We start from the raw sequence: 72,089 nt of genomic DNA, 5'->3' as shown, positions 1-72,089 counted from the left end.
GAGGGTGAGACAGAGTCAGGCTGGGAGGGACAGAGAGACATGGACAGTGGAACAGAGATTAACAGAGAGAGAGAGAGAGAGAGACAGAGAGAGGGCGATAGACAGAGAAAGACATGCAGGGACAGAGAGATTGACGGAGAGTGGGGCAGAGAATGACACAGGGAGAGTGAGAGAGAGAGAGGCAGATACAGAGAGAGATTGAGACTGGGAACTGGAGAGAGACGGACAGTGGGACAGAGGATGGCACAGAGAGAGAGAGAGAGACAGACAAAATAGAGAGAGAGGCAGGTTGAGTGGGAGGGAGAGCGTGAAAGAAAGTAGGGCAGAGAATAACAGAGGGAGAGAGAGAGACAAACCGAGAGGGAGAGAGACTGAGACTGCGAGGGGCAGAGAGAGAAACGGACAGTGTAACAGAGAATGACACAGTGAGAGAGCGACAGACAGAGAAAGATAGAGAGAGAGAGAGATAATTAGGGACCGAGAGGGAGAGACGGACAGTGGGACAAAGAATTACACAGGTCGAGACATACAGAGGGATAGACAGGCAGTCAGAGGGAGACTGGGAGGAACGGACAGAGAATGATAAAGGGAGAGATAGAAATACAGAGGGAGAGAGAGAGACAGTGATACTTCGCTGGACAGAGAGACACGGACAGTGGGACATAAAATGACACAGGGAGAGAGAGGGAGACAGGCAGACACAGAGAGGGCCAGAGACAGCATGAGGCTGCGAGGCAAAGGGCGAGTGAGACGGAGAGTGGGACAGAGAATCAGAAAGGGAGAGACAGAGACGAACAGGCAGACAGAGGGACAGAGAGAGGTAGACAGATTGAGACTGGGAGGGACAGAGAGAGAAACGGGCAGAGGGAGAGAGACAGACAGAGACAGACATAGTGATACTGGGAGTTACATAGAGAGGGACGGATAGTTGGACAGAGAATGACACAAGGAAAGAGAGAGACAGAGAGAGAGAGAGAGAGAGAGAGAGAGAGAGAGATAGAGAGAGAGAGCGTGAGATTGGGAGGGACAGAGTGAGTGACGGAAAGTGGGGCAGAGATGACACAGGGAGAGAGACAGACGGCTAGAGAGAGAGCGACAGAATGAGACCGGGTGGGACAGAGAGAGATAGAGACGGATAGTGTGACAGAAAATGAGACAGAGACCGAGAGAGAGATAGAGAGAGAAAGATAGTGTGTGTGTGTAGGGGAGCGCAGTGAGACTGGGAGGTACAGTGTGATATCCGGACAGTGGGCCAGAGAATTGCACAGGGAGAGAGAGAGAGACTGAGAGAGTGAGACTGGGAGGGACAGAGTGAGAAACAGACAGTGGGACTGAAATGGCATATGGGGTGAGAGACAGACAGAAACAGAGAGAGAGAATCTGACAGAGAGAGAAACAGATAGAGTGAGACTAGCAGGGACAGAGAGAGAGGCTGACAGTGTGACAGAGAATGACAAATGGAGAGACAGGCACACCGAGAGAGAGAGAGAGGAAGACAGAGTGAGACTTGGAGGTAAAGAGAGATAGACGGATAGTGGGCCAGAGCATGACACAATGACACAGGGAGATAGATAGACTGAGCGGGAGAGAGAGACTGTGAGGGACAGAGAGAGAGACGGAAAGCGGTTCAGAGCATATCACAGGGAGAACGAGCGAGACAGACAGACAGAGACAGAGAGATAGCAGTAATGGGCCTGGTTTTGCATCGACACCCCTGTCAACACATCAGTCCTTTGGGAGTCTACCCTGGCAACGGAAGATGGCCGCCAGGGGTCTCCGCTGGCCAAACATCCCAAACATTGAGTAGAAACACTTTAGATCAAATAGTTTGGATGGGGTGGAGTTTGTGCTGTGTATCCAGGAAACGTTTGCAACACAGTATGTAGATCTTTCGACCAGAGGGGAGACCATATTGGATTTGGTAGTTGGTAATGAACCGGGGCAAGTGATAGAATTCTTTATGGCGGAGCAGCATTTTTGAGATAGTGACCACAATTCCGTGACTTTCACTTTAGTAATTGATAGGGATAGGTGCGTGCAACAGGGCAAGGTTCACAATTGTGGGAAGGGTAAATACAATGCTGTCAGACAAGAATTGAAGTTGGGAACATAGGCTGTCACGGAAGGACACAAGTGAAATGTGGAACTTGTTCAAGGAACATGTGCTATATGTCCTTGTCATGTATGTCCCTGACAGGCAGGGAGAGATGGTGGAGTGAGGGAACCCATGGTTCACAAGAGAGGTTGAATGTATTGTTAAGAGCAAGAAGATTAATTATGTAAGGCTGAGGAAACAAGGTTCAGACAGGACGCTGGAGCGATACAAGATAGCCAGGAGGGAACGGAAGAGAGGGCTTCGGAGAGCAAAGAGATGGCATGATATTTTTTAGCCGGTAGAATCAAGGAAAACCCCAAGGCCTTTTACAAGTGAGAATTATGAGAATGACTAGAGAGAGGGTAGGTCGCGAGCGTTCTCCACCATTCAATGAGATAATGGCTGATCTTTTGTGGACTCAGCTCCACTTTCCGGCACGGAAACCATAAACCTCAACCCCTTTATTCGTCAAAAAACTATCTATCTTTAACTGAAACAAATTTAATGAAGAAACCTCAACTGCTTCACTGGTCAAGGAATTCCACAAATTCACAACCCTTTAGGTGAAAAAGTTCCTACTATACTCAGTCCTAAATCTACTTCCTCTTATTTTGAGGCTATGCCGCCTAGTTCTGCTTTCATCCGCCAGTGGAAACAATCTGCCCGCATCAATCCTATTCATTCCCTTCATAATTTTAAATGTTTCTATAAGATCCCCCCTCATCCTTCCAAATTCCAACGAGTACAGTCTCCTCGTAATCCAACCCCTTCAGCTCTGGGATTAAACTAGTGAATCTCCTCTGCACACCCTCCAGTGCCAGTGCGTCCTTTTTTAAGTAAGGAGAACAAAACTGAATACAATACTCCAGGTGTGGCCTCACTAAACTTTATACAATTGAAGCTTAACCTCCCTAGTCTTAAACTCCATCCCTCTAGCAATGACGGACAAAATTCTTAATCACCTGTTGCACCTATAAACCAACTTTCTGTGACTCATACACTGGCACAACCAGTTCTCTCTGCACAGCAGCATGCTGTAACGTTTTATCGTTTAAATAATAATCCCGTTTGCTGTTATTCCTACAAAAACGGATAACCTCACATGTGTCAACATTTAATTCCATCTTCCAGACCCTAGCCCATTCACTTAACCAATCCAAATCCCTGTGCAGACTTCCAGTATCCTCTGCACTGTTTGCTTTATCACCCATCTTACTGTCATATGGAAACGTGGACACATTTCGCTTTGGTCCCCAAATATTCAGCCTGGAGCCCAGTTTCCAGTGGCGTACCGCAGGATCAGGTCGGGGTCCTCTGCTCTTTGCGATTTTCATCAATGACTTGGATGAGGGAGTTGAAGGGTGGGTCAGTAAATTTGCAGACGATACGAAGATTGGTGGAGTTGTAGACAGTGATGAGGGCTGTTGTGAGCTGCAAAGAGACATAGATAGGATGCAGAGATGGGCTGAGAAGTGGCAGATGGAATTTCAACCTGAAAATTGTGAGGTTGTCCATTTTGGAACGATAATTGTGAATGCGGAATACAGGGTTAACGGTAGGGTTCTTAGCAATGTGGAGGAGCAGAGAGATCTTGGGGTCTACGTTCATAGATCTTTGAAAGTTTCCACTCAAGTGGATAAAGTTGTGAAGAAAGCCAATGGCGTGCTAGCGTTAATTAACAGAGGGATTGCGTTTAAGAGCCGTGATGTGATGATGCAGCTGCACAAAACCTTGGGAAGGCCACACTTGGAGTCCTGTTGTTCTGGTCGCTTCATTTTAGAATGGATGTGGCTGCTTTCGAAAAGGTGCAAAGGAGATTTACCGGGATGTTGCCTGGAATGGAGAGTCGGTCGTCCGAGGAAAGGTTGAGGGTGCGAGGACTTTTCTCATTAGAACGGAGAATGGTGAGGGGCGACTTGGTAGAAGTTTATAAGATGATCATGGGAATAGATAGAGGAGCCCATCAGATACATTTTCCACGGGTGAAACAAGTAATTGCAAGGGGGCATACATTTCAGTTGAATGGTGAAAGATATAGGGGTATGTCAGAGGTAGGTTCTTTACCCAGAGAGTAGTGGGGGCATGGAATGCACTGACTGGAAGTAGTTGAGTCGGAAACATTACGGGCCATCAAGCGGCTATTGGATGGGCACATGGATTCCGGAAGTATAATGGAGTGTAGATTAATGTGTTCTTAAGAGCAGCACGGCACCATTGTGGATAGCAGAATTGCTTTACAGCTCCAGGGTCCAAGGTTCGATTATTGGCTGTAACAGATAGCGAGGAGGACTGGGAGAGAATACAACAAAATATAGATAGATTGAATAGTTGGGCAGAAAAATGGCAGATGGAGTTTAATCGAGGCAAATGCGAGGTGATGCATTTGGAAGCTCAAAATCAAGATCGGACTATATGGTCAATGGAAGGGTCCTGGGGAAAATTGATAAACAGAGAGATCTGGGAGTTCAGGTCCATTGTGCCCTGAAGGAGGCAACACAGGTTGATAGAGTTTTCAAGAAGGCAGACAGCATGCTTGCCTTCATCGGACGGGGTATTGAGTACAAGAGTAGGCAGGTCATGTCACAGTTGTATCGGATTTTGGTTAGGCCACATCTTAAATACTGCGTCCAATTCTGGTCTCCACATTACCAGAAGGATGTGGATGCTTTGGAGAGGGTGCAGAGGAGGTTCACCAGGATGTTGCCTGGTATGGAGGGTGCCAGCTATGAAGAAAGGTTGAGTAGATTAGGATTGTTTTCGTTGGAAATACAGAGGTTGAAGGGGACCTGATGGAGGTATTCAACATTATGAAAGGTATGGCAGGATGGGTAGCAACAAGCTTTTTCCAAGAGTAGGGGTGTCAGTTACAAGGGGTCCCGATTTCAAGATCAGAGGGGGAAAGTTTAAGGGAGATATGCGTGGAAAGTTTTTTATGCAGAGGGTGGTGGGTGCCTGGAACGCTTTACCAGCGGAGGTGGTAGAGGCGGGCACGATAGCATCATTTAAGAGGCAACTAGATAGGTATGTGAACGGGAGGCAACAGAGGAAAATAGACCTTGGAAAATAGGAGACAAGTTTATATAAAGGATCTGGATCGGCGCAGGCTGGGAGGGCCGAAGGGCCTGTTCCTTTGCTGTAATATTCTTTTTTATTTGTTCTTTGTTCTTTAAGTCTGCACATACTCCCCTGCGTGCGTCTGTGTGTGTGTTTGGGTTTCCTCCGGGTGGTCCGCTTTCCTCCCACAGTCCAACGATGTGCAGGTTTGGTGGATTCGCCATGATAAATTGCCCTCAGTGTCCAAAATTGCCCTTAGTGTTGGGTGGGGTTACTGGGTTCTGGGGAGATGATGGATGAGTTTAACTCGGGTAGGCTGCTCTTTTCAAGATTTAATGCAGACTCGACGGGTCGGGTGGCCTAATTATCCACTGTAAATTCTATGATAACCTATGATTAAACTGGAAGATCGGTTCGGCACAACATTGTTAGAGGAAGGGACTGATCTCTTTGCTGTTATTTTATATCTTCTATGTTATATGCATCTGCAAATCTCACTGTATCCCTGTGTGTATCTGTGATGCTCTCTCTGTGACCGTGTGGTTCTGTGAATCTCTTTCTGTGTCTCTGTGCATCTTTGACTCTCTCTGTGTCTCTATGTGTATCTGTGATTCCCTCTCTGTATCCCTGTGTGTATCTGTGATTCTCTCTGTGTCACTGTGTATATCCATGATTCCCTCTCTTTCCCTGTGTGTATCTGTGATTCTGACTGGATCCTTGTGCATATCTGTGATGCGCTCTCTCTGTGCTTGTGTGTATCTCTGATTCACTCTGTATCCCTGTGTGTATGCGAATTTATCCATGCCACTGTGGATATCTGAGATTCCCTCTGTGTACCTGTCTATATGTGATGTTGTCTTTGTCACTGTGTGTAGCTGTGATTATATCCCTGTCGCTGAGTGTATCCCTGGTTCTGTGTGTGTGCCCCTTTGTGTATCTGTGATTCTCTATGTGAATCTCTGTGAGTATCTGTGATTCTCTCTTTCTGTCCCTGTCTGTATCTGTGATTCTCTGTCTGTCCCTGTGCGAATCTATGATTCTCCGTGCCCCCTGCATGTATCTGTAATTCTCTCGTTGTCCCTGAGTGTATCTGTGATTATATTTATATCCCTGTGTGTATCTGTAATTCTTTCTCTCTGGGTCCCTGCGTGTATTTGGGATCCACTCTCCACCGTGCGTGTACGTATGATTTTGTCTGTTTCCCCGTGTTATCTGTTATTCTCTGTCTGTGTCCCTGTGTGTATCTGTGATTCTATCTCTGTGTCCATGTGTGTGTCCGTGATTCTCAATCTCTGTCCCTGTGTGTAGCTTTGATTCTCTATCTGTGTTTGTGTGTATGTGTGATTAACTTTCTTTGTGTCCCCGTGTTGCATATGTGATTATATGACTGTCCCTGTGTGTATCTGTGATTCACTCTGTGTCCCTGTGTGTATATGTGATTCTCTCTCTGTGTCTGTGTCTTACTGTGATTCTCCCTGTTTCCCTGTGTGTATCTGTGATACTCTCTGTGATTTTTTGCATCTGTGATACTCTCTCTCTGTGTTCCTTGAGCATCTACCATTTTCTCTCTGTGTCTCTGTATGTAGCGGTGATGCTCTCTATTTCCCAGTGTGTCTGTGATTCTCCCTCTCTGTCCCTGTGTGTATCTGTGATTCTATCTGTGTCCCTGTGTCTGTCGGTGGATCTCATTCTCTGTGTCCCTGTGTGTATCTGTGATACTCTCCTTTTTCCTGTGTGCATCTGAGACTCTCTCTCTCTCTCTGTGACTCTGTGTGCATTTGAAATTCTCTTTCTCCAAGTCTATGTGTGTATCTGTGATTCTCGTTCTGTATCCCTGTATGTGTCTGTTATTATCTCTGTTTCCCTGTGCGTTTCTGTGATTCTCTCTGTGTGTCCCTGCGTGTATCTCTGTTTAACTCTCTATGTTCCTGTTTGTATCTGTGATTATCTCCATGTTTCCCTGATTACCTCTGATTCTCTCACTGTTTCCCTATTTTTAGCTATGAGTGTTGGACACAGTTAAGTAAGTGAAAGTGGGAGACGGTGGCTGGTGTGAGAGTGAGAAACCGTGAGGGTTGTGAGAGTTGGAGACAGTAGCGGGAGTAAGAGTGCGAGACAGCGAGGAGAGTCAGAGTGAGAGAACCTGAAAGGTTCTAGAGTGGACACAATCTCACCGTTTCCCTGTGTGTATCTGAGATTCTTTCTCTGTGCCTGTGTGGATCTGTGAATCTCTTTCTGTGTCTCTCTGTATCTTTGACTCTCTCTGTGTGCATATGTGATTCCCTCTCTGTATCCCTGTGTGTATCTGTGATTCTCTCTGTGTCCCTGTTTATATCCACGATTCTCTCTCTTTCCCTGTGTGTATCTGTTAATCTGACTGGATCCTTGAGCATATCTGTGATGCACTCTCTCTGTGCCTGTATGTATCTCTGATTCACTCTCTGTGTCCCTGTGTGTATGTGTTTTTTTCTGTGCCCCTGTGTATATCTGAGATTCCCTCTGTGTACCTGTCTATATGTGATTTTGTCTGAATCACTTTGTGTAGCTGTAATTCTCGCCCTGTCCCTGTGTGTATCTCTCGTTCTGTGCGTGTGCCCCTTTGTGTATCTGTGATTCTCTCTGTGAATCTCTATGAGTATCTGTGATTCTTACTCTGTGTCCCTGTCTGTATCTGTGATTCTTTATTTGTCCATGTTCGAATCTATGATTATCCGTGCCCCCTGTATGTATCTGTAATTCTCTCTCTCTGGGTCCCTGTATGTATCTGCGATTCTCTCACCGCCCTGCGTGTACGGATGATTCTGTCTGTTCCCCCTGTGTATCTGTGATGCTCTCTCTCTGTCCCTGTGCGTGTCTGTGAGTCTCTATCTGTGTCCCTGTGTGTGTTCGTGATTCTCTCTCTGTGTCCCTGTGTGTAGCTTTGATTCTCTATCTGTTTTTGTGTGTATGTGTGATTAACTTTCTTTGTGTCCCTGTGTTGTAACTGTGATTCTATATCTGTGTCCCTGTGTGTATATGTGATTCTCTATATGTGTCGGTGTCTTACTGTGATTGTCTCTGTGTGTGTCTGTGTGTATCTGTGATACTCTGTCCGTGACTTTTTTCATTTGTGGTACTCTCTCTGTGTGTTTTTTGTGCATCTACCATTCTCTGTGTGTGTCTCTGTGTGCAGCGGTGATTCTCTCTGTGTTCCAGTGTGTGTCTGTGGTTTTCTCTCTGTGTCCTTGTGTGTATATGTGATTCTCTCTGCGTGCCGCTATGTATCTGTAATCATCTCCTTATTTCCCTGTGTGTCTCTTTGAGTCTCTCTGTTTCCCTTCATATTCCTGTGATTCTCTCTCTGTGTATCTGTGATTCTCTCTCAGTATCTCTGTGTGAATCTGTGATTCTCTCTGCGTGTCTCTGCGTGTATCTGTGATTCTCTCTGTGTCCCATTGTGTGTCTGTGGTTTTCTCTTTATGTCCCTGTGTGTATATGTGATTCACTCTCTGTGTCCCTAAGTATCTGCGATTATCTCCTTATCTCCCTGTGTGTGTCTTTGAGTCTCTCTCTGTTTCCCTTCATGTTCCTGTGATTCTCTCTCTGTGTATCTGTGATTCTCTCTCTGTATCCCTGTGTGAATATGTGATTCTCCCTCGTTGTCCCTGTGTGTATCTGCGATTCTCTCTGTGTCCCTCTGTCTGTCGGCGGATCTCATTCTCTGTGTCACTGTGTGTATCTGTGATACTCTCCTTGTTCCTGTGTGTATCTGAGACTCTCTCTGTGTCTGTGACTCTGTGTGCATCTGAGATTTTCTCTCTGCCAGTCTCTCTGTGTATCTGGGATGCTCGTTCTATATCCCTGTGTGCATCTTTGATTAGGTCTCTGGTTCCCTGTGTGTGTCTGGGATTCTCTCTGTCTGTCCCTGTGTGTATCTCTGTTTCTCTCCCTCTGTGTCCCTGTTTGTATCTGTGATTTTCTCCCTGTTTCCATGATTATCTCTGATTCTCTCTCTGTTTCCCTATTTTACCTATGAGAGTTGGACACAGTTAAGTAAGTGAAAGTGAGAGACAGTGGCTGGTGTGAGAGGGAGACACAGTGAGGGTTGTGAGAGTTGGAGACAGTAGCGGGAGTAAGAGTGCGAGACAGTGAGGAGAGTCAGAGTGAGAGAACGTGAGAGGTTCTAGAGTGGGACACAATGAGAGGAGTGAGAGTGGGAGACAGTGAGGGGTGTTAGTGTGTGAGGTAAAGAGGTGTCTGAGAGTGGGAGACGGTTAGGCATTTTCGACTGGGAGACAGTGATGGTGCGAGAATGGGTGCAGTGAAGTGTGAGAGTGGGCGTCAGTGAACGGTGTGACAGTGGGGTACTGTGAGGGTTGTGAGCGTGGTAAACAGAGAGGGGCACGAGAGTGGGAGACATTGAGTTAAGTGGGAGTGAGGGTTTATGAAGTTGAAGACAGTGAGGGGAGTGAGAGAGGGAGAGCTTCAACTGTATGAGACTGGGACACAGTGAGGATAACGAGGAAAGATCGAGGGGAGTGAGAGTGGGGGACAGAGGGTTGTGAGTTCGAGAGAGCAAAAGGTGGGAGACAGTGAGCGTTGTGAAATTAGGACACAATAAAGTGTGTGAGTGTGAGACAGTGAAGTGTTTGGAGACAGTGAGGGTGTGAGAGTGGAAGACAATGAGGGGTATCAGTGTTGTAGGTAGTGAGGGGTGAAAGTGGGCTACTATGTGGGGTATGCGGGAGACAGTGAGGAGAGTATGAGCGGGAGACAGTGAGGGGTGTTATAGTGTGACAGAGTAAGGTGAATGAGAGTGGCAGTGAGGGTTGTAAGAGTGAGACAAAATGAGCGGTCTGAGCGTGGCAGACATTTAGATGTGTGAGCGAGTGACACAGTCAGCAGGGTGAGAGTTGAATGTGCTGAGGTCTGTGAGTGTGGGCGGCAGTGAGGGTGTGAGAGTGGGAGACAGGGAGCGAGAGTGGGACACAGTGAGGGTGTTAGTGTGGCTGACAGTGAGGTGTTTTCGTGTGGGAGACAGTGAGGTGTTTTCTTGTGGGAGACAGTGAGTGGTTTGAGAGTGGAAAGCAGTGAGGTGTGCGAGAGTGGGAGACTGTGAGGGGAGTGAGAGTGGGAGACAGTGAGGGTTGTGAAAGTGGGACACAGTAAGGTGTGTGAGTGTGAGACTTTGAGGTGTTTGGAAACAGTGAGGGTGTGAGAGTGGGAGACAATGAGGGTGTCAGAATGGGAGACCGTGAGTGGAGTGAGAGTGGGAGACAGTGAGGGGAGTGAGAGTGGGTGACAGTGAGGTGTTTTCGTGTGGGATACAGAGAGGGGAGTTAGAGTGGGAGACAGTGAGGGGACTAAGAGTGGGAGACAGTAAGGGGAGTGAGGGTGGGAGAGCTTCAATGGTATAAGAGTGGGATACATTGAAGCTAATGAGGAGACGTCGAGGGGAGTGAGTGGGAGACAGTGATGGGTGAGAGTGTGAGGTTGTGTGGGGCTTGAGAGTGCGAGACAGTAAACGTGTCAGCGTGGGAGAATGTGAGGTGAGTGAGAGTGGAAAAATTGAGTGGTGTGTGGGAGACAGTGAGGGGAGTGAGAGTGGGAGACAGTGAGTGGTGGGAGAGGGCGACAGTGAACGGTGTGGCAGTGGGGTACTGTGAGAGTTCTAAGCTTGGTAAACAGAGAGGGCTATGATATTGAGGGAAGTGAGAGTTTGAGACATTGTGAGAGCGGGAGAAAATGAGGGGCGAGAGAGTCGGAGATGAGGAGTGTGAAAGAGTGACACAGTGAGGAGAGTGATAGTTGAATGTCGAGTGTGCTGAGATTGGGAGATGAGGGTTTTTGGGAGGCAGTGAGAGTGGGAGACAGTGAGTGGAGTGAGATTTTGACACAGCAGAGGGTGACAGTGTGAGACAGTGATGGTAATAAAGAAGAAGACAGTGAGGCGAGTGAGAAGGGGGGAGAGTGAGCGGTGTGAGACTGGGATACAGTGAGGCGAATGAGAGTGCGAGACAGTGAGTTGTGTTAGTGTGGGTGACAGTGAGGTGTTTTCGAGTGGGAGAAAGTGAGGGGAGTGAGAGGGAGAGACAGTGAGTCGTGTGAGAGTGGCATACAGTGAGGAGTGTGAGAGTCGGAGACAGTGAGGTGAGTGAGAGTGGAGACAGTGAGGGTGTGCGAGTGGCAGACAGTGAGGATGTTTGAGTATGAGGCAATGAGTTGTGTGAGTGTGGGAGACAGTGACGTGTATGTCACTGTTAGACCGTGTGGAGAGTGAGAGTGAGAGACAGTGAGGGGTGTAAGAGTGGCCGTCAGTGACGTCATTGAGATGGGAAACAGTGACCAGTGTGAGAGTGAGCTACAATGATGGCTGAGCGTGGGTGATAGTGAGAGGTGTTGGAGAGTGAGGAGGGTCAGAGTTGAACGTAGTGAGGTATGTGAGAGTGGAAGACAGTAACGTTTTGAGTGGGAGAACGTGGTGTGTTAGAGTGGGAGACAGTAGAGGGTGAGAGTGGGAGTCAATGCTTAACGTTAGAGGGGGTTATAGTGAGGTGTGTAAAATGGGAGACAGTATGGGGTAATAGATGAGGAGACAGTGAGGTAAATCAGAGTAGGGGACATTGAGGGATGTTAGAATCGATGACCGTAAGGTGTTTTCGAGTGGGAGACAGTGAGGGAAGTGTGTGGGAGACCGTGAGGGGTGTGAATGGGAGACAGTGAAGGGTGAGTGTGGGAGGCAGTGAGGTGAGAGAGTGTGGAGATACTGAGGGTGTGAGAGTGGGGACAGGGAGGGTTGTGAGTGTGGGTTAAAGTGCGGGTGTGAGAGTGGGAGACAATGAGAGGTGTGAGAGTTGGAGACATTAGTGGGCGTGAGAGTGGGATACAGTGAGGGGTGTCAGAGTGGGAGACAATGAGAGGTGTCAGAGTTCGAGACAGTGGGGGGCGTGAGAGTTTTAGACAATGAGGAGTGTGAGATTGGAAGTCAGTGATACTTGTGAGAGTGGGGAACAGCGAGGACTGAGAGAGTGGGAGAATGTGAAGGTGTTACAGTGGGAGACAGTAAGGGGAGTGAGAGATTATTTTTCATAAATTTAGATTACCCAATTATTTTTTTCTATTAAGGGGCAATTTAGCGTGGCCAATCCACCTACTCTGCACATTTTTGGGTTGTGGGGGCGAAACCCACGCAGACACGGGGAGAATGCGCAAACTCCACACGGACAGTGACCCAGAGCCGGGATTGAACCTGGGACCTCAGCGCCGTGAGGCGGTTGTGCTAACCACTAGGCTACCGTGCTGCCCTAGGGGAGTGAGAGTTGCAGACAGTGAGGGATGTGAGAGTTGGATACAGTGAGGAGCATGCGATTGCGAGACAGAGAGGAGTGTGAGAGTGATAGACAACGAGGCGTGTGAGTGTGAGATGCAGTGAGGGGTGTGAGAGAGTGAGACAATAAGGAGACTGAGAGTGGGAGACAGTGAGGAGTGTTTGAGTGGGAGGCAATGATTTGAGTGAGAGTGGTAGACAGTGAGGTGAGTGTGGGAAACTGTGACTAGTATGAGAGTGAGACACAATGAGTGGCTGAGCGTGGGAGTCAGTGAGAGAGACATAGAAAGCTGAAGGCAGTGAGGTATGTGAGAGTGGGAGACAGTGACGATTTGTGTGGGAGACACTGAGGGGTGTGAGTGTCGGAGACAGTGAGGAGAGTGATAGTGAGAGACAGTGAGGAGAGTGATAGTGAGAGACAGTGAGGAGAGTGATAGTGAGAGACAGTGAGGTGTGTGAGTGTGAGACAGAGGGGAGTGAGAGTGAGAGAAAGTGGGATGTGTTTGAGTGGGACACAGTAGGAAGGTGAGAGTGGGAGACAATTCTGGACGTTAGATTGGGTTATAGTGAGGTGTGTAAAATTGGGAGACTGTGAGGGGTAATACATTCGAAAACAGTGAAGGGAATGAGGCTGGGAGACAGTGAGGGATGTTAGGATGGATTACAGTGACAGTGAAGCAAGTGAGAGTGGGAGGCTGAGGAGTGTGAGAGTTGGATACAGTGAGGCGAATGAGAGTGGGGGTCAGTGAGGGGTGTTAGATTGGATGTCAGTGACAGTGAAGCAAGTGAGAGTGGGAGGCTGAGGGGTGTGAGAGTGGGAGACAATGGGGGTTGTGAGAGTGGAAGACATTAGGAGCGATGTATTGGGAGAATGTGAGGGTGTTAGAGTGTGATACAGTGAGGGGTGTGAGAGTGGGGCACAGTGAGGAGTGTGAGTGGGTGAAAATGAGTGCTGTGAGAGTGAGACAATGTGGAGAGTGAGAGACAGTGAGGGGTGTCAAAGTGGGAGACAGCGAGGTGAGTGACAGTTGGAGTGAGCTGTTTGCTAGTGGGATACCGTGAGGCGAATGAGAGTGGGAGACAGGGGTGTGCGAGCGCGTGACAGTGAGGTGTTTCCGAGTGGGAGACAAGGAGGGTAGTGACAGTGGGAGATTCTGAAGTGCCTGAGAGTTGGATACAGTGTTGGGTGTGAGAATGGGAGACTGTGAGGTAAGTGAGAATGGAGACTTTGTTTGAAGTGAGAGTGGGAGTCAGTGAGGGTTGCGGTGGGACACAGTGAGGGTTGTGAGCTTGGAAGATAGTGAGGTGTATGAGAGCGTGAGACATTGAGGGGAATGAACGTGTGAGACAGTGAGGGGCGTGAGAATGGTAGAGAGTGAGGTGTGTGTGTGAGTGGGAGACAGTGAGGTGTGTGAGAGTGGGAGAAAGTGAGGGCATGTGGGAATGGGAGACATTGTGAGTAGTGAGAGTGGGTTACAGCAGAGGGTATGAAAATGGCAGCCAATGAGGTGTGTGAGTGGCAGGCAGTGAGGGGTGTCAGAGTGGGAGACAATAAGGTGTGTGAGATTGAAAGACATGGAGTGTATGAGAGTTGGAAAAAGTTTGGGTCGTGAGAGTTGGAGGCAGTGAGGGTGGGGGGAGAGTGAGGGAGGGAGAGATGGAGACACTGAGAGGTGTGAGAGTTGCAGACATTAAAGTGTTTGAGAGTAGGAGACAAACAGGGGCGTGAGTGCGAGACAGTGAGAGGTGGGAGAGAGTGATGCAGTAAGGAGGGTGAGAGTTGGTTAGTGAGGGCTGTGAGAGTGGGAAACTGTACCGGTTTGAATGGGAGACAGTGAGGTGAGTGTGAGTGAGAGGTGAGGGGTGTTAGAGTGGAAGACAGTGATGTGAGTGAGAGTGGGAGACAGTGAGGGGTGTGAGAGTGATACGCATTTAGCGGTCTGAGCGTGAGAGTTAGTGACAGGTGTGAGAGAGTGAGACAGTGGGAGTATGAGCGTTGAAGTTAGTGAGGGGTGTGAGAATTGGAGACAGTGAGGGGACTGACCGAGGGAGACAATGAGTGGTGTGTGAGTGGGACAGATTGAGCTGTGAGAGTGGGAGGCAATGGGAGAGAGAGTGGGAGACAATGAGGGGTGCGAGAGTGGGAGACAGTTAGTGTTTGACTGGGAGACAGTGTGAGGTGTGGGAGGGAGATAGTGAGGGGTGCTAGAGTGGGAGAGAGTGAGGCGAGTGAGAGTGAGAGACTGAGGTATCTCTGATAGACAATGAGGGGTCTGAACGTGGGAGACAGTGATGTGTGTTAAAGTAAGGTGAGAGAACGACAAAAATGAGGCGTGTTAGCATGGGGGACAGTGTGGCGTGGGAGAGTTGGAGAAAATGAGGGGTGTGAGAGAGTGAGACAGAGAGGAGGGTGAGAGTTGAAGCTAGCGGAGTGTGAGAGTGGGAGACTGAGGGTGTGAGAGTGGGAGACAGTGAGGGATGAGAGAGTGAGACAGTGAGGAAGTTGAGAGTTGATGACTGAGGGTGTGAGAGTGGGAGACAGTGAGGGGAGTGAGAGATGGAGACTATGAATGGTGTGAGAGTGGGAGAAACTGAAGTGCGTGAGCGTGGGAGACAGTGAGGGATGTGATAGAGTGAGACACTGAGGAGGGTGAGAGTTTAAGATAGTGAGGGGTGTGAGAATGGGAGACGGCGGGGGGTTGACTGGGTGACACTCTGGGTGTGAGTGTGGGAGACAGTTGGGGGGTGTGAGTGGGGGAAAGTGAGTCAGAGAAAGTGAGTGGTGTTACAGTGGATGACGGTGAGGAGGGTAAGTATTGAAGGTACTGACGTATGTGAGAGTGGGAGACAGTGAGGTTTTGAGTGGGAGACAGTGTGGTGTGAGAGCGGTAGACAGTGAGGAAAGTGAGAGTGGGAGACAGTGACGTGTGTTGGAGTGGGTCACAATAGGAGAGTTAAAATGGGAGACAGTGAGGGAAATTTGAGTGAGAGATAATGAGCTGTCTGAGAGCTGGAGACAGTGAGGGGTGATAAAGTAGGTGACAGTTAGCGGAGTGAGAATGGGAGAGAGTGAGCGGCGTGGGAGTGGGATACAGTGAGACGAATGAGCGTGGGCGACATTAAAAGGTGTTAGAGTGAGTGATAGTGAGGTGATTTCGTATGGGAGACAGTGAAGGGTGAGAGTGGGCGACATTGTGGGGAGTGAGAGTAGGTGACAGTAAGGCTCAGAGAGTGGTAGACAGAGAAGGGTGTGAGAGTGGTAGATTTAATGGGTCTGAGAGTGGGAGACAGTGAGGATTGTGAAAGTGGGAAAAATTAAAGCGTGTCAGATTGGGATACAATGAGGGGTATCAGTGGGCGACAGTGAGCAGTGTGTGATTGGGACACTGTGAGGGTTGAGTGCGTGGGAGACAGTGAGGTGTATGAGAGTTGGGAAACATTGAGGGGAGTGAGAGGGAGAGACACTGAGGGGAGTGATTGCGAGACAGCGAGGGGAGTGAGAGTGGCACAATACGAGGGGTGCGCGAGTGGGAGACTGTGAGGGTAGTGAGCATGGGCGACAGTAAGTGTGTGAATAGGAGTCAGTGAGGGTTGTGAGAGTCGGAGACAGTGAGGAGAGAGTGGAAGACATTTTTAGTTTGAGTGGGAGACAGTAAATGGTGTGAGATGGGAGCCAGTGAGGTCTTTGATTGGGAGACAGTGACGCGTGTGCGAGGGGGACACAGTGACGGGTGTCAGAATTGCAGATAGTGAGGCTTGTGAGAGTGGGAGAATGTGAGGGTCTGTGAGTGGGAGAGCTTGAGGTGGGAGAGTGGGAGACAATGAGGTGTGTGATTGGGACACAGTGAGGGGTGTGAGAGAGGGACGCAGTGAAGGAAATCGGAATTGAAGATAATGTGGCGTGTGAGAAAGGGAGACAGTGAGGATGTGAGTGTAGGAGGCACTGAGGGGTGTGAGAGTGGAACAACGTGACGATGTGTGAGAGTGAGAGACCATCTGAGGTGTTGCAGTGGGACATAGTGAGGAAGGTTCGAGATGGACACAGTGAGGTGAGTGAAAATGTGAAATAGTGAGGGATGTTAGAGTGGGAGATAGTGAGGTGTGAAAGTGGGAGACAGTGAGGGGTGATAAAGTACGAGTTAGTGAAGAAGGTGAGAGTCGGCAAGAGGGAGCGGTGTGAGAGTGGGATATAGGGAGCCAAATGAGAGTAGGAGACAGTGAGGGCTCTGAGAGTGGGAGGCAGTGGGGGTGTAAGGGTGGGAGAGATTGATGGGTTTTGAGCGTGTTCAGACAGTGACGGTTGTTACATAGTGAGGGTAGTCAGGTTTGTGAGAGTGGGCAACACGGAGGGTTGTGAGAGTGGGATACTGTGAGTTGAATGAGTGGATACAGTGAGGGGGTGAGAGTGGGAAACAGTCAAGGGAGTAAAAGTAGGAGACAGTGAGAAAAATGAAAGTGGGTGACAGTGAGCGGTGAGAACCGTAGACATTGAGGGGAGTGGGAGTGGTAGACAGTTAGCGTGTGAGAGTGGATGACAGTGAGGATTGTGAGAGTGGGAGACAGTGAGGGGAGTGAGTGGGAGTAAAGGGTGTGAGAGTGGGAGGCAATGAGAGGCGTCAGATGGTAGACAGTGAGGGGTGTGAGAGAGTAAGACTTTGAGGAGGGTGAATGTTGAAGGTAGTGATAGGTGTGAGAGTGGGAGACAGTGATTGTTTGACTTGGAGACAGCGAGCGGTGTGAGTATGGGAGGCAGTGTGCGTAGTCTGATTGGGAGTCAGTGAGGAAAGTTAGAGTGAGGGACCGTCAGGGGTGTTGGTGGGAGACTCTAACGAGAGTGTGCGGGAGATAGTGAGGGGAGTGAGAGTCATTGAGGGGTTTGAGAGTGGGAGACAGTGTGGGATGTGAGAGTGGAGACCGAGAGGTGTGTAAGAGTGGCACAATGTGACGATGTGTGAGAGTGGGAGACAGTGAGGTGTGTGGGAGTGGGAGATAGTGAGGGGTGTGAGAGTTTGTGACAGTATATGGTGTGAGAATGGAAGACAATGAGAGGAGTGTGAGTGGGGAAAGAGAGAGGAGTGAGAGTGGGGCAAAGTGAGGGTTTTGAAAGTAGGACAGTGAGTTCAGTGAGAGTTGGAGACAGTGAGTAGAGTGAGAATGAGACACATTGAGGGGTCTAACAGTGCAAAGTAGTGAGGCAGCGCGGTAGCATTGTGGTTAGCACAACTGCTTCACAGCTCCCGGGTCCTAGGTTCGATTCCCGGCTTGGGTCATTGTCTGTGCGGAGTTTGCACATCCTCACCGTATGTGCGTGAGTTTCCTCCGGGTGCACCGGTTTCCTCCAACAGTCCAAAGATGTGCAGGTTAGCTGGATTGGCCATGATAAATTGCCCTTAGTGTCCAAAATTACCCTTAGTGTTGGGTGGGGTTGCTGGGTTGTGTGGATAGGGTCGAGTTGTTGACCTTGGTTAGGGTGCTCTTTCCAAGAGCCGTTGCAGACTCAATCGGCCGAATGGCCTCCTTCTGCACTGTAAATTCTGTGTTTCTGAGAGACTAAGTCAGTGAGGGGTGTTCATTTAGGAGAAAGTGGGGAGGGAGAGTGGTAGAGTGTAGTTTGTGAGATTGGTGGACAGTGAGGCAAATGCGAGTGGAACAAAGTGACGGGTGTTAGGCTGGGAAACAGTGAGGTGTGTGAGTTTAAGACAGTGACATGTGTGAGTTTGAGACAGTGAAGGTTGTTTACGTCGGAAACAGTACTGGGAGTGAGAGTGGGAGAGAATGTGGATTGGGAGAGTGGTGTAGAATGAGGCGAAGAGAGTGAGAAACAGGCAGGGGTGTGAGACTGGGAAGCATTGAGGGGTGCGAGCGTTGGGCACAGTGATGGAGGTGAGCCTGGGAGACAGTGAGGGGTGTGACAGAGTGAGACAGTGAGGAGGGTGCGAGTTAAGTTAGTAGGGAAGTGAGAGTAGGAGTGAGAGAGAGAGGGGAGTGACGGTAGGAGAGAGTGAGCGGAGCGAGTGCAAGAGACAGCGAGAGGGGTGAGAGTGGGCCACACTAAGGGGTGATAGTTGAATTTAGTGAGGGGTGTGAGAGAGGGAGTGAGGAGTGAGAGTAGGAGACAGCGAGGGGTGTAAGTGGGAGACACTGAGAGGTTTGTGAGTGGGAGGCAGTGTTGGGTGTGAGAGTGGTTGACATTGAGGTGTGTTAGAGAGGGAGACAGTGAGCTGAGTAAGGGGGAGACAGTGATAATGAGCGGTGTGAGAGCGGGTAAAAGAAGATTTGTGTGGGAGACATTGAAAGGATTGAGAGTGGGAGATATTGAGAGAAGCACAAGAGGTAGACAGTGAGGGGTGTGAAAGTGGGAGACAGTGAGGTGAGTGAGAGTTGAGCCATTGAGGGAAATGAGAGTAGGAGACAGTGAGATTTTGAGCGTGGGAGATTGAGGGGTTTGAGAGTGAGAGACAGTGAGGTTTCCGAGAGTGGGAGACCGAAAGGGTTGTGCGAGTTGGAAACAGTGAGTGGTGTGAGAGTGGAAGACAATGAGGGAGTGAAAAAGGAATATCGTGAGGTGTGAGAGTGGGACACAGTGAGGGGCATGATAGTGGGTGTCAGTGAGCGGTATGAGAGTGGGAGACAGTGAACTGAGTGACAGTTGAGCCATTGCGAGGAGTGCTAGTGGGAGACAGTGGGGGGTTTGAGAGTGGGAAACTGAGAGGTGTGTGAGATTGGGGCACAGTGAGTCGTGTGAGAATGCGAGACAGTGATGTCTGTAAGTGGGAGACAGTGACGTGTGTGAGAGTGGGAGCCAGTGAGGAGTGTGATTAGCAGACAGTGAGGTGACTGAGAGTTGAGACGCTGAGGGGGTTGAGTGTGGGAGAACCTGAGGGGTATGCGAGTGGGACACAGTGAGTGAGGGGAATGAAAGTGGAAGACAGTAAATTATGTGAGACAGGAAGACAACGAGGGTGTGAACGTGGAAGACCGTGAGGTTTGTGAGTGGGATACCGTGAGAGGTGTGAGAGTGGGGCAGGGTGAGGCGTGTGAGAATGGGAGAAAGTGAGGGGTGTGTGAGTGGGACACAGTGAGGGGTGTGAGCGTGGTGCACAGTGATGCGTGTGCGAGTGGAGCAGTGTGAGGGATGTGAGAGTGGGAGAAAGTGAGGGGTGTGTGAGTGGGGCACAGTAAGGGGTGTGAGCATGGGGCACAGTGAGGCGTGTGCGAGTAGGGCACAGTGAGTGATGTGAGAGTGGGAGACAGTGAGGTGAGTGAGAGTGGGACACAGGGAGGGGTTTGAGAGTGGGTCACGGTGAGGGGTGTGAGAGTGGGGCACCTTGAGGGGTATGACAGTGGGGTACAGTGAGGGGTTTGGGAGTGGGAGAAAGTGAGGGGTGTGAGAGTGGGGCACAGTGAGGGGTGTATCAGTGGGGCACAGTGAGGGGTGTTAGTATGGGGCACGCTGAGGGGTGTGAGAGTGGGGCTCAGTGAGGGGTGTGAGAGTGGGGCACAGTGAGGGGTGTGACAGTGGGACACAGTGAGGCGTGTGAGAGTGGGAGACATTGAGTGTTGTGAGAGTGGTTGACATTGAGATGTGTTAGGGAGGGAGACAGTGAGGAGAGCAAGAGTGGGAGATAGTGATAATGAGCGGTGTGAGAGCGGATAACAGAGAAGATTTGTGTGGAGACATTGAAAAGAGTGAAAGTGGGAGACATTGAGAGGATCGAAATTGGGAGACAGAGGGGTGTGGGACTGGGAGACAGTCAGGTGAGTGAGAGTTCAGCCATTGAGGGAAGTGAGAGTAGGAGACAGTGAGATTTTGATCGTGGGAGACTGAGGGGTTTGAGAGTTAGAGACTGTGAGGTTTGCGAGAGTGGGAGACCGAAAGGTGTATGAGAGTAGGAAAGAGTGAGGGGTTGTGAGAGTGGAAGACAATGAGGGAGTGAAAAAGGGAGACGGTGAGGTGCGAGTGTGGGGTATGATAGTGGGACTCAATGAGGGGTATGAGAGTGGGAGAGAGTGGGAGAGTGAGGTGTTTTAGAGTGGGAACAGTGAACTGAGTGACAGTTGAGCCATTGCGAGGAGTGGCAGTGGGAGACAGTGAGGGGTTTGAAAGTGGGAAACTGTGAGGGGTGTGAGATTGGGGCACAGTGAGTCGTGTGAGAGTACGAGACAGTGACGTCTGTAAGTGGGAGACAGTGACGTGTGTGAGAGTGGGCGGCAGTGAGGAGTGTGAGTAGCAGACAGTGAGGTGACTGAGAGTTGAGACACTGAGGGGTTTGAGTGTGGGAGAACCTGAGGGGTATGCGAGTGGGACACAGTGAGTGAGGGGAATGAAAGTGGAAGACAGTAAATGCTGTGAGACAGGAAGACAATGAGGGAGTGAACATGGAAGACAGTGAGGTTTGTGAGAGTGGGACTCGGTGAGAGGTGTGAGAGTAGTGTAGGGTGTGTGGTGCGGGGATGCGGCACACAGAGGGATGTGAGAGTGTGTCACAGTGAGGGGTGTAACAATGGGACACAGTGAAGGGTGTTAGAGTGTGGCACAGTGAGGGGTGTGAGAGTGGGGCACAGTGAGGCGTGTGAGATTGGGAGAAAGTGAGGTGTGTGAGAGTGGGGCACAGTGAGGGGTGTGAGCGTGGGGCACAGTGAGGCGTGTGAGAGTGGGCACAGCGAGGGATGTGAGAGTGGGAGACAGTGAGGTGAGTAAGAGTGGGACAGAGTGAGGGGTGTCAGTGGGGTACAGTCATGTGTGTGGCAGTGGGGCACAGTGAGGGATAGAACATAGAACAGAGAACAGTACAGAACAGGCCCTTCGGCACTCGATGTTGTGCCGAGCCATCATCACCCTTTTTCAAACCCACGTATCCACCCTATACCCTTAACCCAACACCCCCCCCCCCTCAACCTTACTTTATAGGACACTACGGGCAATTTAGCATGGCCAATCCACCTAACCCGCACATCTTTGGACTGTGGGAGGAAACCGGAGCACCCGGAGGAATCCCACGCACACACGGGGAGGACGTGCAGACTCCACACAGACAGTGACCCAGCCGGGAATCGAACCTGGGACCCTGGAGCTGTGAAGCATTTATGCTAACCACCATGCTACCATGCTGCCCAATGAGGATGTGAAAGTGGGAGACAATGAGGTGACTGAGAGTGGGTCACAGTGAGAGGAGTTAGTGGGACACAGTGAGGGGTGTGAGTGGGACACAGTGAGGAGTGTGAGAGTGAGGCACAGTGAGGGGTGTGAGTGGGATACTGTGAGGGGTGAGAGTGGGACACAGTGAGGGGTGTGACAGTGGGGTACAGTGATGGGTGTGATAGTGGGGCACAGTGAGGTGAATGTGAGTGGGAGACAGTGAAGAGTGTGAGCAGGGGCGAGAGTGAGTGATTTAAAGTTGGAGATTGTGCGGTGTAAGAGTAGGATTCGGTGATGAGTTTTAGAATAGGTGACAGTGAGGTTGGAGACAGTGGGTCACAGTGAGGGGAGTAAGGGGGACACAGTGAGGTGTGTGAGTGGGACACAGTGAGGGGTGTGAGAGTGGGGAACAGTGAGGGGTGTGAGCGTTCAGCACAGTGAGGATTGATAGTGGGACATAGTGAGGGGTGTAACAGTGGGGCACTGTGAGGGGTGTATGCGTGGGAACAGTTAGGGGTGTGACAGTGGTGCACAGTGAGGGGAGTAAGGGGGACACAGTGAGGGGTGTGAGTGGGACACAGTGAGGGGTGTGAGAGTGGGGGACAGTGAGGGGTGTGAGCGGGGGGCACAGTGAGGATTGTGAGTGGGACACAGTGAGGGGTGTAACAGTGGGGCACAGTGAGGGGTGTATGCGTGGGAACAGTTAGTGATGTGACAGTGGTGCACAGTGATTGGTGTTAGAGTTGGGCACAGTAAGGGGTCTGACAGTGGGGTACAGTGAGGTGTGTGGCAGTGGGGCACAGTGAGGAATGTGAGAGTGGGAGACAGAGGTGAGTGAGAGTGAGTCACAGTGAGGGGAGTCAGTGGGACACAGTGAGGGGTGTGAGTGGGACACAGTGAGGGGTGTGACAGTGGGGTACAGTGAGGGATGTAAGAGTGGGGCACAATGAGGGGTGTGACAGTGGGGTACAGTGAGATGGGACACAGTGAGGTGAATGCGAGTGGGAGACAGTGAAGAGTGTGAGCATGGGAGAGAGTGAGTGATTTAGAGTGGGAGATTGTGTGGTGCACGAGAGTTTGATTCGGTGATGAGTTTTAGAATAGGTTACAGTGAGGTGAGAGAGTGAGTGAGAGGTGTTTCTGGGAGACAGTGGCGGCAGTGAGAGTGAGAGACACTGCGGAATGTTATAGTGGGTGTAGTGAGGTGTGTAAGAGTGGGAGTCAGTGAGGGGAGTGGGGGTGGAAGACAGTGAGGGTTTGATTTGGAGATGTTGAAGTTGGTGACAGTAAAGTGTGTGAGAGTGGAAGTCAATGAGGGGAGTAATATTGGGAGAAAATTATGGATTAAGAGTGGGAGACAGCGAGGGTGTTTTTCGGAGACAGTGAGGCGTGTGAGAGTTGAATACAGTAAAGGGTGTGAGAGAGTGGGCGACAGTGAGGTGTGTGAAAGTTGGAGACAGTAAATAGTGTGAGAATGGACGCCAATGAGGGGAGTGAGAGTGGGAGACAACTCACATATTCATTAAAACACACATACATATCCTTTAACACAAAAAAATCCATTAACACACACACACGCACATCCATTAACACACACACACACGTCTTTGACATGCACACACTCAATAGTGCGTATACCCATACAATCTGAAACGCTCCTGTAAACAGACAACATACATACACACACAAATCCGTTAACATACATACACCGACATACACAGATGCACACATATAAACGCAGGCCACCGACACACATCTTTGAATAATCACACATTCGTGTCTATGCTCCATGCTGTTTAAAACAGTTCCTGCTCATGATAGAATTAAATCAGATCGCAGAAAAAACAGAGTGCTGGACATTTTCACCAGCTCAAACACAATTGGTGGAGGAGAAATCTGAAATAACCTTTTAGTTATGTGATTAATCACTACATCTGATCAAAAAGTTGAATTGGAAGTCGATTTCAGTCATTTAAATGGGCGGCTGAATGAAGGGCGGAATGGGTGCGAAGATCAATATAATGGAAGACATACATTGCACACATACTGCCCGCAAGACACATGGAATCAAATCATCAACCAAATTCCACAATCCGTCATTGCAGTGACAACCGGCCAGATAATATGTCCTATCAATAACTGGACCAAAAACAATCCAATTATTACATGATCGTGTATTAATGTGAATAACATCCAATATGCAATTTCCCCTGCCGGATGTGGCGTGATAATATATCAGATGGGGTGAAATGATTTCAATAATGAATCCAATTAGTTTGTTTTGTCTGAATTTTCAGTAAATTGACAATCAGGAAAGCAGCAGAATAAATATTGCTTGGAGTTTAAACGATTCTGCGGTGTGGGCTTTTTGAGAAGATAATGCCCTGCATCCCGCCTTCGTGTAGCAACAATAAGTGAGTGAGAACCAAGTTGTTCTGGGAAACCCGAGTGGTTTCTCTTTATACATTTAAACCTGGTTCACTGCGGTGCCTGTTTGGAACAATTTTACTTCATCTCTTTTCTAAAGACACTTTAATAACAGTGTTTTGGAGAATCAAGAATTTGTTTTGAAACCTGGTTTACTTCCCTCCTGTCGTATCAGAGTATTTTTAAAACTCCTAATTCAGCGAAGTATCATCATGACAGAATTGGGAAAAACACAATGGGCAGCATGTGTTATACAGCCTGTCTGAGAAGCCAGCGATTGGCTGGTCTGCAGGGAATTGGAAAGCCTCATAAACAACAGCCGTTTTAAGTAAGCGTCACTCACTGTCCCCGCAGGGGCAGACAGCTTATCACAATAACATAGCAGCCTTTACAACATGTAAACTTCAGCATAATTCTAGAAGCAGGCTCAACGTAAGCGAGGCTCGAAGACAGTTATTACATTCATAGAGAGAAAATCAACAAATATTTAAACATTCACCTGCAACGCCGATCGAGTTGAGCATTCTGCCTTTCTAGTCTGGCCACTGAATTCTCTCAATCCCAGTGTGTGGGCTGTATCTCAACCGCTAGAGCTAACTTCAAACGTTCAAACAATCCAACAGCTTAAACGCTGATTTAGTTATGTTCTCTAACCCGCTGTTTGCACCAAATCAAACACCAAGCTCTACCTGTCCGGCAGTCACTGAACGTGAACCATCTCCTTCATCCTGCAACACCCTGTTGTTGTGGGAAACCAGCAGCTTGGAGTTTCAGTGTGAACCAGGTGAGGATCCGCCCCGAATAACAAAGTGAGTTAGAGATACGCCCCTTAAACTGGCAGTCAGATCTTGAACAGAAAACACATTTACATATCTATCAATATTTAAATAGAAGAGAAAACTTTTAAAAATTAATTACATTTTGAACACAATTAACACTTTTAAAATGCGTGTAAAACTGAGAAATAGCGATGAAATTTTTACTCCGACAGATTCAGAGTTTCTTTAAAACTACGAATTCAGCAAAGGATCTGCAGAACTGTTTTCTGAAAAGCACAATGGGCTGCAAATGTTATCCGGTCTGTCTGAGGACAAAGATTCGTTTTTTTTCGTGCTTTTCTTTAAAACTATTAATTCAGTAAAGGATAGGCAAAACTGACTTCTGAAAAACACAATAGTTTGCAAATGTTATCCGATCCGTCTGTCAGGGAGAGATTGACTGGTGTCCAGGGAATTGGAAAGCGTCATAAACAACAGATGTTGGAAGATAGCGTCGCTCTGTTTAACCGCAGGGGAGATACATCGGGCAATAAAAACAAAGCTTTTCGTAATTCAAGAGCAGCCTTTACAAAATGTATAGTTTAGTACAATCAGGGAGACAGTCACAAGGACAAGGAGGCTAGAATACAATTAATACATTTATATGATAAAATCAACACATATTTCAACATTCACTGACATCAACAGTGGAGTTAAGCATTCTCCATTTCCAGTCTCCTCATTTAATTCTCTCAATCTCAATCTGTGTACTGTAACTCAGCCGCTAGCACAATCTCATTTCATTACAAAGGTTCAAATAATCCAACAGATTCTGGTCCGATTTGGTTGAGTTCTGTACCCCGTTTTCTGATTCGAAATCTAAAATCTACGATTACCTGTGTGGCAGCTCGGTAGGTGAGCCATCTCCTTCATCCAGCAGCAGTGTTGTTCTGGGAAACAAGCAGCTTGGGGTTTCAGTGTGAACCAGGTAAAGATCCGCCCGTAGTGACACAGGAGGTTAGAGGCACTCCCCTTTAACTGACATTCAGAGCTTCAGCAGGATATATATTTAAATCTTCTTTGAGAAATAGAATGGAAAAGATTGACAAATACATTTTATTTTGAATAGACTTAATACGTTTAACAATTGTTTAACATTGATCAAATTAACATCCACGGGGACCACCTGACATCTGCCAAATCATGGAGGGATTCAGAGGAAATCCGACCGTGAGCGATGGGAGCAAAGTCGGCCATTCAGCTCCTCGAGCTTGCTCAAGTCTTCAAGTAGGCCATGGCTAAACAGACTGTGAGCGCATTTTCCATTCTGCCTAATCCCAATCACCACTGTAAATAACTTTTAAAAATCTACATTAGGGTAAAATGTATTCGAAGGTCAACCTCCTCAGCTCTCTCTCTCTCTCTCTCTCCTCTGGAAGAGAAAATGCAATCGATTAAAGATGCATTGGGGAGGAAATCATTCCTCATCTTCATTTTAAATCGCACAAGTCTCATTCAGAGATGGTGTCCCTAGTTCCTGATCAGACAGGACGTCCTGGAGAGTGGTTTGGAGAGGAGCAAATGTCGTTCCATTGTTTAAGAATGGCATCACGGATAATCAAGTATGCAAATTATTGCAGAGGATTCCTCGGGGCATCATTAACACACGTTCGGAAGCAAGTGGACAGGTAGGCGAGATGCAACACAGTTTTGTTAAGGGGAGGTCGTGTCTCAGTAACGTGATTGAGTGTTTTAGAGAATTGACGAAGATGATTCATGAAGGTAGGCCAGTGGGCTTTTATCTACATGCTCTTCAGGAAAGATAGTTAAGAGGTCCCTCCTGTCAGACTGGTACATAATGAGACGTCACACGTGATCAGAGGTGTGCTGGTAAGAAAGGATACATAACTGGCTCGGTCATAGAAGACCGAGGATAGCAGCAGAAGTTTGTTTTTCTGAATGGAGTGCGGTTAATAGGGCTGCTTCCACGGGAATCAATGCTGTGACCTTTGCTGAATGTAGTGAATATGATCAATTCGGAGAACAATGTAACTGGTCTGATCAGTAAGTTTGTCGATGACACAAAGTTTTGTGGAATTGCAGATAGCAATTAGGACAGTCAGAGGATACAACAGGATATACACCATTTGGAGACGGAGGCAGAGAGATGACAGATGGAGTGTAATCTGGAAAAATGTGAGGGAATGCATTATGAAAGGTAGATTACAGATGAGAAATAGACAGAAAATGGTGGACCCTTGTGAGTATTTCTAGGCAGAGGGATCTGAGTGCACGTTCACAGCTGGAAATAGAGGAGGAGAACGTAGACAAGAAGGTAAACAACATGCTGACCTTCGGCCGTGGCATTGAGTGTAGTCTTAGTACGTCGGACTGCAGCTATACAGAACCGCACTTGGAATATAACGTTCAATTCTGCTTGCAACACTGCCAGAAGGATGTGGAGACTTTGCAGAGGACACAGAAGAGGGGTTTACCAGGACGTTGCCTGGAATGGAGGGCATTTCCTTTGAGAGGAGGTTGGATCTACTCCATATGTTCTCAGTGTAATAACGGACGTTGAGGTGCAATCGATGTAAAGCCTACAAAATTATAAGGGCCATGGACAGTGTGGATAGTCCTAAGCATTTCTAAAGGGCGTAAGTGCCAATTACTAGGGGGCATATTGTTTAGGTGAGAGGGGGAACATTTAAAGGAGATGTGTGAGGGCAGTGGTTTTCACAGAGGGTAGTGAGTGCCTGGAAGCCGCTGCCGAAGTAGATTATGGAAGCACGTACGAGAGCAATGTTTGATGAGTGTCTTGACAAATACTTGAATAGCGTGGAACAAGGTGCGATGGAACCCGGGTGTTGACGATTTTAGATAAGACGGGAACATGATGGCCGGAGGCTTGGAGGGCCGAACGGCTGTGCCTGTGCTGTACATGTATTTGCCCTTTGTTGCTTATACAAGGAGTTCGTACATCTTAAACTGGAGTATGCAGGAATTATATGGGAGCGATTCCAATGTTACCTTGCAAAGCAACTATCACTGGTTGAAATAAATGGAGCAGGGGGGAAAATGAGACAGTAAAGGCTGTGAGAGTGGAACATAATGAGGTGTGCGAGAGTGGGAGACAGTGAGGGGTGTGAGTGGGACACAGTGATGGGGTTGTGCTTCGGATACAGTGAGGGGTATGAGTGTGGAACACCTATGGGGTGAGCGTGGGCAACAGTGAAGAGTGTGAGGGAGTGAGACAGTGAGGAGGGTGAGAGTCGAAGGTAGTGAGTTGAGTGACTGTGGGAGAAGTGAGGGTTTGAGTGAGAGACAGTGAGGGGTGTGAGAGTGGGAGACACTGTGAGGTGTGTGAGTGGAAGACAGCGAGGTGAGCTGGAGTGGGAAACAGGAGGGGTTTTAGAACGGGGGACAGTGAGATATGTGAGAGTGAGAGACAGTGAGGGGTTTTAGAGGAGGGACAGTGAAGGATGTGAGAGTGAGATACAGTGAGGTATTTTAGAGTGGGGGCAGTGAGAGATGTGAGAGTGGGAGATAGCTAGGTGAGAGTGGGCGATAGTGAGGCGTTTTAGAGTGGGGACACTGAAGGAAGTGAGAGTGAGAGACAGTGAGGTACGCGAGAGTGGGAGACAGTGATGGGGAGGAATGGGAGATAGGGTTTGGTTTAGGGTTAGGGTTCTCAGTGGGAGACGGAGGAGGGTAAGTGTGTGAAACAGTGAGGGGTGTCCGAGTGGAAGAACGCGATTGGTGTGAGAGTGGGATTAAGCTAGGCGAGAGTGTCCGACAGTGAGGGGGAGGAGTGGGAAACAGTGAAATACAGTGAGGGATGTGACACCATGATTCCATGAGGGGAGTGAGACTGAGCGACAGTGAGCCTATCAGGATTGTCAAAAAACGAGGGGGGTTATAGTGGGGGCAGTGAGCGGAGTGAGAGTGGGAGACAGTGAGTGAGGGAGTGTGGGAGGCAGTGAGGGGTGTGACAGTGGGAGGCATTGAGGGGTGAGAGTTTGAGACAGTGAAGGGTGTGAGAGAGCGAGACAGTGGGAGTTGAAGGGAGTAAGGGATTCGAAAGTGGGAGACAGTGAGTGTTATGGAAGATATTGAGTGTTGTGATAGTCGGAGATTGAGTGTGTTTGAGTGGGACACAATGAGGAGTGTGAAAGTGGAATTCAGTGAGGGGTGTGAGAGTGGAGAAAGTGAGGTGAGTGAGATTGGGAGGCAATGAGAGGTTTGAGAGTGGGAGAAATTGAGAGGTACGAGAGTGGAAGACGGTGAGTGGTGTGAGAATGGGCGTCAGTGTGGGGTCTGAGAGTGGGAGAGAGTGAGAGGTGTGATAGTGGGAGACTATGAGGGAAGTAAGTTGGGACAGTGAGGGGAGTAAGAGTTGGACACTGTGAGGTAAGTGAGAGCGGAAGACAGTGAAGGGTGTGTGATGGGAGACAGTGAGGGGTTAGACTGGGAAAACATGTGGATAATTGAGTGGGAGACAGTGAGGAGAGTGAGAGTGGGAGTCAATGAGGAGAGTGAGAGTCAGAGTGAGGTGTGTTAGAGGCAGTGAGGTGAGTGAGTGGGAGACCGTGAGGGGTGTGAGAGTGGGGAGCAGTGAGGGGGGTGCGAATAGGACGCAGTGATGGTTGATAGTGGGGGAAAGGTTTGAGGGTGGGAATCAATGAGGGATGTGAGCTTTGAAGACAGTGTGGAGAGTGAGAGTCAGAAGCAGTGAGGGGTTTAGTTTGAGAGGCAGTGAGGTGTATAACGATTGGAGGCAGTGTGTGGTGAGACTAGGAGACAGTGAGGTTTGTGAGAATGGGAGACAGTGCGGTGTGTGAGAATGGGAGTCAGTCAGAGGTGCAAGAGTGGGGGACAGTGAGGGGTGTGAGACAGTGAGACAGTGAGGAGAATGAGAGTGCAAGATATTGAGGGGTATGATAGTGATAGACAGAGAAGGTTTGAGTGGGAGACAGTTGTCAAGTGATGGGTTAAGAGACATTGCAATTAGTTGTGTCATTTATGTTAAGTGTCCAATAATTGTCACTGATTTTTAAATGTGCTTCACGTGGCTTCTGGGTCTGGTGATGTGCAATTAGAGTTTTGTGCAGTGTCCGTTGGAAGAAATAAATGTGTTTTGAAAAAGGAACAAAACCTTTGTCTCTTCATACTAGAACATCTAATACGTCCAACAGTTGGTAGCAGAGGATGGTTGCTGTGTAAATGTGAAGGATTGAAAAATACAATTTTTCCAGATCTAAACAAGGAGTGAGTGAAAAAAGGATATACGGCTGAACCCAGGATGAAGATGGCTAGATATGACGATCCTCCCTTATTTTCTGAAAAAGAATCGTACGAAAATGGAGAAATGCAGTAATTATGTGGACAAAGGTAACTGCTTTAGGAAAGAGAAAACAAGGTATGGCATTGGCTCTTTCCATACAATGTGGCAGTTAAATCCGAAACAACGTGCTTTATGAGCTGGATTGGGAAGAGTTAGACTCAAAATAAGGTCTGGCGACTTTATTACATTATATAGATAACATTTATCAGAAATATGACTTGTTAAGTGCATTTGAAACATGGACAGATTTTGATAAGTTCTGGAAAATTGAGGATTTATCTATGGCAGAGTATGTAATGCGATTTGGAAGACAATATAAAAGGCTGCAGAAACAGAACCTGGAATTTCCACGGTCTGTGTTGGCCTTTAAATTACTTGACTGTGCTAGAATGAGAAACATGGGTAGGCTCCTGGTGTTGACAGGTGTACAGTTTACGGGATACCTTATTCGAGTATTTGACAAAAGCTTTACAAAAGTTTCGGATGGCTCTGATGTGCCAAATAAGGCAGCAATAAAGCAGAATATGGAAATATACTAACCACAGGATGGCGAAATCGTATGTCTACGAACGGGCCTCGAAGTTATAAAAGGAGACCGAGACAAGGAAATTATGAAGACAAAAACCCAGTTAGAATGTCTAACCCCAGAAATTTACGGCACATGATAAATCGATGTTTTCAATGTGACTCTCAATACCATTATTTTTTGAACTTTCCAACTGGTTATGATAGATTATTTGAAGCGACACATGACACGGAAGAGTCAGAAGAGGAAAATATAGTGACCAGAAAGAAGGCATTGTCCTATTAACAAGCTGTTTTGCGCCGGTAATGAGGGTGTTGGTTGCATAATCCTTCAACTGTGCTATATTGGACAGTGGCTGCACATCTACGGTGTGTGGGATTGACTGGTGAAAATATTATCTGGTCTCCTTGAATGCTGAAAATCGTACCAAGGTTAAGGAATTTGAAAGTTCCTCAAGTTTCAAGTTTGGAGATGGCAATACTCTGAAGTCGCTGAAAAGAGTGCAGATTCCTTGCAATATTGCTGGAGTGAATCATTTTATCAGCACGGATGTTCTATAAAGTGAGATACCTTTGCTTCTGAGCAGACCGTCGATGAAATCACACATGAAACTGGATATGGAACAGAATGAGGCAACAGTTTTTGGAAAGACGGTGGACTTACAATTTACAGAGTCGAGACACTATTGTATTCCATTACTGACAAATAATATTTCAAGTAGAATGGATAAGGATGTGTTAATGGCAGTTCAAAATGGGACTTTAGCTGATAAGGGCAGCACGGTAGCATTATGTATAGCACAATCGCTTCACAGCTCCAGGATCACAGGTTCGATTCTGGCTTGGGTCACTGTGTGCGGAGTCTGCACATCCTCTCCGTGTGTACGTGGGTTTCCTCCGGGTGCTCCGGTTTCCTCCCACAGTCCAAGATGTGCAGGTTAGGTGGATTGGCCACGATAAATTGCCCTTAGTGTTCAAAATTGCCCTTAGTGTTGGTTGGGGTCACTGGGTTATGGGGAAAGGGTGGAGCTGTTGACCTTGGGTAGGGTGCTCTTTCCAAGAGCCAATGCAGACTCGATGGGCCGAATGGCCTCCTTCTGCACTGTAAATGCTACGTAAATTCTATGACATGAAAAGCCTGTTATAGTAACACTGCATAGGCAGTTTGCACATCGGTTTCCTTGGAGGCTGAAAATTTATCAAACGATGCAGGGGTAAGGGATGACGACTATACCAAACTGATTGAACAGGTTAGTGATCGCTGTGAAGTTTATAGGACGTAGAGAAGGACATCAGCACGACCGATAGTAACCCCACCTTTGGACAAGGATTTTAACAACATTGTGGCAATTGACCGTATGATCTGGGATAAAGAAAATAATATATTTATGTTGCATTTTGTAGATTTAGCAACCAGATTTAGTCAATCAACGATTGTACGAAGTAAGGAAAAGAGAGTCATTCTGGATCAAATCGTGGAAAATGGATCTGGACAGGAATGGGTCCATCGCCAAAATTCCTTACCGACAGTGGGGGAGAATTTGCTAATGATGAGTTTAGGGATATGTGTGAAAACATGAATATCAGAGTTATGAACACGGCTGCAGAAAGCCCATTTCGTAATGGTGAAATAAATCATGCTGTCATCGATGATACGCTTCGGGAAATGTTGGAAGGTCGACCGAACTGCAGGCTAAATTTAGCATTAGCATGGACAGTACATACAAATAATTCATTGCAGATCGTTGGAGGCTATAGTCCTTATCAATTAGTGTTTGGTAGAACGCCTAAAATTCCATTCATATTGGATGACCAGCCTCAGCTTGGGAGGGAACCACAATTATCTCTGGTTTTGGTGAACATTTAAATGCCTCAGATAGCAGTAGAAAAGCTATTTTGATAGCAGAAGTCTCTGAAAGAATTCTCACAACTTTAAGACATAATGTACGGCCATCAAATTCCGTTTTCCAGCAAGGAGACATGGTATACCACAAGAGAGACATTCTAATGAATGGAAAGGCCCAGGCAAGATCATAACCAGAGATGGCAAAACAATTATTTTGCAACATGGCAATCAAACAGTTAGGGTACATTCATCAACGATAGTGGGTACCGATTACAAATTTTCAAATTTAGACAGAGCAGTCAGACATGACGAGGAAACAGAATTATCTGGTACGCACATGTTACAGAACAATGAGGGCCAGTTAACTGATATAGTCAGGGTTTCTGTAGAGGAACACGGCACTTCTGATAAATTAGAACAGGCCATTTTTCCGAAAGTGCAACGGCCAAAAGTTGGTACAAAAGTGGCATACGTGCCTGAAGGGTCTAGTCAATGGAAGGATGCAACTGTTATTAGTAGAGGAGGGAAGGCCACTGGAAAGTGTAAACGTGGGTTGAATGTACAGAATTCAGAGGAGGCAGTTAAGACAATGGATTGGGAAAACGAAGTTCAATAATGGAGGTCACTGAAACGCACTGCCAGTTCACATAAGTACATCGGACAGTGAACCGGTTCACAGGTAAAGGTCTAGAACTAATGAAAGGACATCCCACAACAGAAGGTAAAGATCAAGTAGTAGCAGTATGGAACGAGATGCCATGTGCGAGAGTGGACGCAGTTTATCACGATCTTGGAACATGAGTAAGACTACGACTAGAAATAGGAGTAGACGCCCACATGCACGTTAGGTATTGCTGGCATCAACTACATTAGATGAAAAAGTTATCAAAGATGCTAAACAGCAAGAATTGCACTGTTGGAGTTAATTTGGGGCTTACACGGAAGTACCAGATTGGGGACAAAAGGTTCTATCCCACAGATGGATTTGTACGGAAAAGTTTCTTCCAGATGGAACGCATAAGGCAAATGCCAGGCTTGTGGCAAGGGGATTTGAAGAAAACTTAGATCAGGATTTAATATTAGATTCACCTCCAGCAGGAAAGGTTGTTTTAAAGATTTTCTTGGCTCTGTTAGCCACAAAGGCATGGAAATGCAAATCACTCTGTTTAAAGGCTGCCTTTTTGCAGGGGCATCAGCTCCAGCGAGTCATTTTTCTCTGTCCTCCTAAAGAAGCAGCTAACACAGAAGGGGTACCCTGGAAGTTGATTAAATGTGTATGTGGATTAAATGATGCATCTAGAGTGTGGTACTTTTCGGTAAGGTCAGTCTTGTTAAAGTTAGGCTGTTGTCAGTTGAAAGCAGATCCTGCATTGTTTTACTGGCACATTCACGGATATCTTCCTGGCATCTTTATGATGATGTTTTGTGGGATCAGACGAGTAATTTTGAAGCTATTGTCATCTCTAGTATGAGAAAAGTATTCAGGTTTGGAAGTCAGGTTTCCGGTGCAACTAGACCGGACCTGACTTTTGATGTCTTAGAGTTGACTACAAAAGTGGATGACATAAGAGAAAATAAAGCGTTGGCCAAACTAAGAATGCAGGAGTGTGTTTTGAAGTTCCCGGTTTTAAGTGACCTTAATCATTTGAAACTCATAGTTTTTAGTGATGCATCCTATGCAAATTTATGTGATGGGGATTCAAGCGCAGGAGGTTTTATAATTTTCCTTTTGGGGAACAATGGCAATTGTTGCCCTTTTGTGTGGGAATCAAAGAAAATAAGGAGAGTGGTAAAAATCGCTTTGGCTGCTGAGATATTAAGCCTTGTGGAAGCAGTGGATATGGCCTTTTATGTTAGTCAGTTATTGACAAATTTTGGGATTAGGGGATTTTTGTAATGTACCTGGTGACTGTCACATTGACAATAAATCCCTGTGGGAAAATGTGCACTCTACAAAAGTGTCAATGAAAAGAGGTTACGGATAGACATCACAATTTTAAAGCAGATGTTGGACAGAGGGGAAATAACACAATTTAATGGGTCGACAGTAGCTTTCAACTGTCAGATTGTTTTACGAAAAGAGGGGCTTGTTCACGGAAACTTTTGGATATTGTTAATGAAGGCCGCCTGTTTCTGTGACTGTTTTCGATCCCTTCCAAAAAAAACTGGAATAAAAGGGAGGGCACATCACGTGTGTTTTAGTTTCTTGAAATTTTGTTTTACCTACTTATGTTTCTCCAAGGACTGTTAAGTAATGGGATAAGATACATTGTAATTAGTTGTCTCATTTATGTTAAGTGTCCAATAATTGACACTGATATGTAAAGGGGCTTCAGCTGGCCTCTGGGTCTGGTAATGTGTAGAGTTTTGTGCAGAGTCTGTTGGACGAAATAAAAGTGTGTTGGTTTAAAAGGAACAGAACATTTGTCTCTTCATATCACAGCATCTAAGCGTCTAACAATTGACACTCCTCTTTCTGACTCCCTCCCTCACGGTCTGCCTACACCCACACCACCACATTGAAGCTGCCCATTTCTCCCTGAAACAGACCAGCATCTCACACTGAGTCCCAGAGTGGACTCTCTGTCTGTCTGTCTCTCTCTCTATCTATCTCTCTGTCTCTGTCTGTCTGTCTCTCGCATTTTGTCACTCGCTCACGGTATCTCACGGCCTCTCTCTCTCTGCCTGTCACTCACTCTCTGTCTCTGTCTCTCCCTCTTTCTCTCCCCTCTCTCTTTCTCTCTCTCTCTCTCTTTATCTCCCCACCGTCTCTCTCTCTCTGTTTCCCCTCCTCTCTTTTTCCCAGACTACCCCTAAGGACAGGTTTAGGAACTTTCAACTAACATTCCAAGTGGGCTTTGCTGTTTATGGAGCGAGAGGAAAAGATAGGGGGGAGAGAGAGACATAACGGCAGGGACAGAGGGAGTGTGGAAATGAGAGAGGGAGACAGACAGTCAGAGAGAGAGAGAGAGAGAGAGAGAGAGGGAGAGGCTGGCACAGACAGAAAGGCTGGGATGGCAGGAGAGAGCGAGATGTAAAAGAGAGAGAAAGACAGAGACAGTCTGGGAGAGAGGGAGAGAAAGACAGTCAGAGAGAGAGAGAGGGATCCTCAGTATTCTCGAAAACATTGTCTTTTTCCTGTGTGAATACTGACGAAAAATATTCATTTAGCATCCCTCCTATCTCTTCGGACTCGACGTACAACTTCCCATTACTGTCCTTCACTGGCCCTACACTTACCCTAGTTATTATTTTATTCCTGACATATCAATAGAAAGCTTTAGGCTTATCCTTGATCCGACCTGCCAAAGACTTCTTGTGTCCCCTCCTGGCTCTTCATAGCTCTCTCTTTCGATCCATCCATGCTAACGTGTAACTCTCAAGCGCTCTAACTGAACCATCACGTCTCATTTTTACATTAGCCTCCTTCTTCCTCTTGACAAATAATTCAACTACTTTAGTAAACCACGGTTCCCTCACTCGACCACTTACTCCATGCCTGACAGGTACATACTTTTCAAAGACACGCAGTAGCTGTTCCTTGAATAAGCTCAATATTTCAATTGTACACATCCAGTGCAGTTTCCACCCCATCCAATGCATCCTAAGCCTTGCCTCATCGCATCATAATTGCCTTAGCCCCCAGCTATAATTCTTGCCCTGCGGTATATACCTATCCATTTCCATCGCGAAAGTCAACGTAATCGATTGTAGTCACTATCACCAAAGTCTCACTATCACACTTAGTGAGGTCGCGAGTTGCTTGCTCGCCGCGACGTCGAGCATACAGCAATCTCAAAGGTGCTGGCGGATGTACGCCGACCCTCTGTCCGTAACAAAAGCGTCCCTGATTAGAAATTCGCAATGTTCAACGGCCAAAACTGCCTGGCAATCGCTGATCTTCGCCAGGACGTGCAGGGCACGCCAGAAATCGTCTCACCACGGAGTTGTTGCCGAGTGGACACGAGGTGCCTGGCGTAGAGTGTGTTGATCGGCAGAGTGTATTTATGTTGAGAAGCGCCATGGCCTCAATGTAGTTGGGCGCATACTGGATACGGGGGAAATATCGGCACTCGACCGTGTGTACAGGATCTGTAGTTTCTGTGCATTTGGCGGTGATTCTGTCGCTGATCCGATGCAGGCTTCAAAGCAAGCTAGCCAGTGTTCGAAGGCCGACTTGGCGTTGTCTGCTTGAGGGTGCAGCTGCAGGTGATCTGGCTTGATGCATAGATCCATCGCTGTAATATCTCTGCCTAATAAGTTGATGCACTATCACTTACGTCGAGGCGAGAGTAACGAGTAATCGAGGCCTTATTTCACTGAGATGTGCTGCCTCCCACAGCTGGTGCCGAAATGGCTGCAGCTCGATGAGCATAAGCATTTATACCCCGCCTACTGGGCGGATCCAGTAGGCAGGGTTCTAACCCCGTCCCTGTAGTACAGGGGCCTTCCCGTAATACACCTCAAGAACAAAGAATAAAGAACAATGAAATTACGGCACAGGAACAGGCCCTTCGGTCCTCCCAGCCTGCGGTGATTCAAATCCTTTATCTAAACCTGTCGCCTATTTTCCAAGGATCTGCTTCTCTCTGTTCCCCGCAAGTTCATATATCTCTCTCGATGCATCTTAAATTATGCTATCGTGCCCGACTCTACCACCTCCGCTGGAAAAGCGTTCAAGGCACCCACCACCCTCTGCGTAACAACTTTCCACGCACATCTGCCTTAAACTTTCCCCCTCTCACCTTGAAATCGTGACCCCTTGTAACTGACACCGCCACTCTTGGAAGAACGCTTGTTGCTATCCACCCTGTCCATACCTCTCATGATGTTGCATACCTCAATTAGTTACCCCCTCAACCTCCGTCTTTCCAATTAAAACAATCCCAATCCACTCAACCTGTCTTCATAGCTAGCACCCTCCATACCAGGCAACATCCTGATGAACCTCTTCTGCTCCCTCTCCAAAGCATCCACATCCTTCTGGTAATGTGGCGACCAGAACTGCACGCAGTATTCCCAATGGGGCGTAACCAAAGTCCGATACAACTGTAACATGACATGCCGACTATTGTACTCAATAGCCCGTCCGATGAAGGCTAGCATGCATTATGCCTTATTGACCACTCTATCGACCTGTGTTGCCACCTCCAGTGTAAAGTGGACCTGAACTCTCAGATCTCTCTGTATATCAATTTTCCCCAGGACTCTTCTATTGACCTCATATGTGCAATATATACAAACAGTGGCGACTGCCAAACGGAGAGAGAGAGAGAGAGACAGAGAGGGTTAAAGAGACAGGCAGCCAGAGAGAGAAAGAGAGAGAGGGAGTCAAAGTGAGGGAGAGACTGGCAGAGACGAAAAGGCAGGAAACTTACAGACCGAAAGGCAGGGACGGAGGGAGAGAGAGAGAGAGGTAAAGAGAGAGGACGAGAGACAGTCAGTGAGAGAGAGACAGAGTGAGGGAGACAGAACGAGGCACAGACTGAGGAGGAAACAGAGAGAGACATGGGTAAAGAGAAAGAGAGACAAAGGAACAGATGCTAGCTCAGCCCGTCACTGAATCTCAATTCAAACTGATTCCTGGACATTTCACGAAAGCCTCACTTCATCGCAATGTATAAACGTCCCAACATTAATCCAGAATGCAGTCTGCTGTGAAATAACTTTAAACTCAGCTTGCTCTAACTTCTCCCACTTTCTACACCTGCTTTGGGAATAGAAATATTTGCTGTAAGGGTGATTGGAGAAAGACTCCTAAAGAAATGCGCAGCTGATTTGCCAGTGCAATGAGGGGAGTGTAACTCTTTCTGGGGACAGACGGGATGTGTCTGCGGGCTGGCAATACAGATGGTGTTCACAGGTGGGGTGAGAGGTGTTCAGAGAGAGGTTATGGGTACAGGGGGAGAGGGAAGGGAGATGACAGCAGGCAGGGTAAGAAATGTGTGTCTCCCACCTCCCCACCCGGATAGGATCACATTGCTGTCTTTGGGATCCTGCTGTACACCAATGGCCTGCAGCCTTTCCTGAACTGACATCTTAGTGACCACACACAATGTCAAATTAAACTAGTTCATAGACTGTACAGCACTTTTTGGGAAAAGGGAGACATATCCCTCTCCTCCCCACCCCCTGAGACTGCGAGCAGGGCACACACTCCACACTGGAGACCCCCAAATACTGTGTGCCTAACCCACCCACCCACCCAACCCTCCCACCAAACCACCTCTATTATCCTCTCTATTCCTGTTTCCCTCGCTCTCTCCCCTCCCTCGCCATTCTCGCTTCACCCATTGCTCTGAGTCGGGGAAAGAGACAGAGAATTTGACCAGCAGAAACTTTGTCAAAATCAATTCAAAGGCTACCCTGGGCTTTACCACACAGAACAGTGACATTCCAGTGAAAGACGGGCACTGTGCAATTGACAAATTGTCTTCATGAAATGAAAATCCCTCTTTAAAACTGGCAGTGAGGCGGGGGAGTGGCGGAAAGTTTGGAGACCGGATAACTCGGTGAGCTGAATTATCCCCCCAGTCCCACGCACACAAATTCACCCCACTCCCCATCACCAACATAGCAATAATCAGTCCATTTCACTCAGTCCCTTGGGAAAACCGTTCAACTCACTCAGTCCCCAGGGAAAACGGTTCAAGTCACAGAGTCCCACGAATTTAAAATTTGAGATCTTCGAAACGACTTTGCAGTCCATGTGCTATTTTATTTTTAAGAGTTGTGATCACACTTGCTTTGTGGGCAAAAGCCACAATCCTGTGTGTGAACAGCAAGATCCCACAGCAGCAGAAATATGAACCTAACCAGGTGGGATACTGTCTCCCCCCCCCACCTCACACCTGCTACGAGCCCCATTCCCCCCTGGATCTAAACCCTCCCCCATCATCCTGTGTGTTTGGATTGGACCAAGTCTAAAGAACTCTCTTTAATACCCTGACAGCGTTAAACTGCCTATTAAAACTAAGATAAACATTTTCAAAACAAAGTCCATTGGTACACAGAAAGATCCCAGAAGCTGCAGTAAGCAGCGTTGAGTGTCGTTTAAAATAGCTAACAGGTCATACGGAGAGTGAATGGGGAGCAGGCAATGAAATCCACCCCCTTTCGGAACACACAGGTTTAAAATAACCCCTTTTATTTTGGATTCATAACATATTTTAGACAGCTTCACATTACAGATTTTGAATGTACTCTTTGTCACCCACCAAATAGAACAGTACAGCACAGAACAGGCCCTTCGGCCCTCGATGTTGTGCCTATCAATGATCACCCTACTTAAACCCACGTAACCCATATACCCGTAACCCAACAATCCCCCCATTAACCTTACACTACGGGAAATTTAGCATGGCCAATCCACCTAACCCGCACATCTTTGGACTGTGGGAGGAAACCGGAGCACCCGGAGGAAACCCACGCACACACGGGGAGGACGTGCAGACTCCAAACAGACAGTGACCCAGCCGGGAATCGAACCTGGGACCCTGGAGCTGTGAAGCATTGATGCTAACCACCATGCTACCGTGTGTTTGTGTCTGTGTTTGTGTCTGAGTGCAAGGCCGGTGCGGCAATAAGGAGACAACTCACGTGAGTGCGGCCTTTGGAGTAGGCCTCGATCCACCCACTTGTCCTCTGGAGGAAATCCCTTGTCCAATGATTCCTGGTCACATTGCCGTCTTCAAAATTCAAATTTATGGGGAAAAGAGGGTGAAAATTAACTAATATGCATGAAAATATTTAAACTAGAAACACAGCAAGAGGCTTCGATTCTCCCTGTCAGTTACACAAACTCTCTGCAGCCACCTTAAATTATTTCAGTTATAGACCGTAGAATAACAAAGGTTGAGAGGTAATTACATCTTCCCTGGTGTTTCTCCATCTCTCTCTCCTCCATCCCCCCCCCCCCGAATTCATTCTCATTGTCCCTCAGATATAAACATTAACAGGGTAATAAGCAGACACAGACTCACCCTGGGTGAAGATGTGGATTAGGCTTCAGTCCATTCATCCAACCTCTGAAGAAAAGCCCTGGTCCAAGGAGACCTGCTCATATTCCAGTCTTTCAAAATACAAATTCCTGGGCAAACGAGGAATAAAGTTAAGTGAAAGGCAGGAAAAGTTTTAAACTGTTTGATGTAGCGAGAGCCCATGATCCACTTTTCAGTTACACACACTCAGCAACATCCAAATACAAAAATGCCACAGCTTTCAAACAGAGGCTAAAAAGGATTTGGAGACAGTTTCCCCCCTACTCTTGTGTTTCTCTGTCTCTCGATCCCATACTCATTTATATTTGTCTCTCTAACCTCCCTCACTCTGTCTTTATCCCACAGATATTAAAATTAAACCTCTGTCAGGGTAATGACCAGACACAACTCAAGCCGGGTGAAGCCTGCGGAACAGGCCTCAGCCAGCGCTCGAGAGGAAGTCTCATTCCGACGTCATAGAACATAAAACATAGAACAGTACAGCACAGAACAGGCCCTTCGGCCCTCGATGTTGTGCCGAGCAAATATCATCCTACTCAAACCCATATATCCACCCTATACCCGTAACCCAACAACACCCCCCTTAACCTTACTTTTTAGGACACTACGGGCAATTTAGCATGGCCAATCCACCTAACCCGCACATCTTTGGACTGTGGGAGGAAACCGGAGCACCCGGAGGAAACCCACGCACACATCCCCACTAAATCCTCCTCTTTGTGTTCCCGACTACCTTTACGTTCTCGAAATAAAAATCCCTTGGGAGAACAAGAGATATAATTGGTTAAAAAGACAAGAGAGACATTTTCAAACATACACAAAACAGCACAACAGGACTCCAGCATTTCAACTCTCCAGAAATCTCTCAGCAACATACCAACACACCGAATTCACAGATGAAAAACAAACAGATTGACACACTCAGCAACAGACACAGACACACACTGAAGAAGAGGGACAATGTTTTCAGTGCAATGGGAGGATTGGTTTGAGAACTGAAGACCATCAGTCTCAGATTTATCCTCAGTGAGCTGTGAGCAAACTCCAGCCCTCGTCTCTGAAAGGTGTGGAACGTCTGACTCTGAGGATTGCTCACTATTGTAAATGACTGACAAGAGATTCCAATCTCCTTGTGTCTTCACAGGAGAGGCCAGAGACATTTTCCCTGTCTGTGGTTATGTTAATTCAGGGCAAAGCACTAGATCGAGCAATGTCCTGTTGCTACTTCAGTCTTGATGTAAATATGTATTTCCCCCTGCATTTCTGACTAGTTTGGGATGTCTATTTATCTGTCTCCCAAGAAGGGCTTTCTATACAATAAGTAAAGTCCGGTAAGGAACACCAGGACGTTCCTGCCTTGGGAGTCTTTGATGGGGACACTCTTATTCTATTACTCACAGGCAGATTTCTTCAGTGATCTGCTCTATAAATTTGGATCCAATTTGTTATTCCCTCTGGGAGATGGAAAGTTTATTCCTGGGTAAATACAGGGACATCGGCAACAACATCATTATGTTAGACAGGGAGGTTCAATTGGGATTTTCACTGAAATCCTCTGATGTCAATTTCAGAAATTAGAAATTACAATGAAACGATTTAGATTAAATTAAAATGGCCAGTTTGATAACCCCAACTGCTTTCTGTTAACTCAGTCCTGATGCCCCTCTCTCACATTGTTTTTAATTTGGGGAATTTTGAAGGCACCGTGTGCACAGGAAGAGCCCACAAATGTGGCACTTTCAAAATTAAGTTCAGAAACTCTGAAGATGGATTTCTATCTCGCTTTCTACTCGAATGTGTACAAACTGACAGCAGGAATATTGATTGCACAGTAATATTCAAAAATCAGATATGTGATCATGATGGAAAATGCCCCACAGGACTGTGGAGAGAATGGGATTAGTATTGGGGTTTGACACAAGGCTGAGGGGAGAGTGGTATGAGTGTGGGCATTGACACAAGGTTGTGAGGACAGTGGATTAGTTTGGGGATTGACAAAGGGCTGTGGGTAGAGGGGGTTAGTATTTTAGATTGGCACAGGGCTTTGGGGAGAGTGGGATTAGATTTGAGATTGATACAGGGCTGTGGAGAGAGTGCAATTAGTATTTTAGATTGTCAGAGGGCTATGGGGAGAGTGGGATTAGTTTGGGGATTGATACAGGTCTGTGCGGAGAATGAGATTAGTTTGGGATTGACACAGGCTTGTGGGGAGAGTGGGATTCGTTTGCAAATTGACCCAGGGCTGTGGGGAGATGGCATTAGTTTTGGGATTGCACAGGGATATGGGGAAATGGGATTAGTTTAGGATTGATACAGGGCTATTGTGAGAGAGTGGGATAGTTTGGGGATTGTCACAGGGCCATGGGGAGAGAGTGGGGCAGTGGGGTTAGTTTGAGATTGATACAGGGCTGTGGGTAGAGAGTGGGGTGCAGGGTTAGTTTGGGGATTGTCACAGGACTATGGGGAGAGAGTAGGGCAGTGGGATTAGTTTGGGGATATTCACCGGGCTATGGGGAGAGAGAGGGTCAGTGGGATTAGTTTGGTAATTGATACAGGGCTATGGGGAGAACGTGTGATTTGTATTGGGGATTGATACAGGGCTGTGGTGAGAGTGGGATTAGTGTGGGGATTGGTACAGGTCTGTGCGCAGAGTGAGCTTTGAATTGGGCAATGACGCAGGGCTATGGGGTGATTGGTATTTCTTGGGGATTGATACAGGGCTGTGCTGCGTGTGAGATTAGTATTGGGGTTGACATAGGGCTCTGGGGAGATTGGGATTAGTACTGAGCATTGACCCAGAGCTGTGCGTAAAGTGGGATTAATTTGGGGATTGAAACAGGGCTATGGGGAGAGAGTTGAACAGTGGGATTAATTTGCGTATTGACACATTGCTATCGCGAGAGGGTGCCTCAGTGGGATTAGTTTGGGATTGATACAGGGCTATGGGCAGAGAGTGGGGCAGTGTGATTAGATTGGATTGATACAGGGCTATGGAGGGCGAGTTGGGCAATGGGATTAGTATGTAATTGATACAGGGTGACGGGGAGCAATCGGGGCAGTGGGATTAGTTTTGGGGATTGCTACAGGTCTATGGAGAGAGAGTGGGGCAGTCGAATTAATTTGAGGTTGATACTGGGCTACGGGGGGAGAGAGGGTTGAAGGATTAGTTTGGGATTGATACAGGGTTGTGGCGAGAGAGTGGGGCAGTGGGATTGGTTTGGGGATTGATACAGGGTTGGGAGGAGATAGTGCGGCAGTTGGATTAGTTTGGGGTTGATACTGGGCTATGGGGAGAGAGTGGGGCAATGGGATTATTCTGGGATTGATATCAACTACGGGGAGCGTGTGGGGCAGTGGGATTAGTTTGGGGATTGATGGAGGGCTATGCGAGAGTGTGGGACAGTGGGATTGGTTTGGGATTGATACTTGTCTATGGGGAGAGAGAGTGGCAGTGGGATTAGTTTGGGAATTGACACAGGGCTATGGGCATAACTGTGTGATTTGATTTGGGGATTGACACATGACTATGGGGAGATTGGGTTTAGTTTGGGGATTGATGCAGGGCTGTGCGGAGAATGAGATTTGTTTGAGATTGACACAGGCTTGTGGGGAGAGAAGGATTAGTATTGAGGATTGACCCAGGGCTGTGAGGACAGCGGGATTAGTTTGGGGGTTGACATAGGGCTGTGTTGATAGTCGGATTATTATAGGGGATTGACCCAGGGCTGTGGGTGCAGAGGGATTAGTATTGGAGATAGACACAAGGCTGTGGGGAGACTGGGATTAGTATTGGGGACTGAACCAAGGCTGTGGCGACACTGTGATTAGTATTGCGGATTGACCGAGGGCTGTGGGGAGAGTGGGATTAATATTGGGGACTGACACAGGGCTGTGTGGAGAGAGTGGGGCAGTGGGATTAGTATTGAGGATTGACACAGTGCTGTGGGGAGATTGAGATTCGTTTGGATTGACACAGGGCTGTGGGGAGAGTGGGATTCGTATTGGGGATTGACAGAGGGCTGTGGGGAGAGTGGGATTAGTATTGAGTATGGACCAAGTGCTGTGGTTAGAGTGGGATTCGTTTGGGGTTTAACACATGTCTATGGAGAGAGTGGGATTAGTAATGGGGATTGGGAAAGGGATGTGGGCATAGAGTTGTGCAGTGGGATTAACTTATTTTGCGGATTGTCACATTGCTATTGACAATGAGTGGCTCAGTGGGATTAGATTGGGATTGATAGAGAGCCATGGGTAGAGATTGGGGCAGTGGGATTAGTTTGGGGTTGAGACTGGGCTATGGGGAAAGAGTTGGGCAGTGGGATTAGTTTGGGATTGATACAGATCTATGGAGAGACAGTGAGGCAGTGGGATTAGATTGGGATTGATAAAGGGCTATGGGGAGATAGTGGAACAGTGGGATTTTTTTGTGGATTTATACAGTGTGATGGGGAGCGAACGGGGCAATTAGATTAGTTTGGGGTTGATACTGGGCCATGGGGAGATTGCGGGGCTGTGGGATTAGTTTGGGATTGATGCAGGGTTGTGGGGAGAGTGTGGGGCAGTGGGATTAGTTTGGGATTGATACTGGGCTATGGGGAGAGGGCAGGGCTGTGGGTTTAGTTTGTGGATTGATACAAGCTATGTGGAGCGTGTGGGGTAGTGCGATGAGTTTGATGATTGATTGAGTGTCATGTGGAGAGAGTGGGCAGTGGGCTTAGTTTGGGTTGATACTGGGTTATGGGGAGAGAGTGGGGCAGTGGTATTTGTTTGGGGATTGATAAAGGACTATGGAGAGACAGTGGGGCAGTGGGATTAGTTTGAGGATTGACACAAGGCAGTGGGGAGACGTGGGGCAGTAGCATTAGTTTGGGATTGATGCAGAGCAATGGTGAGAGTGGGGTCAGTGAGATTAGTTTGGGGATTGATACAGGGCTATGGTGAGTGAGTGGGGCAATGGGATTAGTTTGGGATTGATACATAGCTATGGGGAGAGAGTGGGCCACTGGGAATAATTTGGGAATTGATACAGAGCTGTGGGGAGAGAGTTTTGCAGTGCAGGTAGATTATTTTTTGGATTGACACAGGGATATGGGGAGATGGCATTAGTTTCGAGATGACACTGTGATACGGGGAGATGGGATTAGTTTGGGATTGACACAAGTATATCGGGAGATGGGATTAGTTTTGACATTGACACAGAGATATGGGGAGATGGGATTACTTTGGGATTGACTCAGGGATGTGGGGAGATGGGATTAGTTTTGGGATAGCACAGGGATATGGGGAGATGGGATTAGTTTAGGATTGAATCAGGGCTATTGGGAGAGGGCGGGATAGTTTGGGGATTGTCACAGGGCCATGGGGAGAGAGTGGGGCAGTGGGGTTAGTTTGAGATTGATACAGGGCTGTTGGTAGACAGTGGGGTTGTAGGGTTAGTTTGGGGATTGTCACCGGGCTATGGGGAGAGAGTGGGGCAGTGTGAATAGTTTGCGGATTTTCACGGAAATATGGGGAGTGAGTGAGTCAGTGGGATTAGTTTGGTAATTGATACAGGGCTATGGGGAGAACGTGTGATTTGTATTGGGGATTGACACAGGGATGTGGAGAGAGTGGGATTAGTTTTGGGATTGATACAGGTCTATGAGGAGAGAGTGGGGCAGTGGAATTTGTTTGAGGTTGATACTGGGCTAGGGGGCAGAGAGGGTTGTAGGATTAGTTTGGGATTGATACAGGGTTGTGGCGAGAGAGTGGGGCAGTGGAATTTGTTTGGGGATTGATGCAGGGCTATGGAGAGACAGTGGGGCAGTGTCATTAGTTTGGGATTGATACAGAGCAATGGTGAGAGTGGGGTCAGAGAGATTAGTTTGGGGATGATTAAGGGCTATGGTGAGTGAGTGGGGCAATGGGATTAGTTTGGGATTGATACAGAGCTATGGGGAGAGAGTGGGGCAGTGGCAATAATTTGTGAATTGATACAGAGCTGTGGGGAGAGAGTTTTGCAGTGCAGGTAGATTATTTTTTGAATTGACACAGGAATATGGGGAGATGGGATTTGTTTTGGAATGACACAGGGATATGGGAAGATGGGATTAGTTTGGGATTGACACAGGGATATGGGTAGATGGGATTTGTTTTGAGATTGAGTTAGGGATATGGTGAGATGGGATTAGTTTTGGGTTTGACACAGGGATATGGGGAGTACGGATTCGTTTTGGGATTGCACTGGGATATGGGGAGATCGGATTAGTTTCTGATTGATACAGTGCTATTAGGAGAGAGTGGGATTAGTTTGGGGATTGTCACAGGTCTATGGGGAGAGAGTGGGGCAGTGGGGTTAGATTGAGATTGATACAGTGCTGTGGGTAGAAAGTGGGGGTGTGGGGTTAGTTTGGGGATTGATGCAGGGATATGGGGAGATTGGATTAGTTTGGGATTGACTCAGGGATATGTGGAGATGGGATTAGTTTGGGACTGACACAGGGATATGGGTAGATGTGATTTGTTTGGGATTGACACAGGGATATGGGGAGATGGGATTAGTTTTGGGATTGCACAGGGATATGGGGATATGGGATTAGTTTCGGATTGATACAGGGCTACGGGGTGAGAGTGGGGCAGTGGGATTAGTTTGGGGATTGACACAGGGCTATGGAGAGAGAGCGGGGCAGTGGGGTTAGATTGGGATTGATACAGGGCTGTGGGTAGAGTGTGGGGGTGTGGGGTTAGTTTGGGGATTAATGCAGGGATATGGGGAGATCGGATTAATTTGGGATTGACACAGGGGTATGTGGAGATGGGATTAGTTTGGGATTGACACAGGCATATGGGTAGATGGCATTAGTTTGGGATTGACACATGGATATCGGGAGATGGGATTAGTTTTGGGATTGACACAGAGATATGGGGCGATTGGATTCGTTTTAGTATTGCACAGTGATATGGGAGATGGGATGTTTGGGATTGATAGAGGGTTATGGGGAGAGAGTGGGTTTAGTTTGGGATTGATACAGGGCTGTGGGTAAAGAGTGGTGCAGTGAGATTAGTTTGGGGATGGATACAGGGATATGGGGTGATGGGATTAGTTTGGGATTGACACAATGATATGGGGAGATGGATTAGTTTGGGATTGACACAGAGATATGAGGAGATGGGATTAGTTTTGGGATTGACACAGGGATACGGGTAGATGTGATTTGTTTGGGATTGACACAGGGATATGGGGAGATGGGATTAGTTTTGGGATTGCACAGGGATATGGGGATATGGGATTAGTTTCGGATTGATACAGGGCTATGGGGTGAGAGTGGGGCAGTGGGATTAGTTTGGGGATTGACACAGGGCTATGGAGAGAGATCGGGGCAGTGGGGTTAGTTTGGGATTGATACAGGGCTGTGGGTAGAGTGTGGGGGTGTGGGGTTAGTTTGGGGATTAATGCAGGGATATGGGGAGATCGGATTAATTTGGGATTGACACAGGGGTATGTGGAGATGGGATTAGTTTGGGATTGACACAGGCATATGGGTAGATGGCATTAGTTTGGGATTGACACATGGATATCGGGAGATGGGATTAGTTTTGGGATTGACACAGAGAATGGGGCGATTGGATTCGTTTTCGTATTGCACAGTGATATGGGAGATGGGATGTTTGGGATTGATAGAGGGTTATGGGGAGAGAGTGGGTTTAGTTTGGGATTGATACAGGGCTGTGGGTAAAGAGTGGTGCAGTGGGATTAGTTTGGGGATGGATACAGGGATATGGGGTGATGGGATTAGTTTGGGATTGACACAATGATATGGGGAGATGGATTAGTTTGGGATTGACACAGAGATATGAGGAGATGGGATTAGTTTTGGGATTGACACAGGGATACGGGTAGATGTGATTTGTTTGGGATTGACACAGGGATATGGGGAGATGGGATTAGTTTTGGGATTGCACAGGGATATGGGGATATGGGATTAGTTTCGGATTGATACAGGGCTATGGGGTGAGAGTGGGGCAGTGGGATTAGTTTGGGGATTGACACAGGGCTATGGAGAGAGAGCGGGGCAGTGGGGTTAGTTTGGGATTGATACAGGGCTGTGGGTAGAGTGTGGGGGTGTGGGGTTAGTTTGGGGATTAATGCAGGGATATGGGGAGATCGGATTAATTTGGGATTGACACAGGGGTATGTGGAGATGGGATTAGTTTGGGATTGACACAGGCATATGGGTAGATGGCATTAGTTTGGGATTGACACATGGATATCGGGAGATGGGATTAGTTTTGGGATTGACACAGAGAATGGGGCGATTGGATTCGTTTTCGTATTGCACAGTGATATGGGAGATGGGATGTTTGGGATTGATAGAGGGTTATGGGGAGAGAGTGGGTTTAGTTTGGGATTGATACAGGGCTGTGGGTAAAGAGTGGTGCAGTGGGATTAGTTTGGGGATGGATACAGGGATATGGGGTGATGGGATTAGTTTGGGATTGACACAATGATATGGGGAGATGGATTAGTTTGGGATTGACACAGAGATATGAGGAGATGGGATTAGTTTTGGGATTGACACAGGGGTACGGGTAGATGTGATTTGTTTGGGATTGACACAGGGATATGGGGAGATGGGATTAGTTTTGGGATTGCACAGGGATATGGGGATATGGGATTAGTTTCGGATTGATACAGGGCTATGGGGTGAGAGTGGGGCAGTGGGATTAGTTTGGGGATTGACACAGGGCTATGGAGAGAGATCGGGGCAGTGGGGTTAGTTTGGGATTGATACAGGGCTGTGGGTAGAGTGTGGGGGTGTGGGGTTAGTTTGGGGATTAATGCAGGGATATGGGGAGATCGGATTAATTTGGGATTGACACAGGGGTATGTGGAGATGGGATTAGTTTGGGATTGACACAGGCATATGGGTAGATGGCATTAGTTTGGGATTGACACATGGATATCGGGAGATGGGATTAGTTTTGGGATTGACACAGAGATATGGGGCGATTGGATTCGTTTTCGTATTGCACAGTGATATGGGAGATGGGATGTTTGGGATTGATAGAGTGGTCTGGGGAGAGAGTGGGTTTAGTTTGGGATTGATACAGGGCTGTGGGTAGAGAGTGGTGCAGTGGGATTAGTTTGGGGATGGATACAGGGATATGGGGTGATGGGATTAGTTTGGGATTGACACAATGATATGGGGAGATGGATTAGTTTGGGATTGACACAGAGATATGAGGAGATGGGATTAGTTTTGGGATTGACACAGGGATACGGGGAGATGGGATTAGTTTGGGATTGACACAGGAATGTTGGGAAATGGATTAGTTTTGGGATTGACACAGAGGTATGTGGAGATGGGATTAGTTTTGTAATTGACACAGCTATGGTGAGATGGATGTCGTTTGGGGTTTGGCGCAGGCCTTTGGAGACAGTTGGACAGTCAGATTAAGCTGTGAATTGATAAGGGCGGCACGTGGAACAGTGGTTAGCACTGCATCCTACGGCGCTGAGCACCCGTGTACGAATCCCGGCACTGGGTCACTGGAGTTTGCACGTTCCCCCGGTGTCTACCTGGGTTTCACCACCACAACACAAATATGTGCGGGGTAGGTGGATTGGCCCGCTAAATTGCCCCTTAATTGTGCACTCTAAATTAAACAAAAATCATTGGAGGAATTTATAGAGGGACTTGGGGAGAGAGCGGACAGTGGGATTAGTTTCGGGAACGATAACCGGCTATGGAGAGAGTGGGCAGTGATATTAGTTTGGGAATTGACACTGGAAAATGGGGAGTGAGTGGGGCAGTGAGATTAGTTTGAACATTGATACAGGGCTATGGGGAGAGATTGGGGCACTGGGATCAGTTTGGGGATTGACACAGGGCAATGGGGAGAGTGGGATTAGTATTGAGGATTGACACAGGGCTGTGGGGAGAGTGAGATTAGTTTGGGATTTACACAGGGCTGTGGAGAGAGTGTGATTAGTTTGGGGATTGACATAGGGCTGTGGGGAGAGTAATATTAGTATTGGGGAGTGACACAGGGCTGCAGGGAGAGTGGGATTAGTATTGGAGATTGACCCAGGGCTGCGGGTAGAGTGGGATTAGTTTGAGGATTGACCCAGGGCTGTGAGGAGAGTGGGATTAGTATTGGGGATTGACCCAGGGCTGTGAAGAGAGTGACATTAGTGTGGGGATTGTCCCAGGGCTGTGGGGAGAGTGGAATTAGTATTGGGGATTGTCCCAGGGCTGTGGGGAGAGTGGGATACATTTGTAAATTGACACAGGTCTATGGGGAGAGCGGGACAGTGGGATTAGTTTTGCGATTGATTTAAGGCTATGAAGAGAGAGTGGGGAAGTGGGGTTAGTTTGGGATTGATACATAAGAACATAAGAACTTGGAGCAGGAGTAGGCCATCTGGCTCTTCGAGCCTACTGCTCTATTCAATGAGATCAAGGCTGATCTTTGTGGACTCAGCTCCACTTTCCGGCCGAACAACATAACCCTTAATCCCTTTATTCTTCAAAAAACGATCTATCTTTACCTTAAAAACATTTAATGAATGTGTCTCAAATGCTTCACTGGGCATGGAATTCCATAGGTTCACAACCCTTTCGGTGAACAAGTTCCTCCTAAACTCAGTCCTAAATCTACTTCCCCTTTTTTTGAGGCAATTTTGAGCCTATGTTGAGGTGAAAGTTCTGCTTTCACCCGCCATTGGAAACAACCTGCCCGCTCCTATCCTATGTATTCCCTTCATAATTTTAAATGTTACTTTAAGGTCTCCCCTCATCCTTCTAAATTGCAACGAGTACAGTCCCAGTCTACACAACCTCTCCTCGTAATCCAACCCTTTCAGATCTGGGATTAACATAGTGAATCTCCTCTGCACATCCTCCACTGCCAGTACGTCCTTTCTCAAATAAGGAAACCAAAACTAAACACAATACTGCAGGTGTGGCCTCACTAACACCTTATACAATTGAAGTACAACCACCCTAGCCTTAAACGCCATCCCTCTAGCAATGAAGGACAGACTTCCATTTGCCTTCTTTATCACCTGTTTCACCTCGAAACCAACGTTCTGTGACTCATGCACTAGCATACCCAGGTCTCTCTGCACACCAGCATGCTTTAATATTTCATTGTTTAAATAATAATCTCGTTTGCTGTTATTCCTTCAAAATCTGATAACCTCACATATGTCAACATTGTATTCCATCTGCCAGACCCTATCCCATTCACTTAACCTATCAAAATCCCTCTGCAGACTTCCAGTATCCTCTGCACTATGGGGAGAGCATGGGACAGTGGGATTAGTTTGTGGATTGATACAGGGCTGTGGGGAGAGAGCGGGGCAGTGGGATATAAGATACGTTTGGGGATTGAGACAGAGCTGTGGGAAGAGAGCGGGTGAGTGGGACTAGTTTGGGATTGATACAGGGCTATGTGGAGAGAGGGTGACAGTGCGATTAGGTTGGGGGTTGACACTGGGCTATGGGGAGAGAGTGGGACAGTGAGATTAGTTTGGGGAATGACACAGGGCTATGGAGAGAGTGGGACGAGTGGGATTATAAATATCGTTTTACCGTTTCATCTGCCCTATATAGAACATAGAACAGTGCAGCACAGAACAGGCCCTTCAGCCCTCAATGTTGTGCCGAGCAATGATCACCCTACTTAAACCCACATAACCCGTATACCCGTAACCCAACAATCCCCCCATTAACCTGACACTACGGGCAATTTAGCATGGCCAATCCACTGTGGGAGGAAACCGGAGCACCCGGAGGAAACCCACGCACACACGGGGAGGACGTGCAGACTCCAAACAGACAGTGACCCAGCCGGGAATCGAACCTGGAACCTGGGACCCTGGAGCTGTGAAGCATTGATGCTAACCACCATGCTACCGTGAGGCCCAAGGTTTCCCCTCATCCTTCTAGGCCCAAGGATTATCTTGGGATTTCTACAGAACTATGGGGAGAGCGGTGTAGTGGGATTAGTTTGCGATTGATATAGGACTATGGGGAGAGAGCGGGGTAGTGGGATTAGTTTTGGATTGATACAGGGCTATGGGGAGAGAGTGGGGCAGTGAGATTAGTTTGGGGATTGGCACTGGGCTATGGGAAGAGAGGGGGCAGTGAGATTAGTTTCGAGATTGATGCAGGGATATGGGGAGAGAGTCTGGAAGTGGGATTATTTTGTGAATTGATACAGGGCTATGTTGAGAGAGCTGGGCAGTGGGACTAGTTTGGGGACTGATACAGGACAATGGGGAGATAGTGGGTCCCTTGGATTAGTTTGGGGATTGACACAGGTCTATGGGGAGAGAGTGGGGCAGTGGGGTTAGTTTGGGATTGATACAGGGATGTGGGAGAGAGCGGGGCAGTTGGATTAGTTGGGATTGATACAGGGCTATGGGGAGAGGACGGGGCAGGGAGATTATTTTGTATTAATCCAGGGTTATGTGGAGGGAGAGGCTAGTGGAATAAATTTGGATTGACACAAAGCTATGCAGGGAGAGTGGAGCAGTCGGATTAGTTTGGGGATTGATACAGGACTGTAGGGAGAGATTGGGGCAGTGGGATTAGTTTGGGGATTGATGCAGGACTGTAGGGAGCACACACGGACAGATACATACACGAGTACAGATACATGCGTACACACACATCCACTCCTACATAGACAGATGTGTGCATGCGCGCACGCACAGTTTTGCTGTGTACATTAGCCCTTTAAGGCAATTGGTTAGAATGCTACACATCCTAGTTTACTAACGACACCAACCATTGGACAGCATTGTTAGCAACATTTCTGAAAAAATTGTAGAGAGATATTAATATTTGGCAGAAGACTGAATGGTGGACGCATTTCAGAATAGGGAAATGTAAGATGATGTACTTTAGAGCAAAAAAGCATAGAACTGTGTTCTTGATAAATGATGAGAATACAGAAACGGTGGAAGATTACACTGTCCAGATATTTCCCAGCTGGATTCACACAATACAGAGAGCAATGTATCGTAGATTTTGGAAGTGTCACAAATGTTGTCAAATGCAGTACGTGGGTTTCCTCAATGTTTCAATCTTGCTGAGAAACTGTCATCCCACAGGGACAACATTTCTGTACAATTAGACTAATGGACAAGTTAAAATTGTTCAGTTTCAAAGTTTCAAATAACCAGTCATTTTTCTGTGCAGCTTTCGGAATCTGTCAGTGGAATTTACTTCATACAGGCAAGTGTTAACAAGTGTGTGGGGACCTGAATAGAAGTTTTGATGGAGATATTCCTGCTTTATGGATATGTGTGAGAGATCTATTTAAGGTATGGAAATGGATTGATGATGGAAGGATGCAGTTGTTTGTTAACTGCATTACACTGAGAGCTTTGAAGTTTCACAACTTCCATGTGCTGTGCGAAAGGATTGATTAACCATGGTCTATTATTCAAATACTTCAGACAAGTTAAAAAGCTGCAGGAACATTGAAGGTACAAACAGAGATAAGCAGACTCCTGTAATCGGAGCTTAAACTGCATGTTTAAATGTGAAGGGCTGAACACATGATTCCAATAAACAAGAGTAACCATGGGATTCTGCGCAATTTAAGTTCTGCTTTTCCAAAAAATAAAAAAAACTATCTGCAATGATAAATTCCTTGGACAGGACAGGGGGATTTTAACTCTGTATTTAACCCCAGCCTTTGTTTGGATTCTGAGTGTTTGGTGGACAGTGTGGATGAAGCTTTACTCTGAAACATTGGGATTTAGGTTGAGAGGTGATTTAATCAAATGCTTCAGAATAATAATTGACATTGTACATCTCGTGTCTGTCTCAGTGTCAGCACTGAAACATGTACAGCACAATCTCCTCCTGTTTCTGTCTCTCTCTGAAATTATCTGGTCAATTTCCTAAATTACCACTTTTCAAAAGGGCTCTATTGCCTGTGAAACAGTTTGTGATACCCAAAGGTTCTGAAAAATGCTTCAGAAATGTCTGTCCCCAAGCTGCTGTGAAGATGTTCAGAGTCAGTGTGTGACTTGGGTCACACAAACGCCAAATACACCTCTCCACGTTAAAGGAGGAGATGTGATAGTTCTCCATTTGAAAGATGTATTGACCCAGCCTGTCTGAGTTTGTGTATGTGTCTGAGTTTGTGTTTGTCTATACACGTGTGCGTGTGACTGGGGGTTTGTGCGTCTGAATCTACGCAGCATGGTAGCACATGAGTGACACCGCAGCACAGTGGTTAGCACTGTGGCTTCACAGCAGCAGGGACCCGGGATCGATTCCTGGCTTGGGTCACAAACTGTGCGGAGTCTGCACGTTCTCACTGTGTCTGCGTGGGTTTCCTCCGGGTGCTCCGGTTTCCTCCCAGGAGACGCGAAAGACGTGCATGTTAGGTGGATTGGACATACTGAATTCTCCCTGTGTACCCGAACAATACTGAATTATCCCTGTGTACCCGAACAGGTGCAGGAATGTTGCGACTAGGGGCTTTCACAGGAACTTCATTTGAAGCCTGCTTGTGACAAAAAGCGATTTTTATTCATTTCATTTTCTTATGTTTTCTTTGTGTACGTGTTTACGTCTGTATGTGTTTGCCTGTGTGTGTGTCTGCCTCTGTGTGTGTCTCTGTTTTCGGCTGTGTCTGTGTCGATGTGTGTGTCTGTGAGAGTGTCTGGATGTGTGTTGGTGTGCGTGTGTGTCTGTGTGCGTACGTGTGTGTCTGTGTGTGTGTCTGTGTGTATGTCTGTGTGTAGGTCTATGTGTGTTAGTGTCAGTGTTTGTGTCTTTAGAAGTATCTGTGTTAGTGTCTGTGGATGTATCTGTGTGTGTTAGTGTCTTTGGAAGTATCTGTGTTAGTGTCTGTGGATGTATCTGTGTGTATGTTTGTGTGTGTTTTTGTCTGTTTTTGTGTCTGTGGATGTTAGTGTCTGTGTGTCGCCTACCCCGTCACTGTCACCCCTCCCAGCCTCATCGTCTTTATATACTGTAGGTGATTTTGATTTGTATTAGCCAATCCACCTAACCTGTATGATATTGGACTGTGGGAGGAAAGCGGAGCACCCGGAGGAAACCCCCACAGAAACGTGGTGGATGTGCAGACTCCACACAGAAAGTGAGCAAAGCCGGGAATCGAACCTGGGACCCTGTATCTGTGAGACAGCAGTGCTAATCACTGTTCGATCCCGACGCTGGATCGATGTCCGTCTGGAGTTTGCACATTCTCCCTGTGTTTGCCTGAGTTTCACACCCACAACCAAAAGATGTGCCGGGCAAGCGGATTGGCCGCACTAAATTGCCCCTTAATTGGAAACAATAAATTGGGCACTCTGAATTTATTGAAACATTCATTTATTGCCATTTTCACAATTATGTGCATTGCGGTTTGTTTACATTTATTAGACAGTGGAAAGGCTTTGTCTTACGTTTCTTTATTTACAAACTGTTGCTGTCTGACCCCACACACCCCCAACCAATGCCCCCCGTTCCCTAACCCTTCCCCTCTCCCCCGCCCCCTTTCCCTAACCCTTCCCCTCTCTCCCCAGCCCCCCTTACCCTAAACCATCCCCTTTATTCCCCCAGATCCCCATTCCTTAACACTACCCTCTCTCCCCAGCTCCCCTTTCCCTAACCGTCCCCCTCTTCCCCAGCCCCCCTTTCCCTAAACCTTCCCCTCCCTCAGCCCCCCTTTCCCTAACCCTTACCCTCTCTCCGCAGCCCCCAATTCCCGAACCCTTTCTCTCTCTCCCCACCCCCTTTCACTAAACATTCCCCAGCCTCACCCCAGCCCCCTTTTCCAACTCTTCCCCTCCCCACGGATCCCCTTTCCCTAACTACTCCCCCTCCCACCCAACCCCCCTTTCCTAACCTTTCCCCACTCCCCCCAGACCCCTTACCATAACCCTTCCCCTCTCTCCCCAAGCCCTCCTTTCCCTAACCCCTCCCCTCTCTCGTCTCAAACACCCCTTTCCACAACCCTTCCCCTCTCTCCCACCAGTCCCCCTTTCCCTAACCCTTACTCTCTCCCCCAGCCCCCATTTCCCTAATCCTTTCCCTCTCCCCCAACTCCCTTTCCCTAACCCTTCCCCTCCACTCCAGCCCCCTTTCCCTAATCCTTCCCCTCTCTCCCACCGGCCGCCCTTTCCCTAACACTTCCCCTCTCCCCCCAGCACACCTTTCCTAACCCTTCCCCTCCACCAGCCCCCTTTCCCTAAACCTTACCCTCTATCCCCCAGCCCCCCTTTCCCTAACCCTTCCCCTCTCTCCCCAGCCACATTTTCAATAAACTTTACCCTCCCCCAGCCCCCCTTTCCCTAACCTTTTCCCTCGCTCCACCAGCCAACCTTTCCCGAACCCTTCCCCCCTCTCCCCAGCCCCCCCATTCCGTAACCCTTCCTCACTCTCCACCCACCCCCGTTCCCTAACCCTTCTCCTCCCCCAGACGCCACTTTCCTACCTCCCCCCTCTCCCCAGCCCCCTTTCCCTAACCCGTCCCCTCCCCCAGCCCCCTTTCCCTAACCCGTTAACCTCCCCCATCCCACCTTTCTCAAATCCTTCCCCTCTCCCCAGCCCCCATATCCTATCCCTTCCCCTCTCTCCCCAGCCCCCCTTTTCTAACCCTTCCCCTCTATCCCCATCCCCTTTCCCTAACCCTTCCCCTCTCCCACAGCCCCCTTTCCATAAACCTTACCCTCCCCCAGCCCCCATTCCCTAACATTTTCCCTCGCTCCACCAGCCAACATTTCCCTCACCCTTCCCCTCTCTCCCCAGCCCCCCATTCCCTAACCCTTCCTTTCTCTCCACCCACCCCGTTCCCTAACCCTTCCCCTACCCACAGACGCCCCTTTCCAGCCTCTTCCCCCTCTCCACAGAATCCTTTCCCTAACCCCCTCCCCAGCCCCCCTTTCCATAACCCTTTAACGTCCCCCAACCCACATTTCTCAAATCCTTCCCCTCTCCCCAGCCCTCCTATCCTATTCCTTCCCCTCTACCCCAGCCCCCTTTCTCTTACACTTCCACTCCCCCAGACCCACTTTTCCAAACGCTTCCCGTCTCCCCAGCCCCCTTTCCCTAACCCTTCCCTCTCTCCCCAGTCCCCCTTTTCTTAACCCTTCCCCCCTCTCCCAGACACCCTTTCCCAACCGTTCCCCTCTCTCCCCAGACCCTTCCCCAAACCCTTCCCCTCTCCCCCAGCCCACCTTTCCCTAACCCTTCCCCTCTCCGCCAGTTCCCCTTCCCCAAAACCTTCCCCTCTCCCCAGCACCCTTTCACTAACAGTTCCCCTCCCTCCCATCCCCCTTTCCCTAACCCTTCAACCTCTCCCCAGCCCCCCTTTCCCTAACCCTTCCGCTCCTCATCCCCCTTTCCTTAACCGTCCCACTCTCTCCCCCGCAGTTCCCCTTTCCGTAACCCTTCCCCTCTCTCCCCCAGCCCCCTTTCCCTAACCCTTCCTCACTCTCCCCCCAGCATCCCCTTTCCCTAACCCTTCCCCTCTTTTCCCCACAGCGCCCCTTCACCTAATCCTTCCCCTCTCTCCCCACCCCAGCCCCTTACCCTAACACTTCCCAACTCACGCACCTCCTTTCCCGAACCCTTTCCCTCTCTCCCCAGCCGCACTTTTCCTAACCCTACCCCTGTAACTCCCAACCCCCATTTCCCTAACCCTTCCCCACTCCCCCAGCCCCATTCCCTAACCCTTCCTCTCTCCCCCAGCCCTCCTTTCCCTAATCCTACCGCTCACGCCCAGTCCCCTTTCCCTAGCCCTTCCCCTCCACTCCAACCACCCTTTCCCTAACCCACCCCCTCTCTCCCACCAGCCCCCCTTTCCCTAACCCTTCCTCTCTCCCTCAGTCCCCCTATCCCTAACCCTGCCGCTCTCTAACCCCCAAGCTCCCCTTTCCCTAACCCTTCCCCACTCTCGCCCACAGCCCCCCCTTTCCCTAACCCTCCCCCTCTGCCCCAGCCCCCCTTTCCCGAACCCTTGCCCTCTCCCAGCTCGCCTTTCACTAACCCCTTCTCACCCCCAGCTCCCTTGTCCAAAACCCGTCCCCTCTTTCCCCAGCCCGCCTATGCCTAACCCTTCCCCTCTCCCCCAGCCCCCATTTCCCTAACCCTTCCCCTCTCCCAGCGCCCTTTCATAATCCCTTCTCACCCCCAGCTCCCCTGTCCCAAACCCTTCCCCTCTTTTCCCAGCCCCCTTATGCCTAACCATTCCCCTCTCCCCCAGCCCCCCTTTCGCTAACCCTTTCCCTCTCTCCCCCCAGCCCCCCTTTTACTAACCCTTCCCCTCTCCCCCAGCCCCATTTACCTAACCCTTCCCCTCACCAGTCCCCCTTTACTAATCCATCCCCTCCCCATACCCCCTTTCCCTAACCCTTCCATTTTCCACCTTCCCCCTTTCATAACCCTTCCCCTCTCTCCCCAGCCGCTCTTTCCCTAACCCACTCTCCCCAGCCCCCCTTTCCCTAACCATTCCCCTACCCCCCGCCCCATTTCCGTAACCCTTCCACTCTCCGCCCTTCCCACCTTTCCTAGCCCTACCCCCTCTCCCCAGCACCTTTCCCTAATATTTTCCCTCCCCAGCCCCTCTTTCCCGAACCCTTAATCTCTCTCCCCCCAGCCCTCCTTTCCCTAACCCTCTCTCCCAGCCCCACTTTCCCTAACGCTTCCCCTCCCCTTTTGTCGCCCAGCCCCCATCTCCCTAACCCTACCCCTGTCTCCCCCAGACCCCATTTCCCTAACCCTCCCCCCCAGCCTCCCTACCCCTAACCCTTCCCATCCCCCCTGCCCCCTTGTCCCTAACCCGTCCACTCTCCGCCCTTCCCCCCTTGCCTAACCCTTCCCCTCTCTCCCGAGCCCTCCTTTCCCTAACATTTCCCCTCCTACCAGCCCCTCTTTCCCTAACCCTTAATCTATCTCCCCCCCAGTTCCCCTTTCCCTAACCCTTCCTCTCTCCCCCCAGCCCCCCTTTCCCTAACCCTTCAACTCACTAAAACCCAGCTCCCCTTTCCCGAACCATTCCCCTCTCTCGCCCACAGCCCCCTTTCACAAACACTTCCTCTGTGTCCCCAGCCCCTCTTCCCTAACTCTCTCCCCCAGCTACCCTTGTCCCTAACTCCTCCCCTCCCCTGCCCCCTTTCCCTAACCCTTCCACTCTCCGCCCTTCCCCTTTCCTAGCCATGCCCCTCTCTCCCCCGCCGGCCTTTCTCTAACGTTTCCCCTCCACCAAGCACCTCTTACCCTAACCCTTAATCTCTCTCCCCCAGCCCCCCTTTCCCTAACTCTTCCTCTCTCCCCCAGCCCCCTTTCCCTAACCCTTCACCTCTCTAACCCCCCAGCTCCACTTTCCCTGAGACTTCCCCTCTCTCGCCCACAACCGACCTATCCCTAACTCTTCCCCCCTCCCCAGCCCCCCTTTCCCTAACGCTTCCCATCCCCTTTTGTCCCCCAGCTCCGCTCTCCCTAACCCGTCCCCTGCCTCCCCCAGCCCCCCTTTCCCTAACAATTCCCCTCTCCCCAGCCCCCCTTTCCCTAACCCTTCCCTTCTCACCTCCTGTCCTCCTTTCCCGAACCCTTCGCCTCTCCCCAGCCCCCTTTTCCCTAACTACTCCCCTCCCACCCAGTACCACTTTCCCTATCCCTTACCTTCTCCCCCAGCCCCCTTTTCCCTAACCCTTCCCCTCGCCCCCAGTCCCCTTTAGCTAACCCTTTCACTCCCCTCCAGTCCCACTTTCCCGAACCCTTCCCCTCCCCCTTCCTCCTTTCCCTAACCTTTTCCCTGCCCCAGCCCCCCTTTCCCTAACCTTTCCACTCCCCCAGCCCCCTTTCCTATCCATTCCCCTCTCTCCCCAGCCCACATTTCCTAACCCTTCCCTCTCCCAGAGCCCCCCTTTCCTAACCCCACCCCTTCCTCCCCTTCTCCCCTCCCTACCCCTCCACTATCTCCCCGAGCCCCACTTTCCCTAACCCTTCCCCTCTCCCACCAGCACCCCTTTCCCTAACCCTTCCCCTCTCTCCCCATCCCTCCTTTCCCTAACATTTCCACTGCCCCCTTGCCCCCCTTTCCCTAATCTTTCCGATCCCCTTCCCCTCTTTCCTAACCATTCCCCTCTCTCCCCAAGCCCCCTTTCCCTAAACCCCTCTCCCCAGCCTCCTTTTCCCTAACCCCCTCCTCTCCATCTCCCTTTCCCTAACCCATCCCCTCCCCTCCAGCCCCACTTTCCCTAACCCTTCCCCCTTTCTTAACCCTTCCTCTCTCTCCCCTAGACCCCTTTCCCTAAACCTTACCCTCTCTCCAGGCCCCCCTTTCACTAACCCTTCCCCTCCACCCTACCACCTTTCCTTAACCCTTCCACTCTGCCCCTTCCCCCTTTCCTACCCCTTCCCCTCTCTCCCCAACCACCCTTTCCCTAAACCGTCCCCTTACCCCCCAGCACCCCTTTCCCTAACCTTTCCCTTGCCCCCAGCCCTCCTTTCCCTAAAATTTCCCCTCCCCTTTCCATTTTTCCACAACACTTCCTCTCTCTCCCCCCCAGCCCCCCTTTCCCTAACACTTCCCCACTCCTCAGGTCACCTTTCTTTAACCCTACCCCCCCCCCACTCCCCGAGCCCCGCTCTCCCTAACCCCTCCCCTGTCTCCCCATTTGTCCCCCAGTCCCCTTCTCCCTAACCCTTTCCCTCCCTCCCCATCTCCCCTTTCCCTAACCTTTCCCCTCCCCAGCCCTCTTTCCCTAACACTTAATCTCTCCCCAGCCCCCCTTCCCTAACCCTTCACCTCTCTAACCCCAGCTCCACTTTCCCTAAAATTTCCCCACTCTCGCCCAAAACCCCACCTTCCCTAACCCCCTCTCCCCCAGCCCCCCTTTCACGAACCCTTCCCCGTTTCCCTACGCCCCTTTCCCTCAACTTTCCCCTCTCCACGCACCTCTTTCCCTTACCCTTCCACTCTCTCCCCTCCAGCCCCCTTTCCCCAACCCTTCCCCACTCCCCCCAGCCCCCTTTTCCTAACCCTAACCCCTCACTCGCCCGGCCCCGCTTTCCCTAACTCCCCCCTCTCTCCCCAGCCCACCTTTTCCTCACCCTTCCTCTCACACCCCCAGCCCACTTTTCCTAACCCTTCCCCTCCTCCACCCAGACCCCTTTCCCTAACACTCCCCTCTCCTCCCAGCCCCCCTTTCCGTAACCCTTCCCCTTCTCCCCAGCCCCCTTTCCGTAATCCTTCCCCTCCCCAACCCCTTTCCCTAACCCTCCCCCCTTCTCCCCTCGCACCCCTTTCCCTAACCCGTCCTCTCTCCCCAGCCCCCTTTTCCCAAACCCTCCCCTCTTCTCCACAGGCTCCCTTTCCCTGAACCTTCCCCTCCCCTAGCCCTCTTTCCCTGCCCCTTCCCCTCACTCCACCCCAGTACCCCTTTCCCTAACCATTCCGTTCTCCACAGCCACTCTTTCTCTAACCCTTCCCCTCCCCCCAGACATTCTTTCCGTCACCTTTCCCCTCACCCCAGCTCCCCTTTCCCAAACCGTTCTCCTCTCCCACATCCCCTTTCCCTAAACATTCCCCTCCCTTAGCCCCCTTTCCCTAACCCTTCCCCTGTCCCCGCAGGCCCCATTTCCCAAGGCCTTACCCTCTCCCACCAGCCCCCCTTTCCCAAACCCTTCCCCTCCCCCAGCCGACTTTCCCTAACCCTTCCCCTCTCCCCAGCCCCCCTTCCCCTAACCCTTTCCCTCTCTCCCCCCAGCTACCCTTTCCCTAACTCTTTCCCTCCAGCCCAGTCCCCCTTTCCCGAATCCTTCCCCTGCCTCCATACCCTCACCCTAACCTTTCCCCTCTTCTCCCAGCCCCCCTTTTCCCTAACTCTCCCACTCTCCCCCCCCCGGCTCCTCTTTACCTAACCCTTCCCCTCTCCCCCCCCAGCCCACCTTTGCCTAACCCTCCACCTCCCCTCCCCCCAGCCCCCCCTTTTCCTAACCCTTCACCTCTCTCCCCAGCAGACCCTTCGTGATGACCTTCCTGAGCGATCTGGGGTGTGATCCTACTTCTCCTTGTTTCCCCACTCTCCCACAGCCAGCACTGCCAGTGCTCCACCACCCTTCCACAGCCAGGTCTGCCAGTGCTCCCCCGACAGTCAGCACTGCCAGTGCCCCGCCCCCCACAGCCAGCACAGCCAGTGCTCACCCCACAGTCAGCACCGCCAGTGCTCCCCCAGAGCTGATTGGCTGAGAGGCTGTCAGTCAGCGGCTGCAGCTGCTCATTGGCTGAGAGGCTGCCAGTCAGCGACAGGAGCTGCTGATTGGCTGAGAGGCTGTCAGTCAGTGGCTGGAGCTGCTGATTGGCTGAGAGGCTGTCAGTCCGCGGCTGGAGCTGCAGATTGGCTGAAACGCTACAGTCAGCGGCTGAAGCTGCTGATTGGCTGAGAGGCTGTCAGTCAGCGTCTGGAGCTGCTGATTGGCTGAGAGGCTGTCAGTCACGTTGATTTACTCATTAATTTAATAATTGATGTCAACGGATATTTCACTGCGCTCTTGATCTGCTCCCTGAACCTGGACTGAGTCACCACATAAATAAATGTGTTTGTGCAGCAATTTACATCCCGCAGCATTAATCCGACTTGTTGAAAATTATATTGAGGACGGGTGATGTAATAAAAATCTGACAAATCCAAATAGAAAAATTTAATAACGTTCATGATCCAGAGGAAAATGAAAGTTCCGGAGATGCTGAAGAGTAAAATCATTGACTTCCTTCTGCTCTCCATCTCTGGGTCTGTGCGAGAGTCTCCTTGACTCTGAGCCCTCAGTGTCTTCCGTACCCGACTGGTGAGTAAAATATGTCGGACTGTCAGAGCGTTGGTCAACAGGATTGAGAAGAACGGGATCAATGGGGTTAAAACCTGATCAAACCAGGAATATCCAACCCATCCTGGGTCAGTCCAATAGCTGTTCTTTGGCTGACAGAACCACTGGACATTGTCGATTATCCTCACAGGTTCCCATATAAAGTACACGGGGATGTTTCTCAGACAGATGAGGAGGCCGGTTGTGGACAGAACTATAGCTGCAGTTTTCCCGGTGCAATATTTAGTTTTCAGTTTCTGGCAGCGAATGGCCACAAATCGATCAAAGGAGAAAGTAAGGGTGAACCAGACAGAACAGTCCATGGCTGTAGCCACCAGGACAGCAATAAAACGGCACACAGGGGTGAGGTCCAGGAAATTCCGGGGGAAATAATAACCATTGATCCTGTTCAGTATGGGGTTAGTGATAATAAACAGCAGATCCGCCGTTGCCATGGCCACCAGGTACCGAGTGGTGCAGGTAGAGAGACCACACTTCCCCCGACACAGAATCACAATTCCCAGTAAATTAACTGTCAGAGAGAGAAAGGAGGGACGCTGGAAATCACTGGACATTCAATCACCCTGTCTGAACATAATCTCAGCATCAATAGAATGGACAGTGGGTGGGTGGGGTGTTGGGAGAGGGGTGGGCACAGAGATTAACATTGCAGAGAGGGGGGTAGAAAATGTAACTCCAGTGTTAAAGATGGGGGATGGGGGGAAAGTGTGAATTGCAGCCCTATCGGTTTGATGGCAGTGGGAGGAAAATGTTTATAATTCAGATACCTTTGGGAAAGGTTATATTTCTCATTTAGTCTGATTTACAGGATTCACTCAGGCCTGCCAGGTTTCCCAAACCGGATACAAATATACCAGAGATTGGCATCCCTGCTCAATTATTAGACCACTCCCCGGATTGGACCGTTCACTGGACTGGATTTCTGATGGGGTTGGACACCACTCCAGGTTTATCTGAATACGCCACGATCAATGGAAAAATAAAACAAACGCAGGATCCAACTTCAGAATCACGGGAGGAATAGAAACAGAGAATGTATAGTACAAAAGGAAGCCATTCAGCCCATCGAGACTCCACTGGCCCTTGAAAAGTAAACACCAGTTAAGACCACCCACACCCATAACCCAATTACCCCATCTAAATTGTTTGGAAAATAAATACAATTTACCTTGGTCAATCCACCTAACCTGCACATCTTTGGACTGTGGGAGGAAACTGGAGCACCTGGAGGAAACCCACGCAGACACGATGAAAAAGAACAGTCTCCACACAGACAGTAACCCAGGTTAGGAATTGATCCGGGAACCCTGGTGCTGTGAGACAGCAGTGCAGACCATTGTGTCACTGTGACACCAATGTCTTTGGGAAGGGACAGAACAGGGTAAAGCTAATGGAATCAAGGTATGAATAAATTATCTTGTTGGGGCTGGAACAGGCCGAAATAATGGGTGAACTGGGACTTCCCTGTTTGTGGATTTTGGGAATGAGGTAGAAGCGGGAGGTGGATTCAGGATGTGTGGAGTTGTGGGACTATAATGTCTGAGCCTGTGGACAGAGGATATCCAGAGCCAATGAGGTCAGTGAAAGTCCTGTGAACAATGTCATGATGTTTGCTGGTGTGCTGCTGGTCCAGGGAAAGGTAGCAGGATGGGCCTGAGACTTGACGGTCAGCCTCTGTGAGACAGACGTCAGTACATCAGACAATAATAGCATCACCCTTGTGAGCAGCTCAGGTCACCATATCAGGGTTGGATGTTAGAGAGAGGATTGGAGCAAGTTTAGAGTGAGTCAGGATAAAAGAGTTGGTGAGCGGCACCGCGACATTGAGACGGTCGATGTCGTAATGACAGATCTAAATGAAAAGATCAAGAGCTGATCGGAGGCCAGAGGATGTGGTCCAGGTAGAGGGAGATTATTGGAGACGGATGGATTTCAACAACAACTTTTAATAAAATAGACAATGAGAAAGAGCAGAGACAATATTATCTATTTACTGATCACCATCAGAACAATTACCAAAGAATTGAAAAGCAGAATCGGTCTCTGTTATTCTTGAATTAAGAACAGACTATAATAAAATCTTCCAGTCGCAATTCATCCAATTATTTAAATAAATATCAGAAATAATAGATCTGAGTAGTATAATAGATGTTAAACAATTTGAGTTTCTAAATGCTGTCAGTAAGATCCGACATAACAGACTGATGAGTAATCTCAGAGCCAGTGGAGTTGGGGACACAGCAGCAGAATGGACACATGCTGGCGACACACACATAAAACAAGGAGAGGAGTTAAAGGGATTTAGGCTGATTGGTGGAAGGTGGGAAGTGGTGTTCCACAAGGATCAGCACTGGGATCACTCTTCTTCACCATTCCCATCAACAGTATAGGATCGGGAAGCAGAATGATAATTCCACAATTTATAGACAAAATCAGATTGAGAGTGATGGTGAATCCAGAGGAAGAACGCAACTAATTATAGTCACACATTCATCATTAATTATAAATTTGTAAAGTGGGTATTTCAATGGGAAATTAATTTCCCGACAAATCAGTGTCCGCTGCTCCATATAGATCAGAACAATAAGTCCCCCAATCACTCCTTGGAAATCAAGTGTGTGAATGGACTGGAGGCGTTTCCGTGTTCAGGTGAATGGATTCACAAATCGTGTGAAGCAGAAACACAGTTTAAAAACACCCATACAATATAACAAATATTGGAGTTCATTTGAGTATGAAGAGAAATGAGAAAATTATCACAAAACTTGTAGGAATACTGGACTGCTGAGTTTTATTGTCAGAGTGTCAGTGATATATGTTACTTAAATAGAAAACAGAGATAGAGGCATTTCAATTCACACAATCAATATAAAACAATCATCAAAACACAGCCAAACTATTCTGTTATCCATCTGTTCCAAAAATAAAACTGCGAGAGAGACACACACAGACAGTCAGGGAGAGAGCGAGACACACTCACACAGACAGACAGGGAGAGAGATAGTGAGAGCTCCATAGAATGGAATGATGGCGCGCCAAATAACACATCATTTCAAAAAGAACCAATTTATTTCAGTTCAATTCCTTCCACAAACACAATACAATCTACACGGACAGATAGTCCCAGTACAAGAGAGATAATTGGATCAGATACTCCACCCTGGTTAGTGACCCACACTGAGTTCAATTCTACACTGACAGATGCTTCCAGTAATCCTTCTTCACCGCTGTCAGATGGTTCAATCCAGGCAAATGCGAGGTGATGCATTTTGGATGATCAAATTCAAGAGCGCACCATATAGTCAATGGATGGGTCTTGGGGAAAATTGATGTGCAGAGAGATCTGGGAGTTCAGGTCCATTGTACCCTGAAGGTGGCAGCGCAGGCTGACAGAGTGGTCAAGAAGGCATACAGCATGCTTGCCTTCATCAGACGGGGTATTGAGTACAAGAGTTGGCAGGTCATGTTACAGTTGTTTAGGACTTTGGTTCGGCCACATTTGGAATACTGCGTGCAGTTCTGGTCGCCACATTACCAGAAGGGTGTGGATGCCTTGGAGAGGGTGCAGAGGAGGTTCACCAGGGCGTTGCCTGGTATGGAAGGTGCTAGCTATGAAGAAAGGCTGAGTAGATTAGGATTGTTTTCGTTGGAAAGACGGAGTTTGAGGGGGGACCTGATTGACGTCTACATAATTATGAGAGGTATGGACAGGGTGGATAGCAACACGCTTTTCCCAAAAGTTCCTTGTCAGTTACAAGGGGTCATGATTTCAAGGTGAGAGGGGGAATGTTTAAGGGAGATGTGCGTGGAAAGCTGTTTACGCAGAGGGTGGTGGTTGCCTGGAACGCTTTGCACAGAGGGTGGCGGGTGCCTGGAAATCTTTATAAGGTGGTTGAAGCGGGCACGATAGCATCATTTAAGAAACATCTAGACAGGTATATGAATGGGCGGGAACAGAGGGAAGAAGACCTTGGGAAATAGGAGACAGGTTTAGATAAAGGATCTGGATCGGCGCAGGCTGGGAGGGCCGAAGGGCCTGTTCCTGTGCTGTAATTTTCTTTGTTCTTTGTTCTATTCCACTCTAGCTAGTTATCCACACGCAGTACAAATCTACACTGACAAATACTTCCAGTAATCCTTATTCAACGCTGTCAGATACTCCACTCTAGTTAGTTACCCACTAAGTATGCTTTAATTCTTTCTCCTCCTAAACCTTCCTTCAGAGAGATGGCCTTTACTGAGATCCATTCTAACATTATACAAGATTCCACTCAATGTCATAACTTCACCGGTCAGAGATACAGCGAGTAACAAACAGAGGTTTTTGTGAGTTGATGGAATGGATTCAAACCATTAACATGCTTAAAGACATTTGACAATTATATAGTTGATCAGGTGACTATATAATTGATCTTGTGCCCTGGCACTGCTGTTGTAATCTGGGCACCTTGGCACACTGGCATGGGAAATGTCTGTGTTTCAGCATGGTAGCACAAGTGGATAACACTGTGGCTTCACAGCGCCAGGGCCCAGGGCAGCACGGTAGCATTGTGGATAGTACAATTGCTTCACAGCTCCAGGGTCCCATGTTCGATTGGCGGCTTGGGTCACTATCTGTGCGGAGTCTGCACATCCTCCCCGTGTGTGCCTGGGTTTCCTCCGGGTGCTCCGCTTTCCTCCCACAGTCCAAAGATGTGCATATTAGCTGGATTGGCCATGATAAATTGCCCTTAGTGTCCAAAATTGCCCTTAGTGTTGGGTGGGGTTACTGGGTTATGGGGATAGGGTGGAGGTGTTTACTTTGCGTAGGGTGCTCTTTCCAAGAGCCAGTGCAGAGTTGATGGACCGAATGGCCTCCTTCTGCACTGTAAATTCTATGACAAATAACAGTGAGCACGAGATCAGGATTAAACATTTTCACTCAGAGTTTCAAATCAGAGAGCCGCTAACCCAGATTTGCAGAAGTTCAATGGTAATAGTCACTTACCAGGAACACCAACCACAGCAACGATTGGATAGAATACTTTCTGAGCCATTTGAATTGGAAGAAGCATTTTCAGTGTGGTGATGTTTTCTTTCGTGCTGATGTCAGTCTCTGTGTCTGAAACTCCGAGGTTATATATTCCCAAACTATTTACTTTATACCCTGTGGAACGACCTCAGGGATATTGAAATTGTGACATGTTTCAAGTCATGTTAAGAAATATATGAATAAACAGATAACGGTATTGTGTTCAGTGAAATAAAATATTCTCTTTTGAGTGAGTGACCTCTTTCCAAACGCTAAACTGTGCTTATCTCATTGTTCAGCTGACATTAACAGAAAGGCTGCTGTCCAGTCAGACACCATCAGACCCATCTCTAGATCTCAGATTGTTTCAGTGATATCCCCTCTCTCCACTGTGAACATTCAATGATTCAGTTCCAATTGCCAGTCTGTTTCTATGGGTGGTTCCACTGAGTTCTGGGGTGTAGCTGTCTCTGTAGCTGTGATCATTCAGTGATTTAGTTCCAATTGTCAGTGTGTTTCTCTGGCTGGGTCCACAGCACTCTGGGATGTAGCTTTCTCTGTAACTGTGACCATTCAGTGATTCAGTTCCATTTGTTAGAGTATTTCTCTAGGAGGTGCCACTTCACTCTGGGGTTTAGCTACCTCCCTCTGTGACCATTCAGTGGTTCAATTCTAATTGCCAGGTATTTCTCTGGGTGTTACCAGTGCACTCTGGGGTGTAGTTGCCTCTGTAACGGTGACCGTTCAGTGATTCAGTTAAATTGTCAGTTTGTTTCTCTGTGTGGTTCCACTACACTCTGGGGTGTAGCTGCCTCTGTAACTGTGACCATTCATTGATTCAGTTCCAACAGTCAGTGTGTGTCTCTGGTTGGTTTCACTGCATCTGGGGTGTAGCTTTCTCTGTAACTGTGACCATTCAGTGATTAATTCCCAATTGTCAGTGTGTTTCTCTGGGTGGTTCCACTGCAGTCTGGGGTGTAGCTGCCTCTGTAACTGTGGCCATTCAGTGATTCAGTTCCAATTGTCAGTGTGTTTCTCTGGGTGGGTCCTCTGCACTCTGGGATGTAGCTGCCTCTGTAACTGTGACCATTCAGTGATTCAGTTCCAATTGTCAGTGTGTTTCTCTGGGTGGGTCCACTGCACTCTGAGATGTAGCTGCCTCTGTAACTGTGACCATTCAGTGACTCAGTTCCAATTGTCAGTGTGTGTCTCTGGGTGGTTCCACTACACTCTACGGTCTAGCTGCTATTAACTGTGACCATTCAGTGATTCAGTTCCAATTGTCAGTGTGTTTCTCTGGGTGGATCCACTGTACTCTAGGCTGTAGCTGCCTCTGTAACTGTGGCCATTCAGTGATTCAGTTCCAATTGTCAGTGTGTTTCTCTGGGTGGGTCCACTGCACTCTGGGATGTAGCTGCCTCTGTAACTGTGACCATTCAGTGATTAAGTTCCAATTGTCGGTGTGTTTCTCTGGGTGGGTTCACTGCACTCTGGGTGTAGCTGCCTCTAACTGTGACCATTGAGTGATTCAATTCCGTTTCTTCGTGTGTTTCTCTGGGTGGTGTCACTGCAATTTGGGGTGTAGCTACCTCTATCAGTGACCATTCAGTGATTCAGTTCCAATTGTCAGGTGTTTCTCTGGGATGTTCCACTGCACTGTTGTGTGCAGCTGCCTCTGTAACTGTAACCATTCAGTGATTTATTTCCAATAGTCAGTGTGATTCTCTGGTTTGTTTAATGCACTCTGGGCTGTAGCTGTCTCTGTAACTGTGACCATTCAGTGATTCAGTTCGAAGTTTCACTGTTTCCCTGGGTGGGTTCTCTGCACTCTGGGATGTAGCTGTCTCTGTAACTGTGACCATTCGGTGGTTTAGTTCCAATTGTCAGTATGTTTCTCTGGCTGGTTCTACTGCAGTCTGGGGTGTAGCTACCTCTATCTGTGACTGTTCCTTTATTTGTTTTCCGAATGTTCTGTCGCATAAGTTGCAAATTTCAATGTTTCCAAAATCTGGATCTATTCAAAGCGCAAAATATGTGATCCCATATCTAAATCTAATTCAGCTTCTCAAACAAAGAAAATATTTAGAACCATTGGAAACTCTGAAAACTCAGACGCTGCAGCACATTCAAATTTTACAACTCAGAGTGCAGCATTAAAACATATACGGCTGTGAAAACTAATACCACGTGTCGAACTGATACCGGCCGACCATTTGAATACTGAGTGTGAGGGACGGTGTGCGAGGGAGGGAGAGAGTGTGAGAGAGGGAGAGGGAGAGAGGGAGGGAGCGTCAGAGAGGGTGAGAGAGAGAGAGAGAGATGGTGTGAGAGACGGAGATAATATGAGACATATTGATAGTGTGAGATGAATGGAGTGTGAGAGATGGCGAGAGTGTGAGGGGGAGGGTGTGTGAGAGGGTGTGAGAGAGGGAGTGTGTGAGTGAGGGACAGAGTGTGAGAGATGAGGGAGTGTGAGTGTGTGAGAGTGGGATGGAGTGTAATAGAGGGAGGGAGGGTGAGTGAGTGAGTGATAGAGACAGGGCGTGTGAGAGGGAGGAAGTGTGAGAGAGGGAGAGAGTGTGAGAGAGGAAGAGTGAGAGTATGCGTGAGAGACGGAGGGTACTAGAGAGGGAGGGTGAGAGAGGGAGTGTGAGAGAGGGAGAGTCTGAGAGCGGGAGAGAGTGTAAGAGAGGGATAGAGTGTGAGAGAGGGTGAGTATGAGAGAGAGAGGGAGTGTGATAGAGGGAGAGTGTGAGTGAGGGAGAGCGTGTGAGAGATGAGGGAGTGTGAGAGAGTGTGAGAGAGCGATGTGTGATAGAGGGAGGGAGGGTGAGAGAAGGAGAGTGTGATAGAGGGAGGGGGAGTGAGAAAGGGAGGGACTGTGAGAGAGGGAGAGTGTGAGAGAAGAAGAGTGAGACATGGTATGAGAGAGGGAGTGTGAAAGAGGGCGAGAGTCTGAGAGCGGGAGAGGGTGTGAGAGTGTGAGAGTGGGAAAGAGAGAGGGAGTGTGAGAGAGGGATGGTGAGAGAGAGAGTGTGAGAGAGGAAGAGAGTGTGAGAGAGGTAGAAGTGTGATAGAAAGAAAGAGTGTGAGAGCCGGAGAGACTGAGAGAGGAGCAGAGCGTGATAGATGGAGGATGAGAAAGGGAGGATGAGAGATGGATAGAGTGTGAGAGAGGGAGAGTGTGTGAGGGAGAGTGTGAGAGATGAGGGTGTGCGAGAGTGTGTGAGAGAATGATGACGTGTGATATAAGGAGGGGGTGTGAGAGAGGGAGGTATTGTGAGAGAGGGAGGGTGTGTGAGAGAGGGGGTGTGTGAGAGAGGGAGGGAGTGTGCTAGAAAGAGAGAGTGTGAGAGCCGGAGAGAATGTGAGAGTAGGAGTTAGTGTGAGAGAGGAAGAGAGTGTGAGAGAGGGATCATGAGATGTGGGGAGAGTGTGAGAGAGGAAGATTGTGTGAGAGAGGGAGGGAGTGTGAGAGAGGGAGGGTGTGAGAGTCGGAGGGTGAGAGAGGGAGAGCGTGTGAGAGAGGGTGTGCGAGCGAGGGTGAGAGAGGGAGAGTGTGTGAGAGAGGAAGATAGTGTGATCGAGGGAGAAGTGTGATAGCAAGAGAGATTGTGAGAGCCGGAGAGACTGAGAGGAGCAGAGCCTGATAGAGGGAGGGCGAAAAAGGGAGAGAGTGTTAGAGAGGGTGTGAGAGAGAGAGAGGGTGAGAGATGGAGAGAGTGTGAGAGCGGAAG

This window comes from Scyliorhinus canicula, unplaced genomic scaffold (genome assembly GCF_902713615.1).
Source record: "Scyliorhinus canicula unplaced genomic scaffold, sScyCan1.1, whole genome shotgun sequence".
Taxonomy (NCBI): domain Eukaryota; kingdom Metazoa; phylum Chordata; class Chondrichthyes; order Carcharhiniformes; family Scyliorhinidae; genus Scyliorhinus; species Scyliorhinus canicula.
Note: the sequence above shows the minus strand (reverse complement) of the source record.